This window comes from Pinus tabuliformis, chromosome 5_2 (assembly GCF_031772625.1).
Source record: "Pinus tabuliformis cultivar Carrire ecotype Pingquan chromosome 5_2, CPIR1, whole genome shotgun sequence".
Lineage (NCBI taxonomy): Eukaryota > Viridiplantae > Streptophyta > Pinopsida > Pinales > Pinaceae > Pinus > Pinus tabuliformis.
In genome coordinates, this window is record NC_142306.1 from 276,144,728 (window position 1) to 276,216,816 (window position 72,089).

Here is a 72,089-nt window from a genome sequence, read left to right on the forward strand (position 1 = left end):
CCTTCTGAATCTGAAATAGACTCATTTGGTGATGCTATGCCTTTGAGTCCATATGAAATTTCCTATGAAGCAGTGCAGCCTTTTACTGACCTGTGTTCAACCAAAATCGAGCAAATGAATGTGGTCCGTGAGGAATCACTTTTCACATCAACCTCGGAGTTAATAGCGTTTCCCGAAGTTGTGTCATCTGACGAGCAACTTCGTGAAGTCCTGTGTGTATACGATTTACCATGGGAAGATCTACATCACAGATCTTCGTTTTTACCTGAGGATGATCGTTTTGAAAATGATTCCTCATCAATCTTTACAGCTGAATATGTCAAAGAAGCTCAAAATCCAATAAAACATCCTGATTCAGAGCTGAATATGGGAAACATCTCTCGAACTATTCCCATTGACATTTCAGTTAAGCCTGGAATTGTTGAGAACATTCATATAGGTGCCTCGTGTACAAATGACGAAATTCAGACATACAAGGCCCTATTTCAAGAATTCTGCGACGTGTTTGCCTGGTCCTATGAGGAAATGCCAGGAATTGATCCCGCGATTGTTGTCCATGAGATCAAGACTTACCCGGACGCTAAATCCGTCCGGCAATGTTTGCGTCAGATTCACCCACGAATAGCGGCTGCAATTAAAGCAGAAGTCGAGAAGTTGTTGAAAGCAGGTTTCATTTATCCGATCCCGTTAACGGATTGGGTATCGAATATTGTTCCGGTTAACAAAAAGAAGGGAACAATAAGAATATGCATCGATTATAGGGACATTAATCGAGCTTGTCCAAAGGACAACTACCCAACACCCTATACCGATCAAATAATTGATGATTGTGCTGGCAGTGAAATATTTTCCTTTATGGACGGTTTTTCCGATTACAATCAAATCAATATTCTACCTGTCGATCAACCAAAAACGGCTTTCATTTGTCCATGGGGGACATTTGCTTATTGTGAGTTACCTTTTGGGCTCAAGAATGCTGGAGCAACTTTTCAAAGGGCGATGTCTTATGCGTTTCATGACATCAAACACATTGTGCAACCGTATCTCGATGATTTGCCTGCTCATTCATTACATCGAGCTGACCACCTTGTCCATTTACGAGCAATCTTTATGAGGTGTAGGCATTATCATATTCGGTTGAACCCACACAAATGTGTCTTTTGTATAGAAGTGGGTCAATTACTGGTATTTGTAGTTTTGAAAGCCGACATTCGCGTCGATCCCTCGAAGGTAGAAGCTATCATCAAATTACCTCCTCCTTCGAGTCTTCGCCAACTCCAAAGCTTGCAGGGGAAAGCAAACTTTTTACGACGATTCATTCCTAACTACGCTGAGGTTACAAAGGGTTTTACCCGGTTGTTGAAACAAAACACTCAATTCTCTTGGGATGAGATAGCTCAGAAATCTTTTGATGCGCTCAAGCACGCGTTGACCCATGCAGTGTTGCTGCATCCTCCCAACTACAACCAGGATTACTTTTTATACCTCGCCGCCACTCATTCCACCATTGGAATGGTCTTAGTACAGGAAGATGAATTCGGAATGGAACATGTGATATATTACCTTAGTCGGACATTAAATACAACTGAGCTAAAATATTCACATGTGGAGAAATTGGCATTGGCAGCCGTTCAAGCTGTCCAACGTTTTCGTCACTACATTTTACTCCGTAAAACTACAGTCATTTCAGATTGCAACCCTATGATCTACATTTTGACTAAACAATTGCTAGGAGGCAAGTACTCTAAATGGGTCGTTATCCTGTAGGAGTTCGACTTGGAGTTTGAGAAATCTAAGTCTAAGAAATCTTTAGTTTTTGCAGAGTTAATGTGTGACTTCCCGCGTGCTGACACGGAAACTGTGGCAGAGGAGCCCATTGCGGACGAATCTTTGTTTCTCATCAGCACTTTAGATCCGTGGTATGGGGATATCATCGTCTATCTCCAAACCCAATCCTTTCGGCCCGAAGTTTCAAAGTCGGAACGTCGAAGAATTCGATTCCAGTCCCAACAGTACAAAATTATTGGAGATACTCTTTATCGCCGTGGGGCAGACTTGGTTTTTCGACATTGCTTAACTCACGAAGAAGCTGAAAGGGTTCTGAATGACTGTCACTCTGGAGCGTGTGGCGGTCATATGTCTGGGTATGCCACAGCCCAAAAGATATTGCGCGCTGGCTACTTCTGGCCGTCCTTGTTTAAAGATTGTGTTACTGCGGTTCGAAAATGCCACAATTGTCAAGTGTTTGATCGAAAGATGCGCGCTCCACCTGCTCCTCTCCACCCTATAATTGTCGTTGGTCCTTTTTCCAAATCGGGTATCGATTTTATTACATGTAACCCTCACTCGGCCGGGGGGCATGCGTATATCATCCTTGCGGTAGATTATTTTACTAAGTGGGCCGAGGCGATGCCTACATTCGAGGCAGACGGCAAGACAACTGCAATTTTCGTATTCAATCATATAATTGCTAGGTTTGGTGTCCCTCAAGCGATAATCACTGACCATGGGCGCCATTTTCAAAACGTTATGATGACAGAACTTATAGGCCAGCTTGGTTTGCGTCACGATAGCTCAACTCCTTATTATCCACAAGCGAATGGTCTGCTTGAGTCCATCAACAAAGTCTTAGTTATCATGATCCGACGAATCATTGGTATTCATTGGTCGAATTGGCACAACATGTTATTTTCAGTGCTTTGGGCATACCGAACCTCAGTGAAAACATCAAATGAGTTGATGTCGAACATGGTAGAAACCGCTTGATTACCAGTCGATGATGTAAACTGTTAACAAGTGTGAGAGAGACCACCAGTGATGTCAATGGTTCTCAAAGTACCCAGTACAATCCATGAGATGTGAATGAATGTGTTGATGTCGAACATGTCACGGAATCCTTCGATCGAAAGTCAATGATGTAAACTGTCGTCGAAGGCGAGAAACCTGCCATTCATGCATGCAGATTTCAAGGTACTAACGATTTCTAGATCATATTTCTAGATAATGTGCTGATGTCGATAGAAAGCGATCCATTGCAGGTAAGCCCACACCACGAAATCATAGTTCAAGTTGAAGAAATGTAGCTGTAAGGACTGACTCAGGGATGGTCAATATGGATGACAAGTATTTTGCAGATGAATGGTTTATTTGCAGTGACCTCTTGAACACATAACGACACAACAAATGGCTTGGTGACAATTGACCCAAAGTTAATACCCAGAAACCGGCTGAAGATTTTCAATGTGGTTTGATCAACTATTAGGCAAAGGATTTCCCAAACCAGGTGAATGAAAAGTGTCATGTTCAAGAGTGGTGATAAGGTTTTTCTGAGACAAAGGATAACAAATAGGCTCATTTTTCTCTCTTTTCCCCCACCATTTCTGGCAAGTACCTCTTTATTTTTTACAAGCTTGAGGAGGATAACATATGCTTGATTATAAGCTCATCCTTCTGATGATTCCAACTTAGTTTAGATTCGAACCCTAAGAAGGAGTGGTCCGTTCCTGTTTGTAATCGAACAGGTCCTTTACTGTGAAATTTTAACGAGTCCGGTATAGGAGAAACTCGGCATTTTTCAATTTTAGAGAGTCTGAAAAAACTTAAGAAGACTCCAGGGTTGACCTTTTTCGTAAATTTGTGTCTCCCAAGCCCGAAAAAGTATAAAATAATACTTGAGAGAACTGCTTGATCTTTACGACCAAGGAGTACTTTCATGATTAGTGTCTCTGACCTGAAAAGTAAAAAGCGATCAAGGACACATTGTTTTATTTCCAATATCGAATTTGAAACGACAAAAATTCGGCAATCTTTTCATGTTTTTACGGTCAATAAAGTGCTTTAAGAGGACCCTCTTTTAATTCCGTTTTAACGAGTGTAAAAGAAATGCTCGGCAATCTTTTCATGTTTTAGGAGTCAGAAAAGGGCTTAAAGATGACTCTGATGTTTTTGTTTGTAAAAAATGACAATTTCCCCTGAAAATCCTTTATCCTGCACAAAAACCAACACATTACTCATACCTGTTTAAAGATAGATAAAAATACTTTGAAAAATACCTTTTCATGGTGAAAAATAAACAAATTTACCATTTATTTACCCAAAAAACCTATAAAAAGGGCTTTTACCAATTCATTTTTACCATTTTACTGTTGAGGAGAGAAAAAGGGCTTTTGGCAAGAAACTTCCAGTGGACATTGCGGAGAATCCGACAATCGAAATCGAACGCCGTCTCTTTCAGGTATTCTACAACATCCTCCTCTTCATTTTCATCCATTTAGAATTTGTTTTTAGGCCCTAGATTTTATTTTTGGAGGCTTTGGGGTTTCAAGATCCGCCTTTCGGGGTACGCAGGTGCCACACTAGGGACCCGCGTACCCCGACATTTTCTTAGTTGGGAAAATGCCATGCATACGCACCTTGCCTTAAGGGAACCCGCGTACCCACGCTCTGTTCCTAAAGGCGGGGTGCGTACTCCGCGCAAAGAGTTTTCAAACCCCAAATTCTCTAAATTGGACCAAAAAATTTTGATTTCATGGATTCTAATGGATGTTTTATGGTGTGTAGATTGTTCACCATGCTTGATTGGTGCGAGAGAGAGCACAAAGATGTTGATTTGGCCGCCATTAGTCATCAACCATCCATTGATGCTTTGAAGGCATGCGGCCTTTACAAATACTGGGCCATACCTGGCATGAGGGCCCAAGTGCGCTTTCTAGAGTGGCTGGTAGAAAGATGGAACGTTCAGGACCAGTGTTTTTATATTGGAAGGCACCAACTCAAGATAGAGCCCTCAGATATCTACTTTCTCACTGGTTTGCCCAAGGGAGGCGAACACTTGACTCTATTCGGGACTAGGCCGGGTGGCCAGTCCATCGCTAGTCTCCGACTAGAGTGGTGTAACACTCAGACTCAAGAGAAGGGGATAGAGATCAAAACTATATCCCACCCTGAACTTATGGTGATTTCTTTTACAGTTACCAGACTTTGCGGGGCTGCTGCTTTACACATTGCCACTGGATCCCAGATGTGGATGGCGATTGATTGCTATCAAGGTACCATTTTCAACTGGTGTGATGTTGTGCTGGCCAATTTAAAGGGCCAACTGACTAGAGCCAAAAACGGACAGCTAAAGACTTTTGGGTATGGGCCTTTAGTTGTGAGTTTTGGCTTAGAGAGGGTTCCGATGCTGATCCCACAGTAGCTCACTGTTGAGGCTGGGCTTCCCCGAGAGCCCAAATTGATGCGATGGGTTGCGGTTATGGCCCGTCATCCTGATGAGGGCACGGAGGTTGTCTGATTTACTTCGGAGTACTTTCACTGGTTAGAGGACCAGGTATTTTCTATACAGGATTTTCCTTATGCCAGAGTTGATTTTCATAGAGATCCGGACATGGTTCTTCCACCGGGAGAACAATGGGATGATACAGGTAACTTCATTTTCCACAAGTTTTTTAAACTATCTACTTTTTTTTGTTTTTATATCGTCTCAAAACTGACAGTAATAATTTTCAAAATGCAGATGTAGGCCCACGTCGTCCAGCCAATCTCTGGCCTTTCGAGAGGAGACTACCAGTTGCAGCGGCACCGGTGCCACAGGACGAGGCCAAAGAGACTTTAGCTGAGTTGGAACAAGACCTAGAGCGTCTTATAGTAGATATACCAGAGACTACCATAGATGATATTCCTATCAGGCTTCAGCGCTATGTAGTCGCAGTCCCAGGACCTTTTAGAAGGTTCTTGTGTAGGGTAGCCCGTCCAGTGGTGTCGTATAGAGAGCATCACCAGTTATTGGATGGTTGTTTTGTAGACACATGTGACATTTTGGTTTTTTGTACTTATCATTTTTTCCGATCATAAGGTGTTTTTCAACCTATGATCGAAGACGATGTATTTTTTGACACACTCCTATCTATATATATCATTATTACCGGCTTATCTTGTTAAACATGTGTGATGAAATGTTTTTTAAATTTACATGTATAATATTGCAAATGTTTATTTAACATTCGAGAAGCAATTGCATCTGCTAATGTATTTAAAGACCTTGGAATATGTTGATATTCAATGTAATCAAATTCACGTTCCAAGAGACGCACTCTCAAAAATAGCCTCAATAACACTGGATTTCTAATGGCATACACTCTATTAAGCTGTAATACAACGAGTTCATAATCTAACCTCACTATCAATCTCCGAATCCCAAATGAAATAGATTTAGACAATAACTCAATCACTGCACTGTACTCGACAATGTTGTTTGTTGTTTGACCGAGGCTCACCCCATGCATAGAAACTAACTCGTTAGAGGGCGAATAGATAACCCAAGCTGCGGAAGAGATATTCCGTGTACTATGACAAGCACCATTAGCGAATCGAATGTATGTTTGGAGAGGCATCGACATCTGCAACATCAAGAGTAAAACCAAGATAAGCAGAATAACGACGAAAACACACTCTCTAAGCTAAGCACACTATCAAAACTAACAAACACACCAGCTAGAAAGAAAAACCTAACCTAATTAAAATCTCCATAACCATCTTTTAAGCATAATACCTCTTTAGGTAAAGTCCATCTCTGGGTTTACCCAAAGAGTCCCCATCAAAGTCTACCAGGTCATAGGCCCCTTTTGCTAGCTTTTGCTTGACAATATAGGGCCCATGCCACATAGGAACGAATTTTCCAGCACCTAATTTATCATTAGCTTGATCATATAATAGCACTAGGTCTCCTTTTGAAAAATTTCGAGGGGTCACATTTCGATCATACTGAGCTTTCATACGTTTTGTGTGAGTCTCGATCGCCAATGAAGCATCACGTCGAGTCTCATCTAATTGAGCTAAGTATAAGAAACACTTTTCCTCGTCGGAAGTAGCTGGAAGTAACTCTATGGCCATTTGCAGTGACGGGATTTCGCATTCAATGGGTAACACAGCTTCCAAACCATAAACTAGTTGGAAAGGAGTGAACCCTGTTGATGTTTTCACTGAGGTTCGGTACGCCCAAAGCGCTGAAAATAACATGTTGTGACAATTCGACCGATGAATACCAATGATTCATCGGATCATGATAACTAAGACTTTGTTGATGGACTCAACCAGACCATTCGCTTGTGGATAATAAGGAGTTGAGCTATCGTGACGCAAACCAAGCTGGCCTGTAAGTTCTGTCATCATAATGTTTCGAAAATGGCACCCATGGTTAGTGATTATCACTCGAGGGACACCAAACCTAGCAATTATATGATTGGATACGAAAATTGCAGCTGTCTTGCCGTCTGCCTCGAATGTAGGCATTGCCTCGACCCTTCGCATGGATAAAATCGTACTATTTCAGGAAGTAGAAATGAAAACCCTGGATCTAGTTTCCACCATCCAGGCTACGAGGAGTTTTGTATTCATTATATAGTAGACTAATTATAAACAGGTGGCTGCATCCATACTCTGTCTACATGAGTCTATGATTATGATGTACTGTGAAATAATTCCTATATCACAGCAGTAGTTAGTTTGTTAGTTAAAGTTTTTGATCTGAGAATTGGGATGCCTACATCAGCGATGATATGATCTCATAGATGTATTTTGTGTTGAATATTTGCAGGATCCGACTGGGCTTTCCACAAGATACTCCTCGAAATGATAAAGTGCTTCACCCTTCCTAGATGATATGAAACCCTAATCTACTATAGGCTTCGCACTTTAGGGGGCAATCTGTTACACTAAAATTTGTCACCATGACTATTGCAGTCGGTATGGCTCCGTCAACTGTCATACTGTCCTCCTTGGCAAGTTTTATACCTATACTCCTCATGTTAAACCCCAAGAAAGAGAGAAAGTCCTTAAAAATTCAATTAACTCTGGTTACGCAGTTTCTCTTACCCTTACCTGCGTGTACGCACCTCAAGTTCATAATACCTGCGTACTTGTATGCTCTGTCTGTAAAGGGGTGGGTGCGTACTCCTGTAAAGGTCAAAATGTGCAATTTTTACTTCAAAAAAGTTACTTGTGGTCGAATCTAGAGCATTCTAGAAGATGGTTTGACGTGGATTGAGTGCCTCCAGATGGTTCATGCATCCCAAAGAAAGAGGAACTTATCCCATCAAGAGGGGAGCTATCCCATTGAAAGAGGGGCTTATCCCATTGATGGTGGACCTGATTAACTTCCTCCAAAGCATTATAAATGCAGGCATTGGGCCAGAGGGAGGTGAGGTTGAAAGCTGAACATTTCTAAGGGTAGATGCTACTGAAATTAGGACTCCCTTATAGAGCTTGAGAGGAGAGATTCCCATCCTTTCTTAGCTTCATTTGGAAGTGGTGAGCTGATCAAAGTAAAGGAGAACTCTTGCTGGACCCTAGGAGGGACCTGCACAACACCAAGGCACTGGTTGTAATGGTTTCTTTTGTTTCCTATTAATACAATTAAGTTCATTTTTCTCAACAAGTTGTTATATATAATTTGTTTCATATACTCCTTGGTATTTATGATGAATATGTTTTATTATATGAGTTATTCAGGTGCTATGTAATCGTTTGCTTGTTAGTGAATGCAGGTTTCAAAGAGAAGGAGGAGCTCATCTGGATCGGAGAGGCTTGGCTGCTACAAATAGCGTTGGACTAAAGGTATGCTTTAAACACCTGGTTGCTTGTACTTTAAATGCATATTTAGGGAAAGATAGTGCTTGATTGTCTTGTTTGTCACTAGAAAGCCTTAGCTTCTAGGGAGGTCAGTTTTGTCCGCAAAATTGACTCTTTTTGCATGACACTCACCTACACCAATGGCAGAGTTTTACACTATGACCTGTGACGATCGGCGCTATTGTTAGCCCAATACTCGCATTGGTCTACTTCTGGACTATTTTTATAAAAGGAAATGGAGTTTCATATCTAGAAACTTCTAGTGTTGATATGTTTGATGTTCATTTGGTTGGATAAGGGCCAACAACTCCATAAGGTTCTTTCCCCCTTAAAGGTGGACCTTTCCAAGGAGATAAAACCTTTTTCCCCCTTGAGTGGATCTCATTCTTATCCTCCTCTCCCTATATAAACCACTTCCCTTACCCTTTTTTATTATAGTACAACACATAGTGAAAGTGGTGGAGAGATTGAACCAATTGCAAAATTTTGAAATCTTTAGCTATTGATAGAAGAAGATTAGTCTTAGATGACAAAAGACTAGTCTTTGGTAGCTAAAGCATGAGGAGAGAGAGTTATATCTTGGAATCCATTTCATGTCAAGCTAGAGGAGGAAAAGAGTGTTGAAAAGGCATGTAGTGGGACGTGGATACCACAAAGGAGATGTCCAACGTCAAGGCTTCGGTTGTATTTCTCTTTGAAGTTTATTTTAATACAACAAATGGTTTATTTCGTATATCAGGTGTAATATTACATTTTATAGCTTAGAACTCCTTAACCTTTTAATTAGATTGGATTTGATTTTATGCTATTGGGTTTGTTATTTTTTCTTGCATGTTTCTTTCAGGTACTTGAATGAAAGGAACAAAAGGAAGATGGAGCAAGGAAGCAAGATCACCATCGAGTAGATTAGCATTATAAGAGGTAGGCCCTCTTATTCAATTCTAATCTAAGGAAATTTACATTACATTGTCTTGTTTGTGGCTATACCTACTCTCTTGGGCTAGAGGGATCATCTCTATCCGTAGAGAGGATATTCCTACACCACAAATTGGTGACTCCACTCGGGAAATACATCTGCTTTTCATCACTTTGTTTTTTCTACCTATGTTCCTAGTTTGTTTATTTATGGTCTTCTAGATCTATATTGACCTGTTTGAAGGCATACAAACCCCAACCCATCGTCTGATGTGTTAAGTTTGGCCCTTTGTGAAGTTCTTTTTTATTTTTTCTTTCAATCCCTCGATCAATGCTAGTTTTAGCCAAACAATCGTACCGATCCTTGATCAACGCTAGTTTCTGCCAAACAGTTGTGTCGATCTGCACCATTTTTAGCCTAACAGTTGTGTAGGGCCCCTTTTCAGTGCTAGTTTCAGCCCAAAACTCATGCTGGTTTCTGAGTTAAGAAAAATCAGAGTTTCTCCCATTCTAGTGCCAGTGAAAAAAGTCATTGGTACCTGTTCAAGGGATGTTGGCGGAGTATTTGGATTCTCGACCCTCAGATCTCTTCTTCTACCTAGAAGTGACTAGGATGCTTTGTTTGCTAGGTTTGATTGATTGATTGGCTTGAAGTTTCATTGCTTGATTTTTTGTGTTATTTTGATGGTTTCTGTGACCCTAGGGCATCTAGGTCAATTACCATTCATTTGTTTGTTTAATCATTGTGTCAAGTTTCTAATTTGTTGCTTCATTTAATCCATATTTCAGTTGCAACATCTTCATTGCTTCATTTTTTATTGAATGAGTGAAAGAGTCGTGTTTGTTCTCTTAATTCGAGTGTCTCTTTTCTCTTTCCTAGCATCAATTACATTGCTTGGTTTGTCAATTGAAGAATTTATGTGTTTGGTTTGTTCGATTCAGGGAAGAAGTTTCTTTTAGTTTCAGTTATCATGCTTTGGATTTGATCGATGATTGTTTGTTCAGAATTGTGAAAATTTTCATTAAAGTTATTTATGTGAAAGATTCATTTTGCATTTTATGAAAAGAAGAACATCATTCTAGTTTACTTGAGAAAAAATATTGCATTAGTAGTGTTTTTGAGAAGCTAGAATTAAATCATCATAGGCATGAGAAGTGAAATAAACATTTTTTTTGTTAAAGGAAGATTAAGTGAATTTAGGACATGTATTAGTAAAAGATTTCATTCTTTGGTTGTTTTGTTGATTGTGTGTTCTCTATCCCTTAGATGAAAATAGTATGGCATTGAAATTGAAACCTAATTCAAGATAAACTGTTAAAATTTATTGAATTAACCTAAGGAAGCATTGAAAATTAATGCTCACATTTAGTGTTCTAGAGACATGTTCCGACGTCTTTAAACCTAGCTGCTATCGTTCACAATGGTCCTGCATTAGACAGCACTAGCACAGACTTGTGTTCCTCATAACATTGTGTATATAAAGGGAGACCCCTATAGTTTGCAATCATTTATCCATAGGAAGCCAAGTCTGCCACCTTGTAAATGCGATACATGGAACACAACATTGGGGGAGATTGTATGCTCATACTTTTCAATTCGCCGGGAGGTATTCTGCAGTTCACAGTTACCTGGTAATCCTTTATGCCTAGAGTACCCTCAGTAGTGATTTTTGATCTTTACTGACTCTTTAAATTTGAAAATATCATCGAGCACTTTTCCTTTCAAGATCATTAAATCTGAAAGTGACTAAAGTCACCTTTTGTCCTTTTCTTGACTCTTAAAACATGAAAAGGAAAAATTTTGTTTTAGTGTCTTAAAATTAACTACCCATGAAATATTCTTGGTTAAAGTTATCTTCCTTAGGGATTCCTTAGGGTTGATTCCAATGGAAACATTTCTGGAGTTTACTCGTCAAGGATTCCCCTCCGATGGGAGTCCTAGTCCTTTTCCTTCTTTTGGAAATGTTGGCATTCCTTATATGGAAGCATTGTTGCTTCCTCAGTTAATTATTGGTTTACCTGTCTGGTTATTTTTGATCTCTATGGTCCCGAGTGTCCCAAATTCTGTCCAAACACCTCCTTCACCTGAACAACACCATGTTGATTCTAAGGTTGACCTCTCACCTTCTTCACCTATTTATTCACCCTCCTCTTCTAGTTCGCCTGGTGAAAGTTTGAAATCTAGTAACCAAGAGGCTAAGAAGAAGAATAAGAAGACAAAGAAGAAGAAGTTATGTAAGAGAGAGGTCAACTATGCATCTATTACTCTAAATGCACTTCCCATCGACAAACCTTCTGATCCTTTGTGGAAGGCAAAATTCCCTTGCAGGCTATGTAAGGGTAACCATCTCCTTTGAGACAGTCCTGGTATTCCCAGAGTCTTAGAGGTATGGTCTCAAAATTTGGATCAACCATCCCTATTGACCTCTGGAGATCATGTCGATGCTACACCCTAAGCTAGTGATGGTAAGAAGAAGGGAAAAATTAAATTCCCCTATAGGTATGTTAAGGAGAGCATCTTCTTCACATTTGTCCTCTTATGGATAAAGCTTCCAAAGTTTTGGAAAACCTTACAGCTCCTCAACCCCATCTTCCTGTTGGTTATCAGATTGTTTCTTCTAACCCTCTCCTGGTTGGTAAAGGGATTGACTTCAATTCATCTCTTTCCCATCTTGCTCTCCCTGAGCATGACTTTCTTGTGTCTGTTCCCAACCAACCATTGGTCGAAAAGAGTGTTGACTTGGTTCCACCTTCCGTTGTTCACTTTGTTCCCGAAGATATTAGTGATCATACTTCTCATATTCTTCTCATCTCCTCAAATTCTCATGAATAGAAGAGTGGCCCTCTCATTCTAGTTGTTCAGGAGAGTCCTTCTCCTATTCCTGTAAGGCACGGGGTAAGTCCTATGATACCCCCACCAAGTAGTTCTCTTGTTTCTTTTGATTGGAGTCAATTGATTGTATTCTGTGTCCCATCTTATGTGCCTTTCTAGATTATGATACAAGCCTATAATATGGTAGTACATGGCACTCTATTAGATGAGGGCTTGCCTGTTAACACCATCTCTTCTATTACTTGGCAAGCTTTGGGATCCCTATAGCTTGTGCTTGTCACCCAAAATCAATTGGTTTTCAGCAGAGGAACTAGTCAGCCTTGAGGGATCCTTCTAAAGTTCCCTATTACTTTGGGAGGAAAGACCATCTATATAGACATGATGGTAGTCCAAGGTCCCTTAGACTTCGATCTTCTCCTTGGGTGCGACTATGTTTATGTCACGATATCTCTTGTTTCTTCGCTCTTCCGTGTGGTATGTTTTCCACACAAAGGGAGAATAGTGACCATTCATCAATTATCAATCGTCGGTCACCAGATGGCTCCAATCCTACCATCATCCCCTATTGGTTCTCATTTGCAAGCACTACCCTGCCCATCACAGGTCAATTATGTGGCTACCCGTTCCATCTCCACATTTGTTGATGATCACGCAGATGGCATGGTACATTATGTATTGCAGGTATTGGAACCTGATCTATCAATTTCATTTCTGAAAAAGTAAATTATACATTTCCTGCTTTCATAGATTAGCCTTTCAATTCCGCAATTTCAATTCTGCAAGGGTAGAATAGAATTTCAATTCTGCAAGCATAAAATAACATTTCAATGATGCCAGTGTAGTCTAGCATTTCATTCCTGCAATTTGATTTCAGCAAAATAGATTAGTCCTTTCTTGCTTTCATTTCAATTCCGCATTTTCATTTCCACAAGATAGATTTTAATTAGTTGCAATTCCATCTGTTTCATTTTTGTAGGTACAAGCAGAAGAAAAAAAAAAACAAAAGCAACCAAAAATCTTTTCATGCCTCTAGGAACAGAGATAATACCAGAAAATCCCTACCCAACACCCCCACTACGTCACTGAGTCACCCTTCTCTCTTCTTTGGTGGCAGTGACCTAGAAGAACCTATAGGTGAACCTCCTGAGATATACGAAGATCCTATAACAAAAGAAGAGCAAGAAAACATTCCTTTTGAGACCATGGCTGAAAACAGAAACGGTAGAGAAGATGATGAGAGAATAGAAGGTACCTTCCCCATCCGAGAGACCAATGAGGACATGAAAATGAAAAACATAAGTCCCTCAGCCTTAACTCATTTCCATGGATTGACCACTGAAGACCATGATACCTTCCTATTTGAGTTTGTTGTCCTTTGCCGAACTTATGACTATGCTGAGGACGAGCAAAAGTTGAAGCTCCTTCCTTCTACCCTCAAGGATGCAGAACTCCGTTGGTTCATGGGGTTACCTGGAAACAGTATCACCACTTGAGCTCAGATGCAGCAAGCATTTAACAAATACCGGGACTACTGTAGGTCCAAGGAAACAAAGGGAGAGATGTTCCGGATGACCATGGGAAATGACGAATCTTTAGAAGACAACGAGGAAAGGTTCCGACTCAGTTATAAACGAGCCAGGTGCACACTTGACCCTGAATCTCTAAAGCTGGTTCTGCTCCGAGGAGTCCCTGAAGACCTTCTAGATACCCTTCACATGCTAGCTGGAGGAGACATCTACCAACTACCTTATGAGGAAATAAAGACTATTTTTAGAAACCACTCTAGGGCAGCCCAAAAAAGAGGTAGGGGGAATCCACTTTCAGCTAGTACCACCTTATCCAAGCATGAGTTTACTAATCAGATGGAAGACCTTAAAAGTGAGATGAGACAGACCATTTCCATGCAACTTGATACTTTCCGAATCCAACAAAAGAAAGAGGAAGCTGAGAGGGCTTTGACCATTTTTTGTCCTAGATGTACAAGGAAGCACCCTAAGAACGAGTTTCCATTGCAATCAGTAGAGGTATGTTTCGTTTGTGAGGAGAACCACCCCATAAACCAATGCCAAACCTTGCCCGGATTTAAAGCCATGTACCAAGGGACTGAGGCAACCACTAAACCTCTCTACTTCCTCAACCAAAGGGGGGCGCATGGGCCTAGACCTTACCAGCAGGGGATGCAAGGGATATCCCAAGCTTATTATAGCCCCAACCAATCTTCTCACATACCTTCTTGGGGTCCCCCTGCTCATCCTTCCTTTTCCGCACCTCCTCCATGGTCTTATCCATCTCAATACCTTACTCAACCCACTACTCATTCGTTTCACTCACATGTCCAGCCACAACCTCAGTGGAATGCACCTCAACCAGGGTGGAGGCCCCAATACAAATCTCATCCTGCAATTCTGCCTCCACGATTGGCTCAGCCACAACAATTACCGCCTGCTCCTCCAAGACAACCCTATATGCCTTCTCAACCGAACCCGAACCCCAACAATCGACATGCCCAGTAGGTATACACTAGGGAGACAACATGCCCTACCTATGATGTGGAGATCCAGGAGATCAACCTATGATCTGGGAAGACCCTTCCAGATCGCCAACCTCCTCCCCTAGAGGACGAGGAAGAGAAACAGGAAAGTGAACCCAAAGCCATTCCACCCTTTCCTGAGGGACTAACAGTAACCACGCAACCAAACCCAAAGGAGACTGAACTTCTAGGAGAAAGTAAACAGTTGTGTGTGAAAATACCACTTCTTTGGGCCATAAAAGATGTACCAATATACAACAAATTGATTAAGGAGAAGCTTTTCAGGCACCCAAGCAGGCAAAAGAGAGATGCCTCGACTATCAATGTCATAGGACAACTGTCCGATCTAATGTTGGGGCAAGTAATCTATCTGAAGTATTTGGACCCTAGGAGTCCTGTAGTTGATGTCCACATCAATGGCACTATAATCCCCCATACCTTGATTGATCTAGGGGCTGCCATTAATGTGATGACTAGGGACACCATGCTCAAACTCAACCTTCATAGTTCCTTAAGGAAGACCGCAATAGTCCTGCAGTTAGCAGATCACTCCACTGTGACTCCCGAAGGGATTGTGGAAGATATCTTGGTCTCTGTTGACTCTTGGGAGTACCTTGTAGACTTCTTGGTCCTTCAGCCAAAGGCAAAGCTCACTTGATACCCCCTCATTTTGGGAATGTCATGGTTAGCCATTGCGGATGCTTAGATCAGTTGTCAAGTTGGAATCATGACCATCAGGAATGGGCCTATGTCCAAGCAGCTAGTCCTATACCCTCCTGCCCAACCTCTGCTAGAACATGACTTACCACTCTGGTTGGAAGAGGGAGATGAGGATGAGGTGTACTATGCACCATTGTGCACAATAGAAACTACTAGGGGAGGCCCTCAAACCGAGGATGATTTTATTGAGAATTTGATTCAAAATCCACCTCCTAGTGCACTATCCTTAGAGGAATTGGTGGAATATACCCAAGCCAGCACTTTAGTGAACCTCTGTGTGACAGATCCGACCTCTCCCAGAGTTAAGAATGTGGAGTTTGGCCCCAAAAGAACTTTAAAGATTAGCTCCTCCCTATCTCCCTCCCAGGAGAAGGAGCTATGTAGCTTACTGAATAATCATCTAGATGCTTTCACTATGAGCTATAAGGAGATGAAAGGAGTCCACCCACCCTTCAGTCTGTACCTATCACATTTACATTAAAGAAGATTGTAAACCAGTCAGGCAGCCTCATAGGAGAATGAACCTAGCCCATAAAGACATTGTCAAAGAAGAATTGCAAAAATTGTTGGATGCAGGATTCATCTACCCCATCTCCAATAGTGAGTGGGTCTCACCTCTAGTGCTTGTGCCCAAGAAGAACGGGAACTGGAGAATCTATGTAGATTATTGAGAACTTAACAAAGCCACCAAGAAAGAAAATTTCCCTTTTCATTTCATAGATCAAGTGTTGGATGGACTGGCAGGGAAGAAGTTCTTCTCTTTCCTAGATGGGTTCAACGGGTATAACCAGATCCAAATAAGCCCGGAGGACCAAGATAAAACCACCTTGAGTTGTCCATGGGGTACCTTTTCCTATCGAGTCCTTCCCTTTGGGCTATGCAACGCTCCTGCCGCTTTGCAGAGAGCAGTATTGAGCATATTTTCTGAGTTGGTCCATGATTCGATAGAAATCTATATGGATGACTTTACTCCTTATGGGTCCAACTTCCAAGAAGCATTTACTAATCTGGGAAAAGTTCTAACCAAGTGCATTGAGATGAACCTGTCCCTCAGTCCTGAAAAATGTGAATCCCTGATGACTAAAGGGACTATGCTAGGTCATACCATTTCTCGGAAAGGATTACAGGTGGATCCTAACAATATTTCTATCATCGAGAAGGTCCCACCTCCTCAAAAGGTGAGAGATGTTCAGAGTTTCCTAGGCTTAGTAGGATATTATAGAAGATTCATTAACGATTTCAGTAAGCTAGCCTCGCCATTGTTTGGCCTCTTAGGGAATGATGTTGAGTTTAAATGGATTGACGACTGTTAAGGGGCTCTAGATGAGTTGAAAGATAAGCTGGTGTCCGCCTTGATCTTAAGAGGTCCAAACTGGGCCCTACCTTTCCAAATCCACACTGGTGCATCAAACAAATCCATAGGGGCAGAGTTAGGACAAGTTGAGGAGAAACTACCATATCCCGTATATTTCGTCAGCAAAAAACTGTCCAAGGCAGAAATGAACTATACTGTAACCGAGAAAGAGTTCCTAGATATAGTCCATTCCCTAAACAAGTTCAGACACTATATCACTGGTTATCAAACATTCGTACACATTGATCATGCTGCGATTAGATACTTGATGAATAAGCCTGATGTAAATGCTTGTATCATTAGATCGTTACTTTTGTGACAGCAATTTGATTTCACTATTGTCAACAAGCCAGGTAAATAAAATGTTATTGCTGACTTCTTGTCTAGATTAGATTTGCCTGCAGGTGAAGAAGGGACAGTGGATGACCAAATTGCAGAGGAACACCTGTTTGCTATCTCAGTACTCTCTCCATGGTTTGCTGATATAGCAAATTACTTAGTCTCAGCACAGTTCCCTCCGCATCTATCCTCAAAGGAGAAGAGCAAAATTGTAAGGAAGAGTGCCCCATTAACTTGGATCGGGGGCAACCTATTTAAACTTGGCCCAGATCATATCTTGAGGTGTTGTGTTAGGGAGGAGGAAGTCTTTGACATCCTCCTAACCTATCATGATAGACCTTGTGGAGGCCACTTTGCAGCGAAAAGGAATGCCTTCAAAATTCTATAGGCAGGCTACTATAGGCTTTCTCTTCATCAAGATGTCGAAAGATACATCAGCCAGTGTGACTGATGTCAGAGGATGGGGAAACCGACTCCATGGGATGAAATGCCTCTCCAACCTCAAGTGACCTTCGAGCCATTTGAGAAGTGGGGCATGGATTTTGTGGGTCCTATCAACCCTCCTTCAAAGCAAAGGTCTTACATCATTGTGTGCACTGAGTATCTGACAAAGTGGGCAGAAACAAAGGCAATCAAAGCAGCAACAGAAGAAAAGGTGGCTGAGTTTTTAAGGGAAAATATCTTCTACAAGTTTGGCTACCCAAGAGAGTTGGTCATCGATTAAAGAAGCCAGTTCACCTCCAACCTGATTGAAGACTTGCTTGCTCATCACAAGATTAAGCACGGGACTTCCACCCCATATCATCCTCAAGAAAAGGGCAGGTGGAAGTCACTAATAGAGCGTTGGAAAGGATTTTGACTAAGGTAGTGAGCAGCAGTAGAAAGGATTGGGAAGATCGCCTAGTTTAGGCCACCTGGGCCTACAACACCACTTGGAAGACTACAATAGGTTTCACACCTTATGAGCTGGTCTATGGGAAGAAAGCTTTGCTATCCATAGAGTTCCAGTAAAATACATTGAGGGTGGCAGCTCAGGTGGACTTAGATCTCAGCCATGCTCAACGTGAAATATTACTGCAGCTGAATGGATTAGATAAACAGAAAATGCAAGACCTCTTCCACTCAGAAGTAGTTCAACTCCAGAGGAAGATATGGCATGACCGACACCTTAATGAAAAGTGATTCTAGCCGGGAGATTGGGTGCTACTGTATGACTCAAGACACAAGGATTTCAAAGGAAAGCTGAGGACAAGATGGTTAGGACCATATACAGTGGAGAAATGCAATGACAATGGTTTAGTCCTTATCAGGACCATTGATGAAGAAGCCATCCCCATGCTTTTCAATGGGCATCAATTGAAAATCTACAGGAAACCACTTTCGAGGCAGGAGTTCATTGAAACTTTGGAAAAATCAGTGCTGGTACTGGAGAATGGTTCTGCCTCTATTCCACCCACACCTTGATCATCATCAAAAAAAAAAAAAAAGAGGAATAAAAAATAGCCCTGGGTGAAAACCTCTCTGAGGTGCCCAGGGCAGACAGTGAGAGTGAAAACCTCATGGAGGCGCCCGAGCTGTCTCTCAAAAGATAAAGAAATGGAATAAAAATATCCTTGGGTGAAAACCTCTCTGAGGCACCCAGGGCAAATAGTGGGGGTGAAAACCTCATGGAGGCACCCCTGTTGTCTCTCCAAAAAAACAAAAAAAAACAAAAAATAAGAGGAAAAAAGAAAAAGAAACAGGTCTAATCTCTGGAAAATTATTGCAAGTTGCAGGGAATACATTGCAGATAACGAAGGTCACGAAAAACGAGGACAGGGGTCCATACCAAGCTACTATACATTCTTACAGACACTCCCTCCATAGCCATTCACTTTTCCCAGGATTTGAACACATTCGGGTCGAGATTCCACCTCCTATAGGAAGTTCTAGGCTTTCTACAAGAAGTTTTGGGGCTTTCTACAGGAAGTTCTCCATTTCAACAGGAAACATCCTATAGAGCCTTCAGACAGGCCAAATTCGATTTTGGAAGGGGATTTGAAGATTGAAGTCTATTGATTAGGCCTGTAGCCACCGCTCTCTTCCATCCATCACCTGTCTCATCTCTTTCCACTGCCATCGCAACCATCTGGTTATGTGTTCCTGCAGTCATGCAGGAAATACTGTTTTCCTCATATTGATTTTTTTTTCCCAAGTGACAAATCATGCACACAAAGGCTTGCACACTCTACCTGTCAAAGCTCCATCAAGACTCTTCATCAATGAATAAAACCCTGTTCGTTTAAGCATGCATCCCAGGAGGAGATGCAGCTAATGGATATCCTACAGGAATCCTGTAGCAGTTGATCCGTCTAGAGCACATACTCTAGAGTCAGTAGCAGTTGAAATCGACACAGGGGACATGTAAAAAGCTCCGTTTGGACGTGAACACATCCTCGACAGCTGAAACCAGACATAACCTGTGCATGCAGCATTTACAACCAAAGGATCAGGTCTCAAAGTCGTGCATACAATGTCAACCAATGAAAGAAGGAGTTCCAGCACCTGTGCACAAAGTAGCAGTGAGTGAAGTCGTCGTTCCAAGTCCTGAAGCCTGCAGAACACATCCACGGCCACACAGGTAAGTGTCTAACCTTATTCGTCAAATTGCATAGACTATATTCCGAAAAATGCATGCCTATGAATGGTTCAGATTGAACGAATTCGGTGGCCAGTCAACTGACCACCCACAGTCAGTCGAATGGCCTTGTGGGATCCGAACGAGCTCGGTTACGTTCGAATTTGCCAATGAGACCTGGAGCCGACACGTGGCAAGTGTCCAGTCGGGGAGAATCGACGGGATTGGCAGTGGTGGCAGTGGTTAATGGCAGAGGAAAGGTAATGGCGGTTAGAGACACGCAGAGGAATGATGGTCATGACATTGGCTAATGGATCGGCCTGGCCACCTCCCCCCCTCGCCATGAATTGCGCCGTAATTCAAAAATGCTTGGCCGAGGAACCCATGTTGACCACTGTCATTTACACTTGCAACCGTTCTCAGTTAAGTATGCGTCTTCCTCCTCCACAGTCTGTTAGCCCGAGCTTCTCGGCTTGTTTCAAAATCCTCGCATGTCCCAAGCTTGTTCAAAAGCACAGTGACATCCTCCAGAAGCCGGCAAAGAATTCTATAGGAAGAGGCTCTACAGGAAATACAACATAGCCTTCTGGAGCACAGCAAATGGATTTTTCTTCAACAAATTTGGAGTCTCGAAAGAGGTAGGCTCGAAAACCACTCTTTCCTGCATGGTATATTTCGAAAGGTGGTGAATTGAACTGTCTGGAGTAGGAGAATTAGAGACAAGTCTGCCTGTGGGTCAAGAATAGTAGTTTGCCTTTGTGTTACATGGAATTTTTCAGTTGGTTCTGCGTCAAATTATCCTCCATAGTTTCTATTAAGAAATTCCTCTGCTAGAAATGATAAACCACTGTGAGGGCTAACCTATGCATGAAGAATGTGAATTTTACATGGTTATATGTATGTTAGGGGGTGAAAATTGAGCTCTGTGCCCTATCTGTGAAAACCTGATTCTTCCTTTTACATTCGGACAAAAAAGTTTGGGCAGCAAAAGTTTTAGAACAAGGGAATTGGTGCAGATTAAAAATTTAAACACCCGAGAGATCTTTCCTTGAAGATTCAGGGAGGAAACCATAAACAGAATTCCCCTTACTGATCAGAGCACAAACCAAATCAGATCACTCTCACCATGCCAGGAGGGTTTATCAGAAAGGAACCCTCAGATTCCAGAAAATTGCGTGAAACTCCCGAGGTGGTGAACCTATTCACCCATGCCAATTGGATGACCTTTTGTGATAGAATTCAAGATCATGACGATGAGCTAACAGAAGAATTCTTAATGTCCCTGCAGCCTAAATCAAAGACACTCGCCATTGTAAATTTCAGAGGGTTGACACTAAAGCTCACCCCACAACTCATTAGTTGGGTTACTGATCTGCCATTAGGGATACCCTAGAGCAAAGAGGGGAGGGCATTGGGTTAAAAAGCCAAGAAAGAATTCTTCCTACCAGAGGAACAATTTTCGGAAGATAAGAATGGGGTCCGAAGAGCTAGCCTACATCCTTTTTGGAGCGAGGTCAACCTTCAAATCATGAAATACATTACCTGTGAGGGGTGGTTCAGTATTGTCTCCGGTTATCACTTCCGTTTGCTAAGTGAACTCAGACATGGGATGGATTTACCCCCAGAATAGAAGTTAAGCATCCCCTATTTCCTCCTACAATCATTAATTGAGTGTGGCACAAAATTGAAGGAAGGGACACCATATCAGCTAGCCCATCATGGTCTTATCAAGCTTCTAGTGGAAGATGCCCTCCATACCTACATTGTCCCTCTCTCCTGGGAGATTTTCCGCAACATGTCCAAGGATGGTGACATTTGAATTCTGGCTGAGGAACTCACTTCATCCAGCAGTGAAGAAAGGGAGCACATTGAGTTAGAAGAAAAATTCAGGGGTAAGGAAACCCAGGACAGACCACCATAGAAAGAACAAGAAGAGAAACGAGGGAAAGGCCAAGCTGCTGAGCCCAAAACTGTGGGTGGAACAAAGGCACAAACACCAAGGGAGAAATGATTGCAGAACAGGGTAGAGAGGACTAAAAAATTCCAAGCAAGTGAGGACACAACCAAGAAAACCACACCAAAATTAAAAGGGAAGGCACCCCTACCTAAGCAGACCAAAATAGTGAAAACAGTGTCTATAAGAAGCCAGAAAACAGTTTCTATAGGAAGCCAAAAAACAGTCACCACAGGACTTTCTACAGGAAGCATGGAGACGAGCAACAAAAGGAAAAATCGCTTGAGATTTTAGCCAGGGAGGTAGCAGCTGTGCTGACCACCCTAAGCACATAACCAAAGAAAAAAGGGAAGTGAGAGAGGGAGCCTTCCATGTATTTTAAGGCAAGCAGGAGCATGCAGCTAAAGACTGGCAGACCCTATCCACCGTCAAAAGAGCCAATCACGATTTTAGACATCCTAGGTACACAAAACGAGAGGTATCCCTCAAATTCATTCATCACCTATGAACGGGGAAGCCCGAAGACATCCACGTGGAGAGAAAGAATGAAAATGTTGGACAGAAAGGCCTCTCTACACGATGCTGAGACTGTTCTAAAGGAAACACTAGCTAGGCTAAAGGAGACCGAAGAAATGGGAGGAGAGGCAGCTAAATCACCACAGGAGGAAGAAAAGGTGGAGAAGATTGTGGAACCTAGACCCCCGCCCAGTTTGGGCTCCTACTATAACTTCTTAGAGGCCGGAAAGATCATTCCCCACAAATTCATAGTGCCACCATTCCTTGCACTAGAAGAAGAGAGAGTGAGGACCCACACTTGGATGAAGATTGGTAAGTCCAAGGGTGTGGCAAATATAGGTCCCCTAGAGGAACAACTCAAAGAGGCGAGAAACGAATTGGCTATGGTACAGCATGTGGAGACCAGCCAGCGGGCCAAGCTACAGGAAGAAAATGAGCTTCTTAAACAGCAGCTACAGCTACAAGGACAAAAAAAGGAAGACATGCCTCACATCTTGGGAGAACAATAGCAACAGGAGGAGCCCACAACAAACAAAGAAATCCCTGATGAACAACAGAAGAGAGATGGGTTGCAAGCTGAAATTGAGACACTAAATAGACAGCTACAGGAGAAGGAATTGCAAGCAAGCCAAGAGATACAGTCTCTGAAACAACAGGTGCAAGAAAAGGAGGCCCAACTGGCCTGCATGGCCAGCTGGGCGATGGAAGCTCTGTAGTGTAGGTAGCCTGCCAAATCGTACGCCCTATACCTTAAGGATCAGTGGTTGCAGTTTTAGATCAACACCTTGGTCCAAAGGGGCATCACTCCATTTCAAAATTATCATCAATTTGCAGCTTTATGTGGCAGTAGTTGATCAGAGGACAGGGCCAAATTATTAGAGTTTTATTTGCACAACTTAACCCTTCCAAACATGAATGAATGGTATCCCAACACTATGATAGGAGATGTCCAACTTATGGCCATGGCCTCTTGGATGAATTATGAGCAGAGAACTCAGTGAGCCACTAATGATTAGAGCAAAGCCGGATGACCCTTCAGCAGTGATAAGCGCCCACCAGCACTTGGCCAACAACCCTCAGGATTTACCAGAATACATTGAGCAACAGGCTCAAGCTATTTCCCACTTTGAGGACATGGAGAGACTGTTGGGGGAAAACTACCTGCATGCCTGCAAAAGGTGGTGGAACACCCTGCCTCACAGCTTGAAGATAAGAGAATACCACTGTCCCACCAGGATGAGGGAGGCCTTGGAAAGGGTACCTCTCTACAAATAGTTGATGCAAAATCTGCAGGCCAATTGGATTGGCCTGAAATTCAGTCCTCCTTTCTTTTGGGATTGCTAGAAGGAGTTAAGGAAGAGGAGGAAGACAGCTAGTGGGATGAAGTGGAAAGGAAAGCAAGATTTTGATGACCGGGAAGAAGATATCACTGCAGAGGCCTGGGACGTGAGGGAGGCGGTCAAAGCTATAAAGGATCATGAGCTGGACTAGTTGCTCAGAGGATGAGCAACCCATTTAGCAGGGGGGTGAGGATGAGCCCTGAATTGGTTAACTTATTGGGCTCATTTGCCTAATTTTCCTTGATCAATCCACCATTTTTCATAGATTATGAACGTTTTTTGAGTATGTTTATGTTATTTTAACGATGAGGGTGGTCACTTTACCAAGGAAGCTAATACGTGGTTATTTCAGGTTTTTTGGACAAATTTTGGAGCAAAGCCAAGCAATTATGAGCCAGGTGACAGCCAAGCTTGAGGAATCAAGGGTGAGGATTTGTAGGGAGGTTGTCTCTTGCATTAAATGGCCCTTCCTTGAAATCTCCACCCTCAACTAGTAGCTCAACAGGCCACCAAAACGAATCCTAAAGGCAGCCGAGCAGCATTGGGAAGAGTGACTATTTACTGGCAGTTTGAACAGCCGAGTCCCTTGAGTTAAGGAGGGCTGCTAGGCCCCTCGTAGTGTATAAATAGGAAGGCCTCAGCCTTTGTAGTTTACTTTTGGAACTGTTGGGTTTTGCACTATAGTGCTCTCATTTTCTTAGCTCGTTTTTGTAGCTACTGTTGTATAACTTTCTTGTGACATGATTATTTTTGGGTAATGAAAAGCAACGCTATTTGGCATCAGCTCTGAGTTCTTTATAGGATCCTATAACTCTTGGGATTGGGCCCAACCCAAGTGCCACCATTCCTTGCACTAGAAGAAGAGAGAGTGAGGACCCACACTTGGATGAAGATTGGTAAGTCCAAGGGTGTGGCAGATATAGGTCCCCTAGAGGAACAACTCAAAGAGGCGAGAAAGGAATTGGCTATGGTACAGCATGTGGAGACCAGCCAGCGGGCCAAGCTACAGGAAGAAAATGAGCTTCTTAAACAGCAGCTACAGCTACAAAGACAGAAGAAGGAAGACATGCCTCACATCTTGGGAGAACAATAGAAACAAGAGGAGCCCACAACAGACAAAGAAACCCCTGATGAACAACAGAAGAGAGATGGGTTGCAAGCTGAAATTGAGACACTAAATAGACAGCTACAGGAGAAGGAATTGCAAGCAAGCCAAGAGATACAGTCTCTGAAACAACAGGTACAAGAAAAGGAGGCCCAACTGGCCTGCATGGCCAGCTGGGCGATGGAAGCTCTGTAGTGTAGGTAGCCTGCCAAATCGTACGCCCTATACCTTAAGGATCAGTGGTTGCAGTTTTAGATAAACACCTTGGTCCACAGGGGCATCACTCCATTTCAAAATTATCATCAATTTGTAGCTTTATGTTGCAGTAGTTCATCAGAGGACAGGGCCAAATTATTAGAGTTTTATTTGCACAACTTAACCCTTCCAAACATGAATGCATGGTATCCCAACACTATGATAGGAGATGTCCAACTTATGGCCATGGCCTCTTGGATGAATTATGAGCAGAGAACTCAGTGAGCCACTAATTATTAGAGCAAAGCCGGATGACCCTTCAGCAGTGATAAGCGCCCACCAGCACTTGGCCAACAACCCTCAGGATTTACCAGAATACATTGAGCAACAGGCTCAAGCTATTGCCCACTTTGAGGACATGGAGAGACTGTTGGGGGAAAACTACCTGCATGCCTGCAAAAGGTGGTGGAACACCCTGCCTCACAGCTTGAAGATAGGAGAATACCACTCTCCCACCAGGATGAGGGAGGCCTTGGAAAGGGTACCTCTCTACAAACAGTTGATGCAAAATCTGCAGGCCAATTGGATTGGCCTGAAATTCAGTCCTCCTTTCTTTTGGGATTGCTAGAAGGAGTTAAGGAAGAGGAGGAAGACAACTAGTGGGATGAAGTGGAAAGGAAAGCAAGATTTTGACGACCGGGAAGAAGATATCACTGCAGAGGCCTGGGACGTGAGGGAGGCGGTCAAAGCTATAAAGGATCATGAGCTGGACTAGTTGCTCAGAGGATGAGCAACCCATTTAGCAGGGGGGTGAGGATGAGCCCTGAATTGGGTAACTTATTGGGCTCATTTTGCCTAATTTTCCTTGATCAATCCACCATTTTTCATAGATTATGAACGTTTTTTGAGTATGTTTATGTTATTTTAACGATGAGGGTGGTCACTTTACCAAGGAAGCTAATACGTGGTTATTTCAGGTTTTTCGGACAAATTTTGGAGCAAAGCCAAGCAATTATGAGCCAGGTGACAGTCAAGCTTGAGGAATCAAGGGTGAGGATTTGTAGGGAGGTTGTCTCTTGCATTAAATGGCCCTTACTTGAAATCTCCACCCTCAACTCGGAGCTCAACAGGCCACCAAAACGAATCCTAAAGGCAGCCGAGCAGCATTGGGAAGAGTGACTATTTACTGGCAGTTTGAACAGCCGAGTCCCTTGAGTTAAGGAGGGCTGCTAGGCCCCTTGTAGTGTATAAATAGGAAGGCCTCAACCTTTGTAGTTTACTTTTGGAACTGTTGGGTTTTGCACTATAGTGCTCTCATTTTCTTAGCTCGTTTTTGTAGCTACTGTTGTATAACTTTCTTGTGACATGATTATTTTTGGGTAATGAAAAGCAACGCTATTTGGCATCAGCTCTGAGTTCTTTATAGGAGCCTATAACTCTTGGGTTTGGGCCCAACCCAAGTGCCAAGGCTTCCTTATGTACTGTTATTTGCTTTTTATGTCTTTGCAAAATAATTTTTGCTAAGTAGATTAAAATCTTGCTGATTATCTAGATTACTGTTGATGATTAGAAAGACTTTTGTTGTTCAGATTGAGTTGATAGGTTATTAACAGGGACAAGCCTCAGAAAAAGGCCATCAAACACCTCTGATTTCACTTCTCCATCAGTGGGATCAGGAGCTGGGATCAAGGTGACCTTGCTGCCAACAAGAACATTGTCCTTGCTTTGCCATGCAATCATTAGTGTTCGATTTTTTTTATTTTTTTTTTCAGAAGTTGGTTACATGTTCAGATTCTTGATTGCTTCGTTGCATAGTTAGTATACATGGTTTCATTGCAATTAAACTTCTGTTCATTCTCTTTATTGTTAGCTAGACCAGATTAGGTTGACCTAACTAGGTCTCTAATTTCCAAGTCTTCGTTGATTCAGTTGAAGAAACAACTTGCAGAGCACCCGTACCACTTCTCTATCTCCCCATACTCCATCAATTCCATCTGCTCCATCCCCTAACGCATATTCTTGCCTCACGTTTGCGATTTGCTCACATAACCCTAATTTTGTGCAAAATTTCTTCACTCCTCCTTGAACAAATCCAGCCATCTTCATCTCTCCCTAGCTCCATCCACCAAGTCCTGGACCTCCTCACACCCTTGCCCTACCTCCATACTCACTCCTTCACCTTTCTCTCTCCATCCATTCTCCAAAATCCCATTTCTGAGCATCCTGTAGAAAATTACAGGCATCCTATAGAAATTCCAGAACATCTTGTAGAACCCCTACAGACTTCCTGTAGAAGCTCATGAATGAGGCTTCTTGATAGCAAAACTCTATGAAACTCTCTAGAAGGGTGTTAGGGACCCCTTAGGCCCTCTCTGAGCCTTCCCGACCTCCTCCAAGCATTTCCTCTCGCCAATGCACCTCTGCACAGTAAAAAACAATTAAATCGCATGCATGATAATTCTGACAACTTATTCAAAAATACAAAAAGATGTTTTCTTTTCAGATGTTGCTGTAGAAGCAGCTCAAACACATGCATTTTACCTTCCTAGAAATCAATGGCATCTCTTTTAGTAGCTTGCATCCTCTTTCTTGCATCCGTAGGGCAAGCTGGTAAAATTAGGGTTTTCTAGGGTTTTCGTTTCCTTTCATCTTTCCAACTTCTTTCTGCAAGTATATTAGCCTTCTCTGAGTTAGCTTTTGTCCATCAGTTAAAAAGCTTCTTCTCAAAGCTCATAGAAGTTGGCTTAAGCTCCTAGTGGACTTGTGCCATCTGACCAAGTGACAGCCGCGACAAGAGCTAGTACTTGTGCATACAGCACTGTCGCTTCCAAGTTTGTTACGAACTACTAGGTTGATAAGAGTAAAGAAGGGAGTCCCAAGAGATGCAGCATTATTGCTGCAATACTAGAGCCCACCATTCTTTTTGGCGCTGTTTACGGGGATGCGTCAGAGTATTTGTGATTACTGCTTTTCTTCTAATTTTTCTACTTCAACCTTCTGCTAAGTAGTTTATTTCAGTTCCATTCTGCAATTTCATTCCTGCAAAAGTAAATTAGAAATTTCCTGCTTTCATAGATTAGCCTTTCAATTCCGTAATTTCAATTCTGCAAGTGTAGAATAGAATTTCAATTCTGCAAGCGTAGAATAGCATTTCAGTTCTGCCAGTGTAGTCTAGCATTTCATTCCTGCAATTTGATTTCAACAAAATAGATTAGTCATTTCCTGCTTTCATTTCAATTCTGCATTTTCATTTCCGCAAGATAGATTTTAGTTAGTTGCAATTCCATCTGTTTCAGTTTTGCAGGTACAAGCAGAAAAAAAAGGCAAAAGAAACCAAAAATCTTTTCATGCCTCATAGGAACAGAGATAATACTGGAAAATTCCTACCCAACACCCCCACTACTTCACTGAGTCACCCTTCTCTCTTCTTTGGTGGCAGTGACCTAGAAGAACCTATACGTGAACCTCCTAAGATATACGAAGATCCTATAACAGAAGAAGAGCAAGAAAACATTCCTTTTGAGACCATGGCTGAAAACATAAACGCTAGAGAAGATGATGAGAGAATAAAAGGTACCTTCCCCATCCGAGAGACCAACAGGGACATGAAAATGAAAAACATAAGTCCCTCAGCCTTACCTCATTTCCATGGATTGACCACTGAAGACCCTGATACCTTCCTGTTTTGAGTTTTCTATCCTTTGCTAAACTTATGACTATGCTGAGGACGAGCAAAAGTTGAAGCTCTTTCCTCTATCCTCAAGGATGTAGCACTCCGCTGGTTCATGGGGTTACCTGGAAACAGTATCACCACTTGGGATTAGATGCAGCAAGCCTTTAACAACAAATACTGAGACTACTGTAGGTCCAAGGAAACAAAGGGAGAGATCTTCCGAATGACCATGGGAAATTACGAATCTTTAGAAGACTACGAGGAAAGGTTCCAACTCAGCTATAAATGGGCCAGGTGCACACTTGACCCTAAATCTCTAAAGCTGGTTTTGCTCCAAGGATTCCCTGAAGACCTTCTAGATACCTTTCACATGCTAGCTGGAGGAGACATCTACCAACTACCTTATGAGGACATAAAGACAGTGTTTAGAAACCACTCTAGGGCAGCCCAGAAAAGAGGTAGGGGGAATCCACTTTCAGCTAGTACCACCTTCTCCAACCATGAGTTTTCTAATCATATGGAAGACCTCAAAAGTGAGATAAGACAGACCATTGCCATGCAACTTGAAACTTTCCGAATCCAACAAAATAAAGAGGAAGCTGAGAGGGCTTTGACCATTTTTTATCCTAGATGTACGAGGAAGCACCCTAAGAACGAGTGTCCATTGCACTCAGTAGAGGTATGTTTCATTTGTGAGGAAAAATACCCCACAAACCAATGCCCAACCTTGCCTGGATTTAAAGCCTTGTACTAAGGGACTGAGGCAACCACTGAACCTCTCTACTTCCTCAACCAAAGGAGGCCGCATGGGCCCAGACCTTACCTACAGGGGATGCAATGGACATCCCAAGCTTATTATAGCCCCAACCAATCTGCTCACATACCTTCATGGGGCCCCCCTGCTCATCCTTCCTCGTCCGTACCTCCTTCGTGGTCTTATCCATCTCTATACCATACTCAACCCACTACTCATTCGTTTCACTCACATGTCCAACCACAACCTCAGTGGAATGCACCTCAACTGAGGTGGAGGCCCTAATACAAATCTCCTCCTACCATTCTGCCTCCACCACTTGCTCAACCACAACCATTACCTCCTGCTCCTCCAAGAAAACCCTAGATGCCTGCTCAACCGAACCCGAACACCAACAACCGACAGGCCCAACAGGTATACACTGGGGAGACAACATGCCCTACCTATGCTGTGGAGATTCAGGAGATCAACCTACGATCTGGGAAGACCCTTCCAGATCACCATCCTCCTCCCCTAGAGGACGAGGAAGAGAAACAGGAAAGTGAACCCAAATCCATTCCACCCTTTCTTGAGCGACTAACAGTAACCACGCAACCAAACCCAGAGGAGACTGAACTTTTGGGAGAACTTAAATAGTTGTGTGTGGAAATACCACTTCTCCAGGCCATAAAACATGTACCAATATACAAAAAATTGATTAAGGAGAAGTGTTTGAGGCACCCAGGCAGGCGAAAGAGAGATGCCTCGACTATCAATGTCATAGGACAATTGTCCGATCTAATGTTGGGGCAAATAATCTGTCCAAAGTATTTGGACCCTGGGAGTCTTGTAGTTGATGTCCACATTAATGGCACTATAATCCCCCATACCTTGATTGATCTAGGGGCTACCATTAATGTGATGACCAGGGACACCATGCTTAAACTCAACCTTCAGAGTTCCTTAAGGAAGACCTTGACAGTCCTGCAGTTAGCAGATCTCTCCACCATGACTCCTGAAGGGATTGTGGAAGATGTCTTGGTATCTGTTGACTCTTGGGAGTACCATACAGACTTCTTGGTCCTTCAACCAAAGGCAAAGCTCACTAGATACCCCCTTATTTTGGGAAGGCCGTGGTTAGCCATTGCGGATGCTTAGATCAATTGTCGAGCTAGAAGTATGACCATCAAGAATGGGCCTATGTCCAAGTAGCTAGTCCTATACCCTCCTGCCCAACCTCTGCTAGAACATGACTTACCACTTTGGTTGGAAGAGGGAGATGAGGATGAGGTCTTCTCTGCACCATTGTTTACAGTAGAAACCACTAGGGGAGGGCATCAAATCGAGGATGATTTGATTGAGAATTTGATTCAAAATCCACCTCCTAGTGCACTGTCCTTAGAGGAATTGGTGGAAGATACCCAAGCCAGCTCTTTATTTGACCTATCTGTGACAGATCCAACCTCTCCTAGAGTTAAGAATGTGGAGTTTGGCCCTGAAAGAACTTTAAAGATCAGCTCCTCCGTATCTCCCTCCTAGGAGAAGGAGCTGTGTAGCTTACTGAACAATCATTTGGATGGTTTCGCTTGGAGCTATAAGGAGATGAATGGAGTCCACCCTTCAGTCTGTACTCATCACAATTACATTAAAGAAGATTGTAAACCAGTCAGGCAGCCTCAGAGGAGAATGAACCCAGCCCTTAAAGACATTGTCAAAGAAGAATTGCAAAAATTGTTGGATGCAGGATTCATATACCCCATCTCCGATAGTGAGTGGGTCTCACCTCTAGTGCTTGTGCCCAAGAAGAATGGGAAGTGGAGAATCTATGTAGATTACGAAGAACTTAACAAAGCCACCAAGAAATACCATTTCCCTTTGCCTTTCATAGATCAAGTGTTGGATGGTCTGGCAGGGAAGAAGTTCTTCTCTTTCCTAGATGGGTTCAGTGGGTATAATCAGATCCAAATAAGCCCGGAGGACCAAGATAAAACCACCTTCACTTTTCCATGGGGTACCTTTGCCTACCGATTCCTTCCCTTTGGGCTATGCAACGCTCCTGCCACTTTCCAGAGAGTAGTATTAAGCATATTTTCTGAGTTGGTCCATGATTCGGTAGAAATCTATATGGATGACTTTACTCCTTATGGGTCCAACTTCCAAGAAGCATTGACTAATCTGGGAAAAGTTCTAACCAAGTGAATTGAGATGAACCTATCCCTCAGTCCCAAAAAATGTGAATTCCTGATGACTAAAGGGACCATGCTAGGTCATACCATTTCTCAGCAAGGATTAGAAGTGGATCCTAACAAGATTGCTATCATCCAAAAGGTCCCACCTCCTCAAAAGGTGAGAGATGTTCAGAGTTTCCTAGGCTTAGAAGGATATTATAGAAGATTCGTTAAAGATTTCAGTAAGCTAGCCTCACCATTGTTTGGCATCTTAGGGAAAGATGTTGAGTTTAAATGGACTAACGACTGTCAAGGGGCTCTGGATGAGTTGAAAGATAAGCTGGTATCTACCTCGATCTTAAGAGGTCCAAACTAGACCCTACCTTTCCAAATCCACATTGATGCATCGAACAAAGCCATAGGGGTAGCCTTAGGACAAGTTGAGGAGAAACTACCATATGCCATATACTTCGTCAGCAAAAACCTGTTCAAGGAAGAAATGAACTATACTGTAACCAAGAAAGACTTCATAGCTGTAGTCCATTCCCTAAACAAGTTCACACACACTGATCATGCTGCGATTAGATACTTAATGAATAAGCATGATGTAAATGCTCGTACCATTATATGGTTACTTTTGTTACAACAATTTGATTTGACTATTGTCGACAAGCTAGGTAAAGAAAATACTGTTGCTGACTTCTTGTCTAGATTGGATTTTCCTGCAGGTGAAGAAGGGACAGCGGATGGCCAGATGCTAGATGAACACCTGTTTTCTATCTCAGTACTCTCTCCATGGTTTGCTGATATAGAAAATTACTTAGTCTCAACACAGTTCCCTCTGCATCTATCCTCAAAGGAGAAGAGCAAAATTGTAAGGAAGGGTGCCCCATTCACTTGGATCGGGGCCAACCTGTTTAAAATTGGCCCAGATCAGATCTTGATGCGTTGTGTTAGGGAGGAGGAAGTCTTTGACATCCTCCTAACCTGTCATGACGGACCTTGTGGAGGCCACTTTGCAGCAAAAAGGATTGCCTTCAAAATTCTACAGGCAGGCTGCTATTGGCCTACTCTTCACCAAGATGTCAAATGATACATCAGCCAGTGTGACCGATGTCAGAGGATGGGGAAACTGACTCCAAGGGATGAAATGCCTCTCCAACCTCAAGTGACCTTCGAGCCATTTGAGAAGTGGGGCATGGATTTTGTGGGTCCTATCAACCCTCTTTCAAAGCAAAGGTCTTATATCATTGTTTGCAATGATTATCTGACAAAATGGGTAGAAACAAAGGCAATCAAAGTAGCAATAGAAGAAAAGGTGGCTCAGTTTTTAAGGGAAAATATCTTCTAAAAGTTTGGCTACCCAAGAGAGTTAGTCACCGCTCAAGGAAGCCAGTTCACCTCCAACCTGATTGAAGACTTGCTCGCTCATCACAAGATCAAGCACAGGACTTCCACCCCATATCGTCCTCAAGCAAACGGGCAGGTGGAAGTCACTAATAGAGCATTGGAAGGGATTTTGACTAAGGTAGTGAGTAGCAGCAGAAAGTATTGGGAAGATCACCTGGTTGAGGCCACCTAGGCCTACAACACCACTTAGAAGACTACTACAGGTTTCACACCTTATGAGCTGGTCTACGGGAAGAAAGCTTTGCTGTCCATAGAGTTCGAGTACAATACATTGAGGGTGGCAGCTTAGCTGGACGTAGATCTCAACCATGCTCAGCGTGAAAGATTACTGCAGCTGAATGGATTATATGAATAGCGAATGTAGGCCCTCCTCCACTCAGAAGTAGTTCAACTCCAGAGGAAGATATGGCATGACCGGTACCTTAATGAAAAGAAATTCCAGCTGGGAGATTGGGCGCTACTTTATGACTCAAGGCACAAGGATTTCAAAGGAAAGCTAAGGACAAGATGGTTAGGACCATATACAGTGGAGAAATGCAATGACAATGATTCAGTCCTTATTAGGAGCATTGATGAATAAGCCATCCCCATGCTTTTCAATGGGCGTCAATTGAAAATCTACAGGAAACTCTTTTCGAGGCAGGAGTTCATTGAAACTTTGGAAAAATCAGTGCTGGTAGTGGAGCAGGGTTCTGCCTCTATTCTGCCCACAACTTGATCATCAAAAAAAAAAAAAGAGGAATAAAAAATATCCTTGGGTAAAAACCTCTCTGAGGCACCTAGGGCAAATAGTGAGGGTGAAAACCTCATGGAGGTGCCCCCGCTATCTCTCAGAAAATAAAGAAATGGAATAAAATAGATACTTGGGTGAAAACCTCTCTGAGGCGCCCAGGGTAGATAGTGGGGGTGAAAACCTCATGGAGGCACCTCTGTTGTCTCTCAAAAAAAAAAAAAAAGAAGAATAAAAAAAGAGGAAAAAAGAAAAAAGAAAAAAGAAAAAGAAACAGGACTAATCTCTGGAAAATTATTGCAGGTTGCAAGGAATACATTGGAGATAACGAAGGTCGCGCAAAATGAGGATAGGGGTCCGTACCAAGCTACAGGACATCCTTACAAACACTCCCTCCATAACTAATCACTTTTCCCAGGATTTGAACACATTCGGGTTGAGATTCCACCTCCTACAGGAAGTTCTCGGCTTTCTACAGGAAGTTTTGGGGCTTTCTACAGGAAGTTCTGCATTTCTACCGGAAATATCTTGTAGAGCCTTCGAGCAGGCCAAATTCGATTTTGGAAGGGGATTTGAAGCTTGAAGTCTCTTGATTAGGCCTGCAGCCACCCCTCTCTTCCATCCATCACCTATCTCATCTCTTTCCACCGCCATCACAACCATCTGGTTATGTGTTCCTGCAGTCATGCAAGAAATATTGTTTTCCTTAGAGTGAATTTTTTTTCCCAAGTGACAAATCAAGCACAAAAAGGCTCGCACATTCTACCTGTCAAAGCTCCATCAGGACTCTTCATCAGCGAATAAAACCCTGCTTGTTTAAGCATGCATCCCAAGAGGAGAAGCATCTACAGGATATCCTACAGGAATCCTGTAGCAGTTGATCTGTCTGGAGCACATACTTTGGAGTCAGTAGCAGCTGAAATTGACACAGGGGACATGTAAAAAGCTCTGCTTGGACGTGAACACATCATCGACAGCTGAAACTAGACAGAACCTGTGCATGCAGCATTTACAACCAAAGGATCGAGTCCCAAAGCCGTGCATATAGCGTCAACCAATGAAAGAAGGAGTTCCAGTGCCTGTGCACGAAGCAGCAGTGAGCCAAGCTGTCGTTCCAAGTCTTGAAGCCTACAGAACATGTCCACGGCCACACAAGTAAGTGTCTAACCTTATTCGTCAAATTGCATAGACTATATTCCGAAAACTGCATGTCTATGAATGGTTCGGATTGAACGAATTTGGTGGCCAGTCAACTGACCACCCACAGTCAGTCGAATGGCCTCGTGGGATCTGAACGAGCTCGATTACGTTCGAATTCGCCAAAGAGACGTGCAGCCAACACGTGGGAAGTGTCCAGTCGGGGAGAATCGACGGGATTGGTTGTGGTGGCGATGATTAATGGCAGAGGAAAGGTAAAAATGGTTAGAGACATGCAGAGGAATGATGGTCATGACATTGGCTAATGGATCAGCCTGGCCACCTCACCCCCTTGCCATGAATTGCACCGTAATTCAAAAATGCTCGGCTGAAGAGCTCACGTTAACCGCTGTCATTTACACTTGCAACCGTTCTCAGCGAAGTACGCGTCCTCCTCCTCTGCAGTCTGTTAGCCCGAGCTTCTCGGCCTGTTTCAAAATCGTCTTGCGTCCCAGGCCCATTCAGAAGCGGCGTAACATCCTCCAGAAGCTGGCAAAGCATTCTACAAGAAGAGGCTCTACAAGAAATACAACATATCCTTCTAGAGCAGAGAAAATGGATTTTTCTTCGACAAATTTGGAGTCCAGAAAAAGGTAGGCTTGAAAACCACTCTTCCCTGCATGGTATATTTCGAAAGGTGGTGAGTTGAACTATCTGGAGTAGGAGAATTAGAGACAAGTCTGCCTGTGGGTCAAGAATAGTAGTGTGCTTGTGTGTTACACGGAATTTTTCAGCTGGTTCTGTGTCAAATTCTCCTCCACAGTTCCTGTTAAGAAATTCCTCCACTAGAAACGATAAACCACTGTGAGGGCTAACCTGTGTATGAAGAATGTGAATTTTACATGGTTATATGTATGCTGGGGGGTGAAAATTGAGCTTTGTGCCCTATCTGTGAAAACCTGATGCTTCCTTTTACATTCAGACAGTCGAGTTTTGGGCACAAAAAGTTTTGGAACGAGGAAATTGCTGGAGGTTAAAAATTTAAACACCCGAGAGATCTTTCCTTGAAGATTCAGGGAGGAAACCATAAACATAATTCCCCTTATTGATCAGAGCACAAACCAAAACAGAGCACTCTCACCATTCCAGGAGGTTTTATCAGAAAGGAACCCTCGGATTCCAGAAAATTGCATGAAACTCCCGAGGTGGTGAACCTATTCACCCGTGCAAATTGGATGACCTTTTGTGATATAATTCAAGGTCATGACGATGAGGTAATAGAAGAATTCTTAATGTCCCTGCAGCCTAAATAAAAAACACTAGCCACTCTGAATTTCAGAGGGTTGACCCTAAAGCTTACCCCACAACTCATTAGTCGGGTTACTGATCTGCCATTAGGGATACCCTAGAGCAAGGAGGAGAGGGCATTCGGCCAAAAAGAGAAGAAAGAATTCTTCCTAACAGAGGAATAGTTTTCAAAAGATAAGAATGGGGTCTGGAGAGCCAGCCTCAAGGATAAGTTTAGGGGCGAATGTTCGCCCTTTGGCGAATTTAAGGGGTTTTAAATTTTTGGTGGGCGAATATTTTGTATCAGAATACATTTTTACAAATCACCTCAAATAGCCCACCTTATTTTAAGGGAGAGGGTAAAAAAGGTAAATTTAGCCCTTGAAATTAGGAGTTACAACCTTCCATTCGCCCATTTTCAAGAATAGGTTTTATTTAAGTGAATCCTATGGTCCAAAGGCCCAAATACCATATTTATAAAAGAAGTATGGTAAATTAATAACAATATAAATAAATGAGAGGTATGGTAAATAAATAAAACATTTTTTATATTTACTCCATAAGTCACCTTATATACATGCAAGGGTGTAAACAAATAAAAATATAAGTAAAGTGGAGGTAGGGTAAATAAATAAAATGTCTTTTTATACTTACTCAAAAGGTATGGTAAATAAATAAAAATATAAATAAACTAGAGGTATGGTAAATAAATAAAACCTCTTTTTATATTTAGTCCATAACCCTCATTCTATTTATGAAGCCTCAAGAAAAAGATTTTATTTAAGTGAATCCTGTGGGCCAAATACCATATTTGTAAAAGAGGTATGTTAAATAAAGCCTCAAGAAAAAGATTTTATTTAAGTGAATCCTGTGGGCCAAATACCATATTTGTAAAAGAGGTATGGTAAATTAATAAAAATATAAATAAACGAGAGGTATGGTAAACAAATAAAACAATTTTTTATATTTACTCCATAAATCACCTTATTTTTAAGAACATTCAAAAAATGTGTTATATTTAGGTGAAACCTATGGGAAAAATACTATGGGACAAATACCATGGACTAGATTGTTATTAATACCATGCAAAAAAAACATTATTATTAATAAAAATAAAAATGGCACATTGTATTGACCCATGGTATTCACCAAAATGGCACATGGTATTGAACCATGGTATTCACTTGGAATGCAGCCTATTTAAATGGGGGAATTAAACCAGCATAGATCCACCTTTACTCTGGATCTACTAACCCCCGAGAGGTATCAAATATAGTGATATGCAAACTAGCATAGAGTGAAAAAATATTTGATCCTTCTCGGGGCTTGGTTAAAATAAAAAATAAAATAAAAATCAACTATTAATTTTATTAACTTTTATAAATTACTAATAGTAATTTTTAAGCTCCAGGTTTATGATAACCCATGGTATTAACCCATGGTAATACCATGGTATTCATGTGAGCATAGACTATTTAAAGGGGAAATTCTATCATCTTAGATCCATCTTAATTCTAGGTCTACCAAGTGCTCAGAGGGATAAATAGATTTCATCCCCCTAAGAGTGGTAGATGTGGAGTTAAGATGGATATCGGTTGGTTTTTATGATAATGAAGATATTAAATAGACTTACGAAATTATATTGTAAACACATCTTAAGGTGAATGGTTAAAGCATAGACATTGGACAAGTATATTTGTATACTTCTGTTTTAAACTAAAACAAATCCAGGGTTAAAAGGAATGGATTGATTACACTAGTCATCCTTCTATAACCTTCCAACATATGCTGGAGTAAACAGATTGTAATTTGGGTAATTTTTCTAACTGCAAATAGGAACATAATTGTGTATTGGCAGGGTGATGAATTTGAATTTTTCTTGGTTTTATATATAGTATTAGGTTTTTTCTCATGTTTTATGTGAATGACACAGGTGAATTTTATCCTACACCCACTAGGTTATCAATATGTAATTTCGGTAATTTTGATTTCAAAAGATATTTTAAAGAAATGCAATGATTTCATTCGTGTATTCAATAAACACAAGATTTTATAATTGAGTAAAATATCCACCATGCCTGGTGAGAGATTCGCCAAAAAATTATATATACATATTATATTATTGTTAAAATCACCTTCCAATTTTCCTATATACCATGGAGATTCGGCCATTTATTTTATATATATATATATATATTTAGGGGGGGTTCTTAAAATTTTCGCTGGCCAGCCTACATCCTTTTTGGAGTGAGGTCAACCTTCAGATCATGAAATACATTACCTGTGAGGGGCGGTTCAGTATTGTCTACGGTTATCACTTCCGGTTGCTAAGTGAACTTAGACATGGGATGGATTTACCCCCAGAACAGAAGTTAAGCATCCCCTATTTCCTCCTACAATCATTAATTGAGTGTGGCACAAAATTGAAGGAAGGGACACCGGATCAGCTAGCCCATCATGGGCTTATCAAGCTTCTAGTGGAAGATTCCCTCCATACCTACACTGTCCCTCTCTCCTGGGAGATTTTCCGCAACATGTCCAAGGATGATGATATTCGAATTCTGGCCGAGGAACTCACTTCATCCAGCAGTGAAGAAAGGGAGCACATTGAGGCAGAAGAGAAAGCCAGGGGTAAGGAAACCCAGGATAGACCACCACAGAAAGAACAAGAAGAGAAACGAGGGAAAGGCCAAGCTGCTGAGCCCAAAACTGTGGGTGGAACAAAGGCACAAACACCAAGGGAGAAATGATTGCAGAGCAGGGCAGAGAGGACTGAAAAAGTCCAAGCAAGTGAGGACACAACCAAGACAACCACACAAAAATTAAAAGGGAAGGAACCGCCAACTAAGCAGACCAAAACAGTGAAAACAGTGTCTATAGGAAGCTAGAAAATAGTTTCTACAGGAAGCCAGAAAACAGTCACCACAAGAATTTCTACAAGAAGCATGGAGATAGGGCAACAAAAGGAAAAATCACCTGAGATTTTGGCCAAGGAGGCAGCAGCTATGCTGGCGACCCTCAGCACATCTCCAAAGAAAAAATGGAAGCGAAAGAGGGAGCCTTCCATGTATTTTAAGGCAAGAAGGAGCATGCAGATAAAGACTAGCAGACCCCAGCCACTGTCAAAAGAGCCAACCACGATTTTAGACACCCCATGTTATATTCATTTTTGTGCCTTACAACATTGAGCATGAAATGTCCTTTACCTAAGGGATCCAAATTCCCTAAACATGTTGTTCCTACCCCTAGAGGAACAAGGCTAACAGACCACAGCAATTCACAGAAGTTCTCCACCAGAAACTGCTCAAAAACAAGTCAATTCAGGATCATTTCAGTGGCTACACTAGCTGTTTGCGCTGAATGTCAAAGCCAACACTGGCTACCTGCGTTGAATGTCAAAGGGAACACTGGCTACCTACGCTGAACGAGAATGGACATGTGGCAAGCTCATTTCTCAAGGTGTCAAAACCCAGGAAGCTTCCAAAATGACACTTGCCTCAGGGAATTCGACTGGTGATGAGTAAGAGGTTCCAAATCTCCAAGTGGAAGCAAGAACCTCCAAGTGGAATCAAGAACTGACAAAGGGAGAGGAAAGTAGTCAGATCTCGAGCTCACTCATCCTCTCTCCAAACATCTATATATGGATCTCTCCTCCATGAGATCTAGAGGTTGGAATTTTGTGACTGCAAAGAATTGCTGTTGGTTTGAGATTGGAATCATTGGGTGCTTAATTCTTTGAAGGGGGTGAAGATAGGAATTCCATTTGCTGGGAAGGAGATGCTGGATTGGGGCCCTCTGGGTTGTATCTCTTCCTGAACCTTGTTATTCATCAATAAAGCTATCTTGGTTTCTCCTATATGCTGATGTATTTTTGATGTATGAATGCATTAGTATATTTAGTTTGTTTCTAATCCTAAAATAGTTATGAATGTGAATCTTTGTCTTTGTGTAGTGTTCTTCTCTTGTCGCAAGTAGCTGTTCTCTTGTGATCTTGCAGGAACCCGTTGAAGCTGGACAAGCAAGAAGGAAAGTAGATGTTCTCTTGCGATCATGCATGAACCTATTGAAGCTGGGCGAGTGAGAAGGCAAGTAGCTATGAACTCCTAAAGAGAAGAGAGACTGGATCGAGGGACAAACGGAAGACACCGGTAAGTCGATTTATCTCTCTTCTTTCACATTTCATAAAGGAAGAAACCAGAATAGCTGTCTCCGTTTGTTGCTAAGGCACTGTCACACCTTAGGTGGATAGGATCGTCTTGCATAGGCATTTTTCCCCACAAAAAATTGGCGACTGCACTGGGAAAATCTGTTTAGTCATTTTATTTGTGTTTCTATCATTGTTTGCTTCATAGACTCGACAGCAACAATCGAACTGCATCTGCTTTTCCCAGATGCAAAGTAGACAGTTGCTGCTTTGATCCAATCACTGGACTTGTCTATGATCTGAACAATGGACTCACAAATGATTTGATGATCCTTTGTGATAGATCGTAGTACCCCCTCAAAGCATCCCTTTGATTGTAACTTGCTTGTTGATTTTATTTGGCGTGAAACAATTGATTAAATAGCAATCTGTGACCCAGAACTTGTGGGAAACGAGAGTTTCTCCTTCAGCGCAGACCCAGTGAAGGGATTCTGCATTTCAACCTAGGTCCCGTGAAGGCTACCTGCACTGAATGTCAAAACCCCTGTGTTGAGGTTGCGTTGAACCAGTTTGGCCTTGTGCAACTGGGGTTCTCTGCTTTGTTTTGCCTTGTTTTGATCTCTGATTTTTGCAGCCTGTAACCAGCATAGGTACCAGTCTGATAACTCCTTTTCTCTACTTAAATTCCGCCTCCTTTTGTACAAAAATACTGTGAGTGTTTTTATGTGTTTGTGGCATCATTTAGAGTTTTCCTTTGCATGAGTGAAATAGTCATCCTGTAGCCCTTGATTCAGATCTGTTGATTGTGATCTTAGAAGAGAGTTCATTGGCTGTTTGCAGATTGATTATACATTTACTCTTGCTTATTGGTTTGAGTTTGTCTCTTTTAAGTGTCGAAACAAGTATTCATTTCGAAAATCGTTAAGTGTTGTAATCTCTTCTACCTTCTCTGATTTCGAAAAAGTAAACTTGTTTGTATTTGTCATTTAAAATCAAATTCAAAGTTGTACAAAAAGCTTTCTTTGTAGCCATCAATACTAAGAAATCGGAAAACAAACACCTGCATTGTGCATTTTCTTTTTGATATTTTGCATGCTTGATTTAGGAAAAGTGCATTAGAGTGTGCTGATTTCTCTTTGAGAAAATATGGTGTCTTTCTTTTCCCTTAGTAGCTAGGATTTTCAAAGTTGAAAAGATATAAAGCTCGCTTATCATCTTTAGACTGCATTTAGGAATTGTATCATACATCTCGTGGTGAACCTTGAAAGGAAAACTTCTAAAAAGATCAACCTAAAATAAATTGAATGAACTTAACAACGCTTTGCAACATAATGCACAACATAGAGGTCTAGGCTAGAGACATGTTCCGGCGTCGTTAAGCCTGGTGACTGTCGATCTCGTGGATGGTGGGTGATTCCTCCTAAGGGACGATAGCTGCAGTACAGATTGTGCTCCCACGTACCGTCGCATATATATTGGGAGACCCCTATACGCATAAAACCTTTATCCTTAGGAAGCTGTGTCGGCCACCCTACTGATCGCAATGCACTGAACACAACATTCAGGAAGATCGACCGCCCATACCCTAAAAAGTATTCTGCGGTTTTGCGAAAAGTTTGGCACACCCTCTGCCTAGAACTCCAGAGCAGTTCCTTTTGGCCTTTTTCAGACTCTATAACAGAAAAAGTCCATCCGAGCATTTGTCACTTCGGGCTCGTTAAAACATCGAAGGAGACTAGAGTCATCTTTAGCTTTTTCTCGACTCTTTAAAACTGAAAAAGCAAGTTGTGTCTAAAAGCGTCTAAAAAATTCATTTAATTCGGAAACACACTTTCCCCTTTTGAATTTTGGTTCATCAAGTAATCCGCAATCGTGGAAGAAAGTCAATTGAAACCCCGTCGTTCGCGGAGGCTTACGATTCAACCGTCTTTGTCTCCGGAATCGAAAACAGTATGGACAAAGCGAACTCGTTTAACCAGTTCGAAATCTCCTATCAAAGTTAGAACAAGTGTTCCAACAACATCTGAGATTCCGGTTACTCCAAACATTTCTGGAAACGCTACCTCTATAGAATAAGTCCAACATCCACAGAGGGACAGTAACACTGATCCTAGTCTAGGGGCAAACACTTGCCTTACTGAACCAGTCCCATCTGTGACCGGTTCGGAGAGTCTTGCTCCTCAAACAACTGTCGCTGTCGATTCAACCCCTTCTTCGGCACCATAAATATTTTACGGACCTGACGGTCTTCCTCTTCCACCTGGTTTGATTGCGATAGAGGAAATTGTAGAGGATCCGCAAGCAAGTACTCCAACACATTTTGGAGTCGGGGTCACTCTATTTCCTTCATCAGAAGTTAGTCTACCACAAGTGGAAGTTCCTGTAGAATCGCTAGGCAATCTCTTGGATAGACTCAAAATATCTGAACAACCGTCAACATCTAGGACTGTGTCGAATGACACAGCGACAGCAGAAGCCCCTGCCGTCACTCCGACAATGTTTGCCGGCATACCATCTGTCCCGACTAGCTCGCAACCGCTAGAAGGAGTCCACCAAGGGACTATTTCGATAGTGTGGTCCATTCCAGTTTGTTCCTCCAGAATAATATCCGGCAACTCTTATGTTGAAACTCGCCAGATTGACCCATTTGGAGGTCAATTTGGGCAATCCAGTCCCCAAGGACAAACAATCCCCTTGAGTTCCAGATTGCTACCGTATGGGGGGCAGTATGCCCTTTCATTACCCCCTCTGGGAGGGTATCCATACGGGAGTTCACAACAGTATTCAGGTTATACTGGAATTACATCAAGTGGTTGGGTACCTATGCTACCTCAACAACCAAGGGTTGTATATTCTATGCAACAGTGTGTACCTATGTCGAACATCCCGACCACACCAGCTATTGTGACAGTGTCGCAAGTTCAAATGTTGCCTATTGTATGTCAACCTCAGATTTCTCAAGTTGTAATGCAACAGCCACTTGACCCTGTGACGCAACCACAATCGCCAACTGGTGGGGCGACACAGGTCCAAACGGGTACAATTACCCCACACCTTGGTCCAACAGTTAGTATGGAACAACAGAACATGGCTTCACAACCATGGCTGGTGCAATACCAACAACCACAATTCCAGCAAGTGTACCAAGGTTTTGAGCAGCAGATCTTTGCGAACAGTGGACAACCGTATATTCAAAACGGCCAAAACCAACCGCTTTACAGTGGTCAAGTCCACCAACCGTATCAGTCATACCAACATCAATTACATTATGCTGGTATGCAAAGGCCACTGCTCAGGCGATTCCATCATACCCTGGGTATGCTTCACCTAACCTAAATCAACAGTTACCATTCGTGGCAACTTTAGAGTTACCCGATTTACACCGGTTAACCAACGATCTGATTTCTTACGCCCCTTGGTGGCCAACGATTCCTCACAAACTTCCATCTGACATTCCTAAATTCAATGGAAATCCAGGTGAAGACCCATCGAATCATGTGATGAATTTTCATCTGTGGTGTTCATCAAACACCCTAAATGATGATTCGATAAGGCTTCGCCTTTTCCAGAGGACGTTAACGGGTCCAACGGCAAAATGGTATATTGAATTACCTAGAGCCTCGTTCGACAATTTCAGCTCCCTAGCCACGACTTTCTTAACCCATTTTCAATTACCGATAAGGTATGAAACGGGAACAGAAATTTTAACCAACTTCAAACAGACAACGGCCACTCACATATCTGATCATATACATGAGTGGCGACGTTGTTGTAGGATGGTAAAAACGTACGTTCCCGATCAGTTATTAGCTGAATGGTTTATCAAGTCATTACTTCCTACCATAACAAAAGATGTGGCCAAGGGGGGAGTCGTAACGGAGGAGCAAGGTATTGCTCGTGCACAATATCTAGACTTAGTCTACACTCAGTCTGGCACGCTCTACGACAAAATACCTAACGCCCCTAGACCGGAATTCTCAATTCCTCCTCCTCCTAAATCAAATAGTGACTCTCATGCCGGCGATCGTGTGATTGGCACGGCAAACGAGAAATCGACAAAGACTTCGTCTAAGAAAGCCCGTAAGAATTCGGATCAAAATGCAAAAAATGAAATTCTTGCTTCGGAAGTAAATGTCGTATCAGCAGATAAAGGCAAAGAAACCAATCAACCAGGAAGGAAGAAGAAGCAAAACAAAGGGAAGAAGAAGAAACAGGGTGAGTCATCCCCTGGAAAAACTTCTTCAAACCCTCCTGGAAATAGGAAACCCCCTACCACAGGGTGTCAGATATGTGACGAGCGTCATTGGACAAACGAATGTCCATACAAAGCTGAGCTTAAAAGGTTCTTCAAAAGTTCGCAAACCTCAGCTGTGTTAACTGATCCGTTTCCCAATCCAGGTCAAAATCTGGTTGATAGTGGAAATGCTTCCCCGTCGCAAGTGCTCATGTTGTCGGTCTCAAAACAGCAGAATGATGCTTTGATTTCGACAAGGAACAAAGATTACGGGAATCCACAGCTGTCGAATGACAAAGGTAAAGATCAACCAAGTAGTTCGACAACAACTTCGACATAATTTGTACCACCCATCATTCCTGAATTAACGATAAAACCGCCAAAGGGAGTAGTACACAAGTCGACATTTAATCCTTGTGCCAGAGCGGCGCAGCATTATAACATAGTGGAAGATTTGGCCCAATCGCCATCCGCTATGTCGACTCTTGAAGTACTACAAAATTGCCCATCCCAAAGGAAAGCTTTGTTATCGGCTATTGGTGGGGTTGATCCTAAAGATTCCAATCTTGTATCCTTTGACCATAAAGGATACGATCCTCAGTTACTAGCTCAACTAGCTTTCCTTATCCAAGTGAAAGCCCTCAACGAAACTGTTCACCGAACAATTATTGATGAGGGGGCATCTACATGTATTATGTCGATGAGTTGCTGGAAAACTTTAGGGTCTCCAACCTTGTCGCGATCTTCGACGACATTAAAAGCATTCGACGGAAGGACCTATACCCCATGCGGCATCCTTAATAACTTGAAAGTTGAACTAGGAGGAAAAACAGTAGATATAGATGTTGAAGTCATCGATGGGAATCTTGACTACAACATCCTACTGGGAAGACCATGGATATATGCCATGGCAGCTGTAGTGTCGACCAACAAGACTTCCTCCCTAATGGTTCACATGTTACAGGAAGCATTCCCATGATCCATGGAAGCAACCATTCGCTTCAAGACATCGGAGTAGGCCTACTGAAAGACCCCACATTAATGGGAACTTTCGCACTCCCACCTCCAATGTATATAGGAGAAGTAGCATTGGTAAGAGCCTGCAACATGATATCTTCCACGAAGATCTCAGAAGACGATATCGCCATGGATCATGCAATGGTTTTGCCCCCAAGCCCTATAGAAATATTGTAGCAATCAATGTTTCGAGCATGGGAGGTGAACCCAAATCAACGCTCATCAAGCGTTTGGGTAGATAAGTCTAGAGAATATGGTACCCCGTTAGATCCTTGGTCGAAAGTACATGGGACTGACGAAGGAATCCTACGATCAATGTTGATTGAGGGGGCATTATGGAATGATTGCCACCATCGTTCCCTTCTTCCAGAATATGAAGAAGATACTCCGCATGACCTTTACCACCCTTCAGTTTTTGAATTCCTACCAAATACTGTAAATACGGTGGATTCCGAGCGAAACTTATCCAATATTGAAGAGACTATAGCCATAAATATCTCGACTAAGACAAATGTTGTAGAGAATATTTATGTCATCAAAGGATGTTCTCCTTCAGAGCTGGAAATATATAACGCTCTTTTTCGCAAATTCAGAGATGTCTTTGCTTGGTCATATGATGAAATGCCAGGCATTGACTCGAGTATCGTTGAACATGAAATTAAAATGTATCCTGATGTCAAACCAGTAAGACAACGGCTTCGGCAGGTGCACCCCAAGAAAGCCGCTGCCATTAAGGCAGAAGTTGAAAAACTTCTCCATGCTGGTTTCATCTACCCGGTTCCTCTAACCGATTGGGTATCGAATATTGTCCCTATTATGAAGAAACAAGGGACAATTAGAGTGTGTGTCGATTATAGGGATGTAAACCAAGCTTGTCCGAAAGACAACTACCCTACACCATTCATCGACCAGATAATTGATGAATGCGCCGGATGTGAAATATTTTCATTTATGGATGGATTTTCCGGGTATAATCAAATAAATATCCGCCCACAAGACCAATCAAAGACTGCATTCATCTATCCGTGGGGCACATTCGCTTATCGAAAATTACCCTTTGGTTTAAAGAACGCAGGGGCGACGTTTCAGAGGGCAATGAATTATGCCTTCCATTACATCAAAAACATCGTTCAACCATATGTCGACGACCTTCCGGCTCATTCGCGAAAGCGGACTGATCATCTGCAGCATTTAAGAGCGATATTTCTACGTTGCCGACACTACAAGATAAGAATCAATCCACACAAATGTGTGTTTTGCATCGGTTCTGGTCGTTTACTTGGCTTTGTAGTCTCTAAGGATGGGATTCGGCTCGAACCTTGCAAGGTTCAGGCAATCATTAATTTGCCTCCACCTTCAAATTTGCTTCAGATTCAGAAACTCCAAGGGAAAGCAAACTTTCTGAGGAGGTTCATTCCAAATTACGCAGAACTTGCTAAAGGTTATACTCGTCTTTTGAAAAAGGATGTCCCTTTTGTCTGGGATCAGGTGGCGCAAGCTTCCTTTGATGCTCTGAAATATTCTCTAGTAAAAGCATCGTTAATGTATGCCCCGGACTATCAAATAGATTTTAACCTGTATCTGGCTGCAGCAGATACGACCATTGCGATGGTTTTAGTTCAAGAAGTCGATGGAATTGAACATCCTATATATTATTTAAGTAAAAACTTGAATGATACAGAAAGAAAATATTCTTATGTTGAAAAGCTAGCACTCGCTGCTGTTTAAGCGATACAAAGATTTCGACATTATGTCCTCTTTTGGAAAACTACCATTCTATCATATTGCAACCCCATGACTTACATATTGTCGTGACAGTTGCTGGGGGGCAAGTATTCAAAATGGATAGCGATCCTTCAAGAGTTTGATCTGGAATTTGTAAAATCCAAAACAAAGAAAGCTTTAGTTTTCGTAGAATTAGTGTGCGATCTCCCATCGTCGTCCAACGATGAAACATCAAAAGAGTCAATCGTGGATGAAAGTTTGTTTCTGATATCTGCATGCAATGAGTGTTATGGAGATATAATAATTTATCTCCAAACCCAAAAATTCAGGCCTGACACCTCTCACTCAGAACAAAAACGTATACGATACCAAGCGAAAGACTACATGATCGTCGGTGATACACTTTACCGTCGTGGTATCGATACAGTTCTGAGGAGGTGCCTCACCCATGAAGAGGCCGAAAAAGCCCTGAATGAGTGTCATTCAGGCGCGTGTGGGGGGCATCAATCTGGATATGCTACAGCACAGAAAATCTTACGAGCAGGATACTTCTGGCCAACCATGTTCAAAGATTGCATAACCGCAGTCAGAAGTTGCCATGCTTGTCAAATTTTCGATAGCAAAACCAGAAGACCACCCGCACCTTTACAGCCAATAGTTGTTGTTGGGCCTTTCACCAAATGGGGCATCGATTTCATGACATGTAACCCCACCTCGACGGGGGGGCATGGGTATATTATAGTCACTGTTGACTATTTTACCAAATGGGCCGAGGCGATGCCTACATTAGATAACACTGGTGAAACAGCTGCCCTTTTCTTTTTCAATCATGTAGTCGCCAGGTTCAACGTACCACAGGCTATAGTTACAGATCATGGGTCGCATTTTCACAATCACATGATGGTTGAATTAGCTGCCAAGCTAGGGCTATCTCACGACAGCTCTACCCCGTATTATCCGCAAGCCAACGGACAAGTTGAAGCAATCAACAAGGTCCTGAAGCATATGTTGCAAAGGATGATCGGGGTTCACAAAAGAAGGTGGCACCTAATCTGTACTCAGCCTTGTGGGATTACCGAACATCGGTAAGGAATGCGACCGGGTTCACACCTTTCCAACTGGTGTATGGCCTAGAAGCAGTCTTGCCAATCCAATGTGAAATTTCGTCGCTTAAACTCGCAATTGATCTCCTCCCCGGAACTTCGGAAGAAGAGGCCCGTTTCTTGGAATTAATCCAATTGGATGAAACCCGTCGTGATGCTGCTTTGGCTAATGAAGCCCATAAGAAACGAGTCAAGGCGCAGTTCGACAAAAATGTCAAACCCTGTGTCTTCTCAGAAGGTGACTTGGTCTTTCTTTATGACCAAGAATCCGATAAATTGGGAGCAGTTAAATTTAATTCTTTATGGATGGGCCCCTATATTGTTAAACGAGTGTTAGCAAAAGGAGCCTGCGAGTTAATGGATTATGACAGAATTCCACTGGCGCAACCCCGTAATGGGTTGTACCTCAAGCGTTACTATGCTTAAATAGTAACCTGTATGCTTTTGTTGTATGTTGTTTTCGCTAAAGTGTTTGTTTTGGTCGAGTAATCCGCCTTTTCACATTTATTGCAGATGTCAAACCTTCTGGAGACATGTGTTGGATATGCCGACGGAGCGAGTCGTAGTTCGCGGAACCTGTCCTCCACAGCCTGGGCCATTTTTTGTCCAAGCGGCGAGTTAGTAAGTTTTAGAGGTGTATGTATTGGTCAATCAATGAATAACATCGCTGAGTATAGCGCGTTGATAGAGCTACTCTCTGATGCCATCAACCATGGTATACGTCGACTAATCGTCAGGCTAGAATCACAACTCGTAATACTACAACTCAATGGTATATATTCCGTCTGCAACCCAGCTATTTATCGCATGTTCCTAAGGGTTAATATTTTGGAAAGACAGTTTGATTTAATTCAATACCAGCTTAAAAAGATGGCGCTCTCGGGCGAACTGCTGGACGAACAGGACCAACATCTGCATGCACACATGAGTTTGATTAAAGTCTTGATAGAATAAAGCGCAAGGACATTATAAATAAGAACAGTAAACAGTAATATGGTCAAATATTTTACCAACAGCGCCCCACTGTTCGCCATCCGGCAGTACCAAGTCCGGATCACCTCGGAAATCCATACCAACATATGGATACTCGGAATAGACCATCTCCTGATGCTCGAACCACCTGAAGAAGGTATCAGTGAAAGAAATCTGAGATTGACCAGCATGCCTAGACATGTGATCAACCCATCTCTGCATGCGTGGCTCGGTAGGAGAAGGCAAGTCGAGTGCGATATACTGAGGCTGCATCAGTGGTATTTTCTCCAAGGCAAAGGCAGTCAAAATAGAACCAAATCCAAAGTTCTTCAGCTTCCCGTCCTTTACCTTGTTCAACTGACTTTTCATCTGAAGAAGTACTGCATCACACCAGTTGAATATTTTTAGTTGGAGACATTCCAAGGCGTGCTGCACATAAGATCTGTTGGCAACATGAAGAGATGCGCTACCAGCCATCCTACCAATAGTATACAGAATGGACCTGAGAGACCTGTCAGTAATCTCACGGATAACAACATTGCTGTCTCTACTCAGCTCGGATCCCTCCCTGCAATACTGGCGGACATAATCTCTCACGGAGTCATTCCCTCGGGCCGAACCTGACAAAGAAATGGGGGCACCCTGCCTCGACAAACCAGTCACGAAGTAAATGTCTACCACGGTCAAAGGGATGGATTTGCTCCTGATCTGAAATACTTGGTTGATAGGATCCCAAGCATCAAGCATATATTGCAGTAAAGAGATCTGTGCTCTCATACTAGAGATAAGAAAGAACTTCAGCAGGCCACATTTCCGCAGCGCGTGCACCGTGACAGGGTCATGGAGGGCAATCATGTCCTCTTCTTCATGATCTCGTTCTCGCCATGTAAGGGTCATTTTGCTCAAGAGTCCCTGCAAAACAAACAAGAGAAAGAGTAAGATCCTAGATTTGATGAGAAACTGGCAAAATTTTCATCAAAAGCTGTGCAACAGAACTATTTTTCTATGCTCAACACAACTGGCTAGTGTTCCACCTACGTTGAAGGTCAAACTGCCTTCATACAACTTGACATTCAACGCAGGTTTCGAGTGGACTGCCTGCGCTGATGGCAGAGTGCCCTAGCAAAACCCCAGGGGCTCAGGGGAATAGGAAAACAGGCACAGAATGGAAAAAGGAAACCATGAAAATAAAGAGCTAGGGTTTAGCTCCTACCTGGTCCAGACGGCATCGAAAATCATCCGCAGAATCTCCCGGAATCAGCTGATGAAAATCAAGGCGGAAGAGGCACCTCCAAAGCTCCAATAAACCAAGTTCAAATGAAATGGTAAAATGAGAGGTAAAAACACCTTTTAATTGCTTTTTACGTAGTTCAAAGCAAAATATTAGGTTTCTAATCTCATTTTCAAGCAAATGTTATTCATTTATAACTAGTTTGATGCAGCAATTGAGGATACAGTACTATCTTTGAAAAGGGCAAAGCTAGTTATGGTAAAAACCAAAATTTGACCATATAATATCGAGCAGTTTTAGCACACAGTTCATGCTCGTTAAAAAATAAACGCAAGATCCGAGCAGTTTTATCGTATAGTTCATGCTCGTTAAAAAATAAACATAAAATCGAGCAAATGTTTCCACCCGCGTTTAAGCTTGTTAAAAAATGAACTATCCCAGTAAATAACCAGTGTGAATGTAATATCATCAGCCATTAAAGCCTTGGTCGTGTTTGCACCGTCACCTCCACTTTTCCATTGGCCGATCGTTCACCTCCATATGTTTTTTTACCGATTTTGAGGAACAGCTACGAAGAGTGATTACACCTAGCCATCCTTGTGACACTGTCGTGATTGGTAAATTCCAACCTGTACCTGGAATCAGTTGCTAACCCTGTTTATCACTCGTTCCTCAAAAGACGAGTCTTCTTTAAGCTCTTTTCAACTGACTCATAAAATATGAAAAGATTGCCGAGTCCTTGGCCTTCCAGCTCATTAAAGGGACAGGAAAAGCTATCCCTCCTCTAGATTTTAATCTTTTTGGACCTGAGGGATTATTGCACAAAAAGATCGAGCGCTTGTTTTATTCGGCTCGTTAAAACTATCGAAAACTCATCCCTTCTGTATTGTTTTATACTTTTTCAGAATTAAGGGATTAGATGACGAAAAAGGAATTTTGGAGTTAACTTTATGTATCTTTTCAGACTCTCTAAAAATGAAAAGAACCGAGTTATCCTTGTCGTTAGACTCGTTAAAATCATTAAATAGCGACAAACTTGTCTTTAGACGAGAACGAGTTTCACTATCACTAGGCTCGTTAAAACATAGCGATGGGCTTGCCCGAAGGGCAGGTTATAGAACAAGCATATGTTATCCTCTTCAAGCTTGACAAAAATAAAGAGGTACTTCTCAGCAATGACTAGGGAAAAATTGGGAGAAACTCAAGAAAACTTTAATGGTAGCAAGTCGCTCTTGAACATGACACTTTTCCTCCGTACCACAATCGGGTTGGGTTGTTTCATTCACCGGTCACATCCATGGTCTCGCCATACCATCCATGTTTGGGCTAATGCTACCAATCCATCACATCAGTGTCGCCATATGTTCAAGAGAAGTCGTTCAGAAAAGTCAACCGTGTCCCATCCACTGCCATACATTATCCTTCATCTTTTCATGACCGCCACCCTGAATCATATCTCACAGATCGTTTTCACCTCCATTAAAATCATTAGCTCCGTTCCGTGTCACTGATGTGGGATTCATTAAGGCCCTCCTTTTACGGATCGCTTCTTGTCGACATCAGCTCATTATCCAAGAAGTTGATCTAGGAACAACCCCTTCAATACTTTGAAGCTTGCATGCCTCAATGGCAAGTTTCTCACTTCCGGCGACAGGTATACATCAATGACCTTCGACCGAAAGATTTTGCATGGTGTTCGACGCCAAGTCCTTTATTCACACCACGTGAATTGTACTGCAGTACCTTGAGGGTCATTATCATTATCGGTGATTCCTCTCGAGCTTGTTAACGGTTCACATCATTGACCGGTAACCAAGCGATGTCTTTCAATGTTCGACTTCAGAACACTTCTCACATGGATCGACTTGTACTTAGAGTGAAGATCGAACGAGTTTGAAGACCCCAGATCTAGTTTCATCCATCCGGGCTGCGATATATATTCAGGAAAGATAAAGACATTGACATGTACATCGTTGCAGCAGATAATCATCCTACTCAAAGGATGATAATTTCATCAAAATTATCAGTCTACCACCAGACGGTTGTCTGTTCTATGTACAGAAAAATGAATTTATAAAGCTGAGCATGGGAATGCCCGCCTCAGCTAGATCATGAAAGCAGTATGAAAAATAATGTATTGTATTGTATCTTATTACAGGTCTCCTCTCAGCATTGGATGAACTTAGGATCCCCCTGATAAAGCATTTCACCTGATAAACAACCTCATACTTTAGGGGGCAGCTGTTATAGACATTTTTGTGCCTTACAGCATTGAGCATGAAATGTCCATAATCTAAGGGATCCAAAGTCCCTAAACATGTTGTTCCTACCCCTGGAGGAACAAGGCTAACAGACCACAGCAATTCGCAGAAGTTCTCCACCAGAAATTGCTCAAAAACAAGTCAATTCAGGATCATTTCAGTGGCTACACTAGCTGTTTGCGCTGAATGTCAAAGCCAACACTGGATACCTACGTTGAATGTCAAAGGGAACACTGGCTACTTGCGTTGAACGAGAGTGGGCATGTGGCAAGCTCATTTCTCAAGGTGTCAAAACCCAGGAAGCTTCCAAAATGACACTTGCCTGAGGGAATTCGACTGGTGATGAGTAAGAGGTTCCAAATCTCCAATTGGAAGCAAGAACCTCCAAGTGGAATCAAGAACTGATAGAGGGAGAGGACACTAGTCAGATCTCAAGCTGACTCATCCTCTCTCCAAACATCTATATATGGATCTCTCCTCCATGAGATCTAGAGGCTGGAATTTTGTGATTGCAAAGAATTGCTATTGGTTTGAGATTGGAATCATTGGGTGCTTAATGCTTTGAAGGGGGTGAAGATAGGAATTCCATTTGCTGGGAAGGAGATGCTGGATTGGAGCCCTCTGGGTTGTATCTCTTCCTGAACCTTATTATTCATCAATAAAGCTATCTTGGTTTCTCCTATACGCTGATGTATTTTTGATGTATGAATGCATTAGTATATTTAGTTTGTTTCTAATCCTAAACTAGTTATGAATGTGAATCTCTATCTTTGTGTAGTGTTCTTCTCTTGTCGCAAGTAGTTGTTCTCTTGTGATCTTGCAGGAACCCGTTGAAGCTGGACAAGCAAGGAGGAAAGTAGATGTTCTCTTGTGATCTTGCATGAACCTGTTGAAGCTGGGCGAGTGAGAAGGCAAGTAGCTGTGAACTCCCAAAGAGAAGAGAGACCGGATCGAGGGAAAACCGAAAGACACCGATAAGTCGATTTATCTCTCTTCTTTCAAATTTCATAAAGGAAGAAACCAGAATAGCTGTCTCTATTTGTTGCTAAGGCATTGTCACACCTTAGGTGGATAGGATCGTCCTGCATAGGCATTTTTCCCCACAACACTACAGCTACACAAAAGGAGAGGCCTCCCTTAAAGGATCCATCACCTATGAATGGGGATGCCCGAAGAAATCTACGTGGAGAGAAAGAATGAAAATGTTGGACACGAAGGCCTCTCTACAGGATGTTGAGACCGTCCTACAGGAAACACTGGCTAGGCTAAAGGAGACTGAAGAAATGGAAATAGAGGCAGCTAAATCACCACAGGAGGAAGAAAAGGTGGATAACACTGTGGAACCTAGCCCCCATCCCAGTTTGGGCTCCTACTATAACTTGTTAGAGGCTGGAAAGATCATTCCCCAAAAATTCACAGTGCCACTTTTCCTTGCACTAGAGGAAGAGAGAGTGAGGACCCACACTTGGATGAAGATCGCTAAGTCCAAGGGTGTGGCAGATATAGGTCCCCTGGAGGAAGAACTCAAATAGGTGAGAAAGGAATTGGCTATGGTACGACATGTGGAGAGCAGCCAATGGGCCAAGCTACAAGAAGAAAATGAGCTACTTAAATAGCAGCTACATCTACAGGGACAGAAGAAGGAAGACAGGCCTCACATCTTGGGAGAACAACAACAATAGGAGGAGCCCACAACAGACAAAGAAACCCCTGATGAACAGCAGAAGAGAGATGGGTTGCAGGCTGAAATTGAGACACTAAATAGACAGCTACAGGAGAAGGAATTGCAAGTAGGACAAGAGATACAGTCTCTGAAACAGCAGGTACAAGAAAAGGAGGTCCAACTGGCCTGCATGGCCAGCTGGGCAATGGAAGCTCTGTAGTGTAGGCAGCCTGCCAAATAGTACGCCCTATACCTTAAGGATCAGTGGTTGCAGTTTCATATCAACACCTTGGCCAAAAGGGGCATCACTCCATTTCAAAATTATCATCAATTTGCAGCTTTATGTGGCAATAGTTCATCAGAGGAAAGGGCCAAATTATCAGAGTTTTATTTGCACAAGTTAACCCTTCCAAACATGAATGCATGGGATCCCAACACTATGGTAGGATATGTCCAACTTATGGCTATGGCCTCTTGGATGAATCATGAGGAAAAGAGAGCAGCAGAGGTACGCAATATTATGAGCAGAGAACTCAGTGAGCCACTAATAATCAAAGCAGAGCCGGATGACCCCTCAGCAGTGATAAGTCCCCACCAGCACTTGGCCAACAGCCCTCAGGATTTACCAGAATACATTGAGCAATAGGCTCAAGCTATTGCCCACTTTGAGGACATGGAGAGATTGTTGGGGGAAAACTGCCTGCATGCCTACACAAGGTAGTGGAACACCCTGCCTCACAGCTTGAAGATAAGAGAATACCACTCTCCCACCAGGATGAGGGAGGCCTTGGCAAGGGTACCTCTCTACAAAAAGTTGATGCAAAATCTACAAGCCAATTGGATTACCCTGAAATTCAGTCCTCCTTTGCTTTTGGGATTGCTAGAAGGAGTTAAGGAAGAGGAGGAAGACAGACAGTGGGAGGAAGTGGAAAGGAAAGTAGGATTTCACAACCGGGAAGAAGATATCACCACGGAGGCCTGGAACGTGAGGGAGGCAGTCAATGCTATAGAGGATGATGAGCTGGACTAGTTGCTCAGAGGATGAGCAACCCATTTAGAAGGGGGGTGATGATGAGCCCCGGATTGGGTAACTTATTGGGCTCATTTTGCCTAAGTTTCCTTGCTCAATCCACCATTTTTCATAGATTATGCATGTTTTTTCAGTATGTTTATGTTATTTGAACGAATAAGGGTGGTCACTTTACCAAGGAGTCTAATACATGGTTATTTCAGGTTTTTTGGACAAATTTTGGAGCAAAGCCAAGCAATTATGAGCCAGGTGACAGCCAAGCTTGAGGAAGCAAGGGTGAGGATTTGTAGGGAGCTTGTCTCTTACATTAATTAGCCCTTCCTCGAAATCTCCACCCTCAACTCGGAGCTCAACAGGCCACCAAAATGAATTCTAAAGGCATCCGAGCAGCTTTGCGAAGAGTGTCTGTTTACTGGCAGTTTGAACAGCTGAGTCCCTTGAGTTAAGGAGGGCTACTAGGCCCCTCATAGTGTATAAATAGGAAGGCCTCAGCCTTCGTAGTTTATTTTTGGAACTATTTGGTTTTGCACTATAGTGCTCTCATTGTCTCAGCTCGTTTTTGTAGCTACTGCTGTATAACTTTTTTGTGACATGATTATTTTTGGGTAATGAAAAGCAGCTCTATTTGGCATCAAGTCTGAGTTATTTATAGGAGTCTATAGCTCTTGGGGTTGGGCCCAACCCAAGTGCCAAGGCTTCCTTATGTACTTTTATTTGCCTTTTATGTCTTTTCAAAATAATTTTTGTTAAGTAGATTAAAATCTTGCTGATTATCTAGGTCACTCTTGATGATTAGAAAGACTTTTGTTGTTCAGATTGAGTTGATAGGTTATTAATAGGGACAAGCCTCAGAAAAAGGCCACCAAGAACCTCTGATTTCACCTCTCCCTCAGTGGGATCAGGAGCTGGGATCAAGGTGACCTTGCTGCCAATAAGAACACTGTCTTTGCTTTGCCATGCAATCATTAGTGTTCGATTTTCTTTTATTTTCAGAAGTTGGTTACATGTTCAGATTCTTGATTTCTTCATTTCATAGTTAGTATACATGGTTTCATTGCAATTAAACTTCTGTTCATTCTCTTTATTGTTAGCTAGATCAGATTAGGTTAACGTAACTAGGTCTCTGATTTTCCAAGTCTTCATTGGTTCAGTTGAAGAAACAACTTGCAGAGCACCCGTACCACTTCTCTATCTACCCATACTCCATCAATCCCATCTACTCCATCCCCTAATGTGGATTCTTGCCTCACGTTTTCCATTTGCTCACATAACCCTAATTTTTGTGCAACATTACTTCACTCCTCCTTGAACAAATCCAGCCATATTCATCTTTCCCCAGTTCCATCCACTAAGTCCTGGACCTCCTCACGCCCTTTCCCTACCTCCATACTCACTCCTTCACCTTTCTCTCTCCATCCATTCTCCAAAATCCCATTTCTGAGCATCATGTAGAAAATTACAGGCATCCTGTAGAAATTCCAAAACATCGTGTAGAACCCTTGTAGACTTCCTGTAGAAGCTCACGAATGAGGCTTCTTGATAGCCAAACTCTGTGAAACTCTCTAGAAGGGTGTTAGGGACCCCTTAGGCCCTCTCTGAGCCTTCCCGAACTCCTCCAAGCATTTCCTCTCACCAATCCACCTCTACACAGTAAAAAACAGTTAAATCACATGCATGATAATTCTGACAACTTATTCAAAAATACAAAAATATGTTTTCTTTTTAGATGTTACTGTAGAAGTAGCTCAAACACATGCATTTTACCTTCCTAGAAATCAATGGCATCTCTTGCAGTAGCTTGCATCCTCTTTCTTGCATCTGTAGGGCTAGCTGGTAAAATTAGGGTTTGCTAAGGTTTGCGTTTCCTTTCAACTTTCTAGCTTCTTTCTGCAAGTAGATTAGCCTTCTTTGAGTTAGCTTTCATCCATCAGTTAAAAAGATTCTTCTCAGAGCTCATAGAAGTTGGCTTAAGCTCCTAGCAGACTTGTGCTAGCTTACCAAGTGACAATCGCGGCAAGAGCTAGTACTTGTGCATACAACACCGTTGCTTCCAAGTTTGTTACGAACTACTGGGTTGATAAGAGTAAAGAAGGGAGTCCCAGGAGTTGCAACATTATTGCTGCAATACTGGAGACCACCAAGGATACATCAAGGCCATCCTGCGATGGGTAAATTCTTGTCAACATCAACCCATTATCTAGGAAGTTGACTTAGAAACTCTCCCTTCATTACCTTAGAGTTTGCGTACATCAATGACAACTTTCCTCTCTCTCAGTGATATGCTTTCATCATTAGCCTTTGACCAAAATATTTTGAATGGTGTTCGACTTCAACTCATTCATTCACACCATACGGTTTGGATTACTGAACCTTGAGAACCATTAACATCATGAGTGACTTCTCTCGTGTCTGTTCACAACTTACATCATTAGTCAGTAATCATTTGGTGTCTGCCATGTTCGAATTCAGCTCCTTTATTCACATGGTTAAACTCGTACATTAGATAATCGAGTGAACAAGATAGAAGACCCCAAATCTAGTTCCACTTATCAGGTTTGTGATTTCGGTATTAATACAATATTACCAATCATGATGGCTATGATCATACAAATATTCATCCGACCATGGGTCCACACTTTATCATCAGTGGGCACAACTCCTTCGTCATTGTACATGTAATTTTATCTTATGTTTTGAGCATGGGTATTCCTCCCTTTGCAAAGATATAATGATGAAATGTAATGTAGCAAATGATGATCTTGACTAGTTGTTCTTGATCCAAACTTGTCACAAGGTAAAGCACTTCAGTCATCAACTACCGTTTCTAACTTTACTCTTTAGGGGGGGAATCTATTATAGGCCATTTTATCACATTTGGTTAGTAGGCCTACAAACCAGATCAATCATCATCTGTGAACATGATGTCATCATCCCTACACAAATCCCTAAGAATGACCTTTCCAAATAACTTATTTTCTAGGTCTAACTTATTCAAGTCAACGATTTATGCCATAATGCACCCTATCCCTTTAGATACCTGCATTCAACAATAGGTTGCTCCTTTTTGCACCAGCACTAATCAACAACAACTTGCTGCTTGTTGGGGGTGCATTGATTCCATAAATTTAGGAAAACTAAAAAGAATCCTGAAGCTTCCTCTTAAAGAAGCTTCCAAGGATTTTTTTAGCCATTTACCTTGGATAAGAAGCTCAAGTAATATTTGTTCCTATCTTGGATATTTCACTTATTATCCCTTCATCGCATCCTCCCATCTTAAGTGGATCTCAAGCCTATATTGGTAAATGGAAAAGAATTCCTAAACTACCATCCCTCTCCTATAAATTTAATGTCATCTACAACATTAGGGTTAGCTTTTGGAGATTGATCATGCCCTAATGTTGTTTCCTTGAATCTAAGAGAGTCATCATCTTCATGAAATAGAGTGACATTAAGGTGTTCTTTGTGACAAGGAAGGACAAGTCAACTTGGCAAGATCTATAAAAGATCAACTAATATTCTTGGTTGTAAACTCTCTCTCGTAATTTTATTAATACAAACAGTATATCATTTTCCTATATGTGTTATCTTACATTTACATTCATGTATTTCAATCCCTCATTGATTCATTGAATAGAGTAATTAAATTATGCTACGTGGATGTTGTGGACCCTTGGCTTGTTTTGATTATATGTGCATGTTCTAATTACAGTAATCGGTGCTACGATTAGATCTTACAGGAAGGGAGGAAATTAAATCTTTTGATAGATTCCAATTAAGCTGCTTTCCCATTATTCAATTTATATAAGGAAAACCCTATATTCTTTGCTTTCTATTGTTCTAGACCAGTCCACTAGCTCTAGGGAAGATAATTTTGTTTGAAATAATAATTTTTTCATAACAAGGCCAATCACATGGCATATCTCATAACACATTCCTTTAGTCTAGGCAATACAATAGAGCTTTTGATATGGGTCAATCAACACAATGATGCTCAGAACTTGTGCCTTTGGGCCAATCAAAATGACAAACCTCACGATCCATGCCTTTAGTGATCACAACTTGTGCCTTGAGGACATCAACACAATAAACCTCACAGCTTGTGCCTTCAGGCCAATCAATATAATAAAGCTTGTGACCTAGTCCAATCAACACAATAGAGTTCACAACCTGCACCCTTGGGCCAAACAAAACAAAGCTTGAAACCTGATCTAACACACTACAATAGAGTTCACGACCTGAGCCAATATGCCACAATATATTTCATGACCTGCACCCTCAGGCCAAACAATACAACACAATATAGCTCACGACCTGATCTAACACACTGAAAAAAAAAGTTTATGACCTACGTGAATATGCCACAATAGATTTCACAACCTGAGAAATACACCACAACAAAGTTCACGACCTGAGCTAATACACAACAACACATTTCATGACCTACATCATTGGGCCAAACAAAATAACATATTTCATGTCCTAGGCCAATGCATCACAACATATTTCACAACCTATGTTCTTTGGCCAAAGAAATCAATAGAACTCACGACCTACACACACAACAGAAACCATGAGTTGCACCAAATAACACATGACCTATTCCTTCAAACAATATTGACGTTCCAACATTATGAAATACATATAGCACCCTTAGGTCAATATTCAATGACAGTAGAGAAATTTTTAGGTCTAAAATGGGCCTCAAAACAAAAATTTACAAACACAATCAAGTTTATAAGAATAATAAGATTCAAGACGATGATATCAACCATGGGGGATGAGTCACCATTTTTGGAGTAAAAAAGTAAAAAGATTAAAAAGTAAAGAAACAAATTTCAAGCAGGAGCACTTGTTGGATGTCGAATTTAATTCCTCATCCAAGAAGTACCCATGTTGCATATTTTATATGGACCCTACTACATGAAAAATGAGAAATGCATTAGAAAACATGATTCCAATCACGTTTTTCATGTATTTCTCATTTTTTATGTAGCAATGTCCATCGAAAGTATGCAACATTGGTACTCCTTCGATGATAAACTAAATTATGCATCCAACAAGTGCTCTTGCTTGAAATTTGAGTAAAACCATACAGAGATATGTTGAAAATACGAGTTGAAAAGTTTTTTTTTTTCCATCTAAATTTTGATGATGAAATATAATATTATTTTTTTATTTCCATTATTATTTTATAATATTCCTTATGAGGCCCATTTTAGACCTCAAAAATTCTCTAATGAGTTACCAATCTGACTCTTGACAACTTTGAACTAAAGAAATATTTTTATGAGTAAGCACACCCCTCAATCAAGCTGACCACACTCGTATATATCAGCTTGAGTAAACATAAAATTAATTGTGACCGAAATGAATTTGAAAATTTGGGGATGACATAAGTTTAGAAAGATTCATGTGTCGTTGCGCTGTGACCTGGTTCTAGGGGCCATGGACAATACAATGCTACTGTCATCATGATATCACCCTTGACAAGAGGCATTATTTGGATGGGTCTTGTGTCACTTAGGAGGCACTTGATTTCCTTCAGATAGGCCATGTTCCATGTGATAGTTGGACCAATGTTGTGAAGGGAAAGTAACATGGGGAGGGCATGTGCATTTCATCACACAGTACATCATTCATGAATTCTTCAATGGTTAGATCAACCCTATGATGCAGGATCTTTAACCTATTAAAGAGTGTGAAAATCATTCTGCCATCTACCATGGATTGCACCACAAGATCATAGATTCTATTTGAAGGCACTTTCCCTTTAACAAATTTTATTTTTAATAATAAGTTTGATATTTTTTCCCTCACTATATCAGCTTAAAAATGACATAACTTCTCATCCATTCAGAATTTTACCAAGTGTCATATGTCATTAGAAAGGTCTAGGAGAAAAATATCCAACCATGCCATCTATAGCTTCATTTAAAAAAAAATAAAAAATCAATAAACTTTGGGCCACTTTGACACCATTTAATGTGACGTTGTCATACATCAAACATATCTTTGACAAGACTATCTAACCAAACAATTCATAGCTTCACTTGACCTACTTTTTGACATCAATGACAATATTATGTCCAACAACCTACCCCTTTTTCATTGATATCAACACCATCACATATTGAGGGTCCTTAATGTTAATAACTATTAAGGACAATAAATCTCACAAATTTAGCCTTGGGTCCAATACGCAACAACAAAATAGATCTCATGATTTGAGCCTTTCGGCCAATACATCATAGCTCAGAAGAGATCACAACCTATTTCTTCGATATTTTAACACAAAAATGCTCCTGATATATGCCTTCAAGTGAATCGACATGACATATCTAACAACCATTTCCTTTGAGCCAATGAAAATAGAGCCTGTGACCTAGGGAAATCAACACAATAATGCTCATAACCTATGTCTTTGGGGCAATCAACACGATAGAGCTCACAACATGTTCCTTTAGTTATCACAACTTGCGCCTTATCACTAATCAAAACGACATAGCTCAAAACGTGTTCCTTCATGCCAATTAATACAATAGAGGTTGTTACCTAGGTCAATTAGCACAACAGATTTCATGACCTACGTGGTGGGCTCCAATATTGTAGCAATAATGCTCCAACTCCTGGGACTCCCTTCTTTACTTTTATCAACCTGGTAGTTCGTAGCAAACTTTGAAGCGATGGTGTTGTATGCACAAGTACTAGCTCTTGCCGCAACTTTCACTTGGTCAGCTGGCACAAGTCCGCTAGGAGCTTAAGCCAACTTCTATGAGATTTGAGAAGAAGCTTTCTAACTGATGGATGGAAGCTAACTCAAAGGAGGCTAATCTACTTGCAGAAAGAAACTAAAAAGCTGAAAGGAAACGCAAACCCTAGCAAATCCTAATTTTACTAGCTAATCCTACTGATGCAAGAAAGAGGATGAAAGCTACTGAAAGAGATGCCATTGAATTCTAAGAAGGTGAAATACATGTGTCTAGGCTACTTCTACAGTAAAATCTGAAAAAAAAATAAAAAATAATAAAAAAAAAACATATTTTTGTATTTTTGAGTAGAGTGTCAGAATTGTCACGCATGTGTTTTAACTGGTTTTTTACTATGAAGAGGTGGATTTGCGAGAGGAAATGCTTGCAGGAGGTTGGGAAGGTTGGAAGAGGGCCTAAGGGGTCCCTAGCACCCTTCCAGAGAGTTTCACAGAGTTTGGCTATCAAGAAACTTCTTTCGTGAGCTTCTATAGGAAGTCTGCAGGGGTTCTGTAGGATGTTCTATATTTTCTACAGGATGTTCTGTAATGGGATTCTGGAGAGTTGATGAAGGAAGAAAGATGAAGAAGTGGGTATGGAGGTGAGATGAGGGTGTGAGGAGGTCCAGGACTTGGTGGATGGTGCTGAGGAGTGATGAGGATGGTTGGATTTGTTCAAGGAGGAGTGGAGCAATGTTGCAAAAAAATTAGGGCTATGCAAGCAAATGTGGAAAACGTAAGGCAAGAATCCAACTTAGGGGATGGAGTAGATGGGATTGATGGAGTACGGGTAGATGGTGAGGTATTACAGGTGCTCTGCAAGTTATTTCTCAAACTGAACAAACAATGACTTGGAAAACCAATGACCTAGCTACTTTACTCTAATCTGACCTAAGTAACAGCAAAGGAAATGAACAGAAGTTTATTTGCAATGAAATCACATGAAATAGCTACGAAAACTAAGCAATCGTGGACTTGAACATGTAACCACAACTGGTATCAATTTCTGCAAATGAGAATCTAACACTAATGATTGCATGGTGAAGCAAAGACAGTGTTTTTGTTGGCAGCAAGGTCACCTTTGTCCCAGCTCACGATCCCACTGAGGGAGAGGTGAGATCAAAGGTGCTTGATGGCCTTTTTCTGAAGATCTTCCCTGTTATTAACCTATCAACTCAATCTGAACATGAAAATCCTTTCTAATCATCAACAATGACCTAGGTAACCAACAAGATTTTAATCTACTTAACAGAAATTATTTTGCAAAGACATAAAAAGAAAATAACAGTACACAAAGGAAGCCTTGGCACTTGGGTTGGGCCCAACCCCAAGAGCTATAGGCTCCTAAGAAAAACTCAGAACTGATGCCAAATAAAGCTGCTTTTCATTACTCAAAAATAACCATGTCACAAGAAAGTTATACAACATTAGCTACAAAATGAGTTGAGAAAATGACAGCACTATAGTGCAAATCACAATAGTTCAAAAAGTAACCTACAAGGGCTGAAAACCTTCCTATTTATGCACTACGAGGCTCTTCAGCATCCTTCCTTAACTCAAGGGGCTCGGCTGTTCAAACTACCAGTAAATAGTCACTTTTTACAAAGCTGCTCGGCTGCCTTTAGGATTCGTTTTGGTGGCCTGCTGAGCTCCGAGTTGAGGGTGGAGATTTCAAGGAAGGGCCATTTAATGCAAGAGACACCCTTCCTATGAATCCTCACTCTTTTTCCTTCATGCTTGGCTATCATCTGGCTCATACTTGCTTGGCTTTGTTCCAAAATTTGTCCAAAAACCTGAAATAACCACGTATTAGACTTCTTGGTAAAGTGACCATCCTCATTCGTTCAACTAACATAAATATACTCAAAAAACATGCATAAACTATGAAAAATGGTGGATTGATGAAGAACAGTAGGAAAAATAAGCCCAATAAGTTACCCATTTTTGGGGCTCATCATCACCCCCCTGCTAAATTGATGCAGGAGCATTCAGGACAGTCAACAATGTGATAGTATGGTCACATGTTGTGACTAGCAAGGGGCTGAAAGAAAATAATTTAATTAAATTATTTGTTTAAATATGTGAGAGTGTTTATTTATTGAGGAAAGGGTATAGGTGGCTGAGTGATCCTCCTTGTATGGAGATCAGGCCAAATAGTTGGATTTATTTGGCTAGAATCGAGTATGAGAGATTTTAAAAGCTTTATTTAGTGTTAGTTTAGAAAAGAGTGGGATTGAAAAGATTTTTTAGGAGAGGTTGAGAGATTTCTGGTTCAGAATCAGAATTGGTTCATGAACCATTTATTTGTATAAATTGTGTCTTCTTGTACAATTGAGAAGAGAGATGTGAGGTAGAATTAGATAGGCTTGGTGTGGAGCGAGAGCTCAGAGAGGTGTGAAGATTGTGTTTGTGTGAAATTGAGTCAAAAGCGAAACTCTGTTTCATTTTTTTTCTAAATATTATAAAAGTAACTGTGTTTGTGTGTAATTGAATGCCAAATTGTGTAGACTTGAGCATGATATGTCTGCGTAATTGATTGTAATAGTTATTATGTGTGAAGGGTTGTATCCAGCGCATTTTATTCTGCATTTTTGTGTTGAATCATTGTATAGGACTCTGTGTTTTTTGGGTTTCATTGTTGTTAATATAAATCTGTGGGTAGAATCGATGTGTGAAAGCGGAGGGGATTCAAATTGTCAACATTAATTTTTATTACAAAACCGGTTTAGAATCATTGAGAGTTTCAATAGGCGTTAATGAAATTGGGACAACGCTTAAATTATAATTGTGAAATTGGTAAATCGATCACCCTGAATCGATTTCATGAAGAAGAATTCCTGTATTGGTCAAGCACTGGTTGAAAGAGGGTGTTGTTCCTTTGAAATTATATATGCCATGTAAAGGTTTCTATCTTGAACGCCTTTAACTGCATCTGAAAGTCCTGAACGTTGTCATTCGAATGTATGATCTGCAAAATTCTGGGAGATAAAGAGCGCAGGGTCAAATTTATGACTGTTTATGTTTGATTTTATATCGTGATATCATTCTGAGCTCGTGGGCACAAAGAAGTCACAGTTTTGTAGTCACGTGGAGTGGAGTATACACTGGATTGGTTTCTGCGTTAAGCTGAAGCACACGTTAAGCAGAACTGAGCGTCAAATCGATCCATATGTTATCTATAAATAATAGAAGCCGTGGATCATTTGAAGATTGTGTTAGCAAGGTCGTATCAGTGTTGAATAGCACTAAATCCAGCGTTAAGCAGAGGCCAGTTTGTCAGAGGCCGCGCGATTGCAGGTAGAATTTGTCCAAATTCGGTGATTGATGTTGTTTAAATTGAAAATCGAGTTGAATCATTGTGTCAGAAGTAATCGATTCAAATTGCCATCGATTTTTACAATGAGGTCAATGTAATTGTTACAGCTTTCAAATTCTGCTTTGATATGGTTAATTTGAGTGTAGATTGGGTGTTGCATCCGGTATACATAGTTTTCAGTTTCCTGAGATAACCGATTGAAGTATGTAATAAGCCAGATTGGAGCTCTAATATGTTCAAAAGTAGTGTTTTCAGATCGCTACAGTTTGAGCGCCGTTGATGAGAAACAAGTATGCGATATCGACATTCGATTCTAGCCAACTCTCAGTTTATATAAATTGCTATTGGCATAAGTCGAAAGGTTCGATTGTTTGGTTGGAAGTTGTGTTTTGATTGAATGAGAATTGAATAAATAGATTCAATTTAAAGGCATATTTGGGCGCTGGTGCCATGATCTTATTTGAATTCAAGTGTGTAAATAATAATTGTATGGGTGTCAGCAACAGAGTATTACAGGCGAGACTTGCGTTGGATGAGATTGAAGGTCGAAAATTAATGTCTGAAAATTAATTCAACTTGTTATGAGAAGAAATGTTAAATATTGTTTTTAATCATAAAATATAAAGGAGAAACTAAAACTTCCGCATGAGTTGAATTTGCCAAAAATTGAACTGAAATTGACTAGAACAGGAATTGTCGTTTTTATATGTACAGTGAGTAATGATTCTGGGTTTTGCAGTCTAGAGTTGCATCATAAATGGGTTGCTCATCCTCTGAGAAACTAATCTAGCTCGTCATCCTTGATAGCTTTGACTACCTCTCTCACGTCCCAGGCCTCCACGGTGATGTCTTCTTCTCGGTCGTGAAATCCTGCTTTTCTTTCCACTTCCTCCCACTGTTTGTTTTCCTCCTCTTCCTTAACTCCTTCTAGCAATCTCAAAAGCAAGGGAGGACTGAATTTCAGGAAAATTTTGCAATGACTATTTGTAGAGGGGTACCCTTGCCAAGGCCTCCCTCATCCTAGTTGGAGAGTGGTATTCTCTTATCTTCAAGCTGTGGGACAGTGTGTTCCACCGCCTTGTGCAGGCATGAAGGCAGTTATCCCCCAACAGTCTCTCCATGTCCTCAAAGTGTGCAATAGCTTGACCCTATTGCTCAATGTAATCTGGTAAATCCTAAGGGTTGTTGGCCAAGTGCTGGTGGGCACTTATCACTACTGAGGGATCCTCTGGCTCTGCTCTGATAATTAGTGGCTCACTGAGTTCCCTGATCATAATATTTCAGACCTTTGCTGCTCTTTTTTCCTCAGGATTCATCCAAGAGGCCATGGCCATAAGTTATACATCTCCTACCACAGTGTTGGGATCCCATGAATTCATATTTGGAAGGGCTAAGTTGTGCAAATAAAACTCTGATAATTTAGCCTGGTCCTCTGATGAGCTACTATCACATAAAGCTACAAATTGATGATAGTTTTGAATTGGAGTAGTACCCATTTGGGCCAAGGTTTTAATCTGGAACTGCAACCATTGATCTTTAAGGTACAAAGCGTATGACTTGGCAGGCTGCCTACACTATATGGCCTCTATTTCCCAACTAACCATGCAGGCCAGTTGGGCTTCCTTCTCATGTACCTGTTGCCTTAGAGACTATATCTCCTCTGTTGCCTACGACTCCTTTACCTGTAACTGTTTTGTTAGTGCCTCAATCTCAGCCTCCAACCCATCCTTCCTTTGTTGTTCATCCAAGGTTTCTTTGTCTGTTGGAGGTTTTTCCCGTTGTTGTTGTTCTCCTAGAATGGAGGGCCTGTCTTCCTTATGGATTCCCAATAGTTGTAGCTGTTGTTTCAGCAGCTCGTTCTCCTCCTATAGTTTGGCCCTCTAACAACTTTGCACATGCTTCACTATAGCCAATTCTTTCCTTGACTCCTTGCGTTGTTCCTCTAGGGGGCCTATGTCTACCACACCCTTGGACTTGGCGATCCTCATCCAAGTATGAGTCCTAATCCTTTCTTCATCCAGTGCAAAGAATAGCGACACTGCAAATTTCTAGGGAATTATTTTCCCACCTTCTAACAAGTTATAGTATGTGCCAAAACTGGGCTAAGGACTTCGTTCCAATATTTCCTCTGTCCTTTCTTCTTCCTGTGGTTGTTTGGCCGCTTTTTCTTCCAATTTCTCAGCCTCCTTTAGCTTAGCCCAAGTTTCCTGTAAAGCTTTCTCAGCTTCCTATAGAACAATCTTTGTGTCCATTGTCTTTAGTCTTTCCCTCCAGGTGGAAATTTTTGGGCTTCCTTGCTCATAGGTGACGGAAATCTTTGAAGGAGACCCTTCTTTTGGTTTAGGGGTTGTGTCCTTTATGATAATTGGCTCCTTTGACTGCGGCTGGGGTCTGCCTACTTTGATCCGTGTGCTCCTTCTTGCCTTAAAATACATGGAAGGTTCCCTTTTTCGCTTCCCTTTTTGCTTTGGAGATGTGCTTAAGGTAGCTAGCACAGCTGCTGCCTCCCTGGCCAAAATCTCAGGTGATTTCTCCTTTTGCTGCTTTTTTTCCATGCTTCCTGTAGAAAGTCCTGTGTCGACTGTTTTCATGCTTCCTGTAGAAAATGTTCCAATTGTTTCAGTCTACTTGGCTGGATGTGTCTTTCCTTTTAATTTCTATGTGGTTTCCTTGGTTGTGCCCTCCTTTGTTTGGACTTTTTCAGTCCTCTCTGCTCTACTCTACAATCATTCCTCCCTGGGTGTTTGTGCCATTGTTCCTCCCACACTTTTAGGCTCAACAACTTGGCCTTTCCCTTGTTCCTCTTCTTATTTTTTCTATGGTGGTCTGTCCTATGTTTCTTTACCACTGGCTTTCTCTCCTGCCTCAGTGTGTTCCCTTTCTTCACTGCTAGATGAGGTGAGTTCCTCGGCTAGAATTTGAATATCGTCATCTCTGGACATGTTGCGGAAAATATCCGAGGAGAGGGGGATAGTGTAGGTGTGAAGGCCATCTTCCACTAAAAGCTTGATGAGCCCATGATGGGCTAGCTGATCCAGTGTCCCTCCCTTCAATTTTGTGCCACACTCAATTAATGATTGCAGAAGAAAATAGGGGATTCTTAACTTCTGTTCTGGAGGTAAATCCATCCCATATCTAAGTTCACTCAGCAACCGGAAATGATAGCCGTAGACAATATTGAACCGCCCCTCACAGGTAATGTATTCCATGATTTGGAAACTGACTTCGCTCCAAAAAGGATGTAAGCTCGCTCTCCAGACACCGTTCTTATCTTTTGCATAATGTTCCTCGAGTAGGAAGAATTCTTTCTTGGCTTTTTGGCCCAATGCCCTCTCCTCTTTGCTCCAGGGTATCCCCAATGGCAGATCAGTAAATCGAATAATGAGCTTAGGGGTAAGCTTTAGGGTCAACCCTCTAAAGTTCACAGTGGCCAGTGTCTTTGATTTTGGTTGCATGGACATTAAGAATTCCTCCGTTATCTCATCATCATGACCCTGACTTTTGTCACAAACGATCATCCAATTGGCACGGGTGAAGAGGTTCACCACCTCGGGATGTTCACACAATTTTCTGGAATCTGAGAGTTCCTTCCTGATAAACCCCCCTGGCATAGTGAGAGTGCTCTATTTTATGCTCTAAGCAGAGAGGGACTGCTGTTTTATGGTTTCCTCCTTTGAACCTCAGGAGAGGATCTCTCAAGTGTTTATATTTTAACTTGCACCAATTCCCTGGTTCTAATGCTTTTGATGCCCAAAACTCGGTTTTCCGTTTATAAAAGGAAGAATTAGGTTTCCACAAATAGAGTGCAGAGCCAAATTTTCATCCCCAACATACATACAACCATGTAAAATTCACATTCTTCATACACAGGTTAGCCCTCACAGTGCTTTATCTTTTCTACACGAGGAATTTTCTTAATAGGAACTGTGGAGGAGAATTTTGACGTAGAACCAACTGAGAAATTTCGTGCAACACACAGGAAAACTGCTATTTCAACTGACAGGAAGACTTGTCTCTAACCCTCTAATTCAAGACAGCTCAATTCACCACTTTTTCGAAATATACCATGCATGGAAGAGTGTTTTTGAGCCTACCTCTCTCGAAACTCCAAATTTGATGAAGAAAAGTCCAGGCTTCTCTGCTCCGGAAGGTTATGCCGTACTTCCTGTAGAGCTTCTTCCTGTAGAACTCTTGTCGGCTTCTGTAGGATATCACTGCCCTTCTGAACGAGCCTGGTAAGCGAGAGAATTTTGAAACAGGCCGAAAAGCTCGGTGGAGGACAACGGGTTAACTGATTGTGGAAGCAGAGGGCACGTACTTCGGTCGAGTACATTTGTAAGTGCATATGAACAGTGGGTAACGTGAGTCTACAGCCAAGCATTTTTGAACTACGGCGCAATTCGTGGCGAGGGGGTGAGGTGGCTAGACTGAACCATTAGCCAACATTACAGGCATCATTTCTCTACTTGTCCCTGACCGCCATTACCTCTCCTCTGCCATTAACCGCCGCCACCACTGCCAGTCCCGCCGATTTTCCCCGACTGGACACTCCACACATGTCGGTTGCACGTCTCGTTGGCAAATTTGAATGTAACTGAGCTTGTTTGGATCCCACGAAGCTATGTGATTGGCTATGGGTGGCCAGTTGATTGGCCACCGAATTCGTTCAATTCGAACCATTTTCACAGACATGCAGTTTTCGAAATATAGCTTATGCAATTGACGAATGAGGTTAGACACTTACATGTCTGGTTGTGGATGCATTATGTAGACTTCGGGACTTGGAACCACTGCTTTGCTTGTTGCTGCCTCGTGCACAGGTGCTAGAACCCATTATTTCATTTGTTGATGTTGTATGCACGGCTTTGGAACCCGATCCTTCAGTTGGCAACACTGCATGCACAGGTTCTATTGGGTTTCAATTGTCGAGGATGTTTTCACATCCACGAGGAGTCTTTTTACACATTCCCTTTGTTGGTTTCGGCTGCCCCTACCTCTAGAGTATGTCTTCCAAATGGATCAACCGCTACAGGATTCCTGTAGGATGTCCTGTAGCTACTTCTCCTCATGGGATGCAGGCTAAACGAGCAGGGCTATATTCGTTGATGAAGATTCTAGATGGAGCTTGAACGGGTAGAGTGTGCAAACCTTTGATGCTTGACTTGTTACTTGAAACTTTTTTCTGTCCATCTAAAGAAAACAGGGTTTCTTGTATGACAGTGCAGGAACACATAACCAGGTGGATGCAATGGAGGTGGAAATAGATGAAATAGGGGTGACATACGGTGATGGATGGAATAGAGGGGTGGCTACAGGCCTAACCAATAGATTTCAAGCTTCAGATCCCCTTCCAAAATCGAATTTGGCCCACCCGAAGGTTCTACAGGATGTTTCCTGTAGAAATATAGAACTTCCTGTAGAAAGCCCAGAACTTCCTGTAAGAGGTGGAATCTCAACCCGAATGTGATCAAATCCTAGGAAAGGTGAGTGGCCATGGAGGGAGTGTCTGTAAGGATGTCATGTAGCCTGGTATAGACCACTGTCCTCATTTTGCGTGACCCTCTTTACTTGCGATGTATTTCCAACAACCTGCAATTATTTTACAGAGATTAGGCCTGTTTCTTTTTTTTTCTTTTCTCTTTTCTCTTTTTTTTTTTTGTTTTTTTTTTGTTTTTTTTGAGAGGCAGCTGAGGTGCCTCCATGAGGTTTTCACCCCCACTATCTGCCCTGGGTGCCTTGAAGAGATTTTCACCCAAGGATATTTTTTATTCCATTTCCTTATTTTTTTTGAGAGACAGTTGGGGTGCCTCCATGAGGTTTCACCCTCACTGTCTGCCCTGGGTGTCTCAGAGAGGTTTTTGCCCAAGGATCATTTTATTCCTATTTTTTTTTTTTGATGATCAAGGTGTGGGTGGAATAGAGGCAGAGCCCTGCTCCACTACCAACACTGATTTGTCCAAAGGTTCAATGAAATCCTTCCTCGAAAGGGGTTTCCTATAGATTTTAAATCGATGCCCATTGACAAGCATGGGGATGGCTTCTTCATCAATGGTGCTGATAAGGACTGAACCATTTTCATTGCATTTCTCCACTGTATATGGTCCTAACCATCGTGTCCTCAGCTTCCCTTTGAAATCCTTGTATCTTGAGTCATACAGCAGCGCCCAATCTCATGGCTAGAATTGCTTTTCATTAAGGTGCCGGTCATGCCATATCTTCCTCTAGAGTTGAACTACTTTTGAGTGGAGGAGGGCATGCATTCTTTATTCACCTAATCCATTCAGATGCATTAATCTTTCACATTGAGCATGGCTGAGATCTAAGTCCAGCTAAGCTGCCACCCTCAATGTGTTGTACTCGAACTATATGGACAACAAAGCTTTCTTCCTCTAGACCAGATCATAAGGTGTGAAACCTATTGTAGTCTTCCAAGTGGTATTGTAGGCCCAGGTGGCCTCAACCAG